This window comes from Mauremys reevesii, linkage group 1 (genome assembly GCF_016161935.1).
Source record: "Mauremys reevesii isolate NIE-2019 linkage group 1, ASM1616193v1, whole genome shotgun sequence".
In the NCBI taxonomy this organism is placed as follows: domain Eukaryota; kingdom Metazoa; phylum Chordata; order Testudines; family Geoemydidae; genus Mauremys; species Mauremys reevesii.
Window position 1 is genome coordinate 214,825,681 of NC_052623.1, and position 70,731 is coordinate 214,896,411.

Genomic DNA, 70,731 nt, shown 5'->3' on the forward strand with positions numbered 1-70,731 from the left:
TAACTTTGGGTAAAAGCTCATCCTAGTTCAGTGAAGTGAAGACAGCAATTAGAAATAATATATATGTAAAAAATGGAAAAGGGTGGAATATATAGCAATTTATATAAATTAGAAGTTATGAAATGTAGGCAATTGATAAGGGAATCTAAAAACATTAAGGAAAAGTCCATGGCTGGCAGAGCTGAGGACAAGAAGGCATTTTTAAAGTATATGAGAAAAAACGGTTACTCACCTTTCTGAAACTGTTGTTCTTCGAGATGTGTTGCTCATATCTATTCCAGTTAGGTGCGTGCACGCACCGCATGCACGGATGTCAGAAACTTTTTCCCTAGCAGCTACCCCTCGGGCTGGCTGGGGAGCCCCCTGGAATGGTGCCAATATGGCACTCTATATAAGACCCTGCTGGCCTGACCCCCCTTCAGTTCCTTTTTGCCGGCTACTCTGATGGGGGCGGGGGGGAATGGAATAGATATGAGCAACACATCTCGAAGAACAACAGTTACAGAAAGGTGAGTAACCGTTTTTTCTTCGTCGAGTGCTTGCTCATATCAATTTCAGTTAGGTGACTCCCACGCTTTACCTCGGAGGTGGGGTCAGAGTCAAGGAACTGCAGACTGAAGAATCACTCTGCCAAAGGCTGCATCATCGCGAGAGTGCTGAATGATGGCGTAGTGGGACGTGAAAGTGTGCACTGAGGACCACGTGGCAGCCCTGCAGATTTCCTGGAGAACATTTGCTAGAAAGGCTGCTGCTGATGCCTGAGCTCTTGTGGAGTGAGCCGTGACAGCAGGCGGAGGGACGTTTGCCAAGTTGTACCAGGTATGAATACACACGGTGATCCAAGAAGATACCCGCTGGGAGGAGACCAGTGCACCTTTCATCCGCTCTGCAATGGCGACGAACAACTGGGTTGTCTTACAGAATGGCTTTGTTTGGTCTATATAGAAAGCGAGCGCCCTCCTAATGTCCAGCGAATGGAGGCGTTGTTCCCGAAGGTTGGCATATGGTTTTGGGTAAAAAAACAGCAGGAAAATATCTTGACTTACAATGGAAACAGGACACCACTTTTGGCAAGAAAGCCGGGTGAAGTCTTTATCTTTATGAAAAATGGTATAAGACGGTTCACATGTGAGAGCCCGAAGCTCAGACACCCGACGTGCCAAAGTGATGGCCACTAGGAAGGCAACTTTCCAGGAAAGACAGAGAAGTGAGCAGGAGGCCAGCAGCTCAAAAGGAGGGCCTATAAGGCAGGAAATAACTAAGTTAAAGTCCCAGGTAGGCACAGGCGGCTTCCTTGGAGGATGCATTTTTTCCAAGCCTTTGAGGAAATGCCACACGACCGGGTGTGCAAACACCGAGCGCCCGGCCGCCCCTGGGTGGAACGCAGAAATCGCTGTGAGGTGAACCTGAAAGGATCCAAAAGCTAAGTACTGGTCCTTCAAGAACATCAGACAGTCCAGGATGCACAGGATTGAAGCCTGGAGTGTGGGCACCTGCTGCTGAGCGCACCAGCTGGAAAACCTTTTCCATTTAGCTTCATAAGTAAGTCTAATTGAAGGCTTGCGACTTTCCAGGAGCACCTGCCTTACCAAGTCCGAACTGGCACGCTCAGCCTGGTTCAACCACGGATCCTCCAGGCTGTGAGGTGGAGCGACTGAAGGTCTGGGTGTAGGAGACTACCATGGTTCTGTGAGATGAGGTCGGGGCTGAGAGGTAGGTGTAGGGGAGCCCAAATTGACAGGTCCAGCAGGATAGGGTACCAACACTGGCACAGCCAGGCAGGGGCCACCAGTATGACGTCCACCTTATCCTGGTGGACCTTGAGGAACACCTTGTGGACCAGCAGAAATGGCGGGAAGGCATAAAGCAGTTGGTCTGACCACGTGATCAGGAAGGCATCTGCGATTGAGCCTAGGCTGTGACCCCGGAAGGAGCAGAAGGCTGGGCACTTCCTGTTGGTCCGCGAAGCAAACAGGTTGATTTTGGGAAACTCCCAGATGCGGAAAAAAGAGTGAATGATGTCTGGGCAAATCGACCATTTGTGCGTGAGAAAACGCCTGCTCAAGCTGTCCAACAGTACATTCTGGACACTCGGCAGGAATGGGACCCTGGCACCCACCATACGGGGACCAGCCACCAACGTAGGGAGTCGAGTGTGCATCTTGGGACCGTGAGCACCATATCTAGATTGTTGTGGCCTGGTCAATATACCACTAACCACGTCTGGAGAGGCCTGAGGCTTAGTCTGGCGTATTGCACCACGTAGGTGCAGGACACCATGTGACCCAGCAACCTGACACACTGCCTTGCTGTGGTGATGGGAAACCTGCAGAGGTTGGTAATTATACTTGCTATAGCCAGGCGCCAAGCCTCGGGGAGGAAAGCCCACACGGTTGGTGCCCCGGCGACAGCCAGCATGGGGATTGGTGCCCCGAACGGTTTTGGTCCGAACGGTGCCATGAGGTTGCCAAGCGCGATCTGGACCTCGAGCGGGACCATATTCTGGCAGTTGACGGTGACCTCGAGCGTGAACAGTTCCGAAGGTTGAGGCTGTGGGACCAGCGCCGTGAGTCTAACCAGTGTCGTGAGTCAGACCAGTACGTGGAGCGGTGCCGAGACTCCGAACGACGCCGGGACTCAGAGTGGTGTGGAGATGCTGGTCTAAGAGCTGACAGTCCAAACATCACCAGTTTGCCCCTAGACAGTACCGGGACTTGGGCCGCAGCCGGTGCTTGAATTGGGGACACGGGTGCCGTCATTTCGATGAGCCCTTTGGCAGCCTTGAGGGTATCTGGAGTGGAAGGCATTTGTCTAGTGGCTTTCTTAGGTTTAGAGGCCTGGTCCGAAGTTTGCTTGGTTGGGGCTGCAGCGACCGCTTCGGGCCTAATGGAGGGTCCTCCCAAGGCTTGCTTTTTTCGAGCGACCGGGGAGTGAGAGCAGTGCCGGGATGGACACCTTTGGGGCCCAGGAGCTCGTTGGTCCCGAGGCAGGCGCGGGATCTTTTGCAGTGCCATGGCCGGTACCATTGGGGGAGCACTGCACACCGAGGCGCTTGGTCCCACATCTTGGGAGGGACACAATGAAGATTCCATGAGGAGTTGCTTGAGATGGATTTCCCTCTCTTTTCTTGTTCGGGGCTTGAACGCTTTGCAGATCTTGCACGTGTCAGCCTGATGGCCCTCCCCCAGAAACCTAAGGCAGGAGTCGTGGGGATCGCCCGTGGGAATGGGCTTGTTACAAGAACTGCAGGGTTTGAAGCCCTGGGATGGCATGCCCCACAGTCCCGCAGGGCAGTCATTTGAAGGGCGGAACTGCACCCAACTACTAAACTACACTTAACACTACAATAACCACTAAACTACATTTAAAACTAAGATAACTATCAACAAACAACTAACACAGGTAACTATGAAGATAAGAGAAAGCTAGGAATTAGCAGAACACTTGATAAACAAGAGCCCACTGTTCCAAGAACCGTCACAGGTGGTAAGAATAACTGAAAGGGGGTTGGGCCGGCAGGGTCTTATATAGAGTGCCATATCGGCGCCACTCCAGGGGCTCCTCAGCCAGCCCGCCGGGTAGCTGCTAGGGAAAAAGTTTCCGACATCCATGCACAAGGTGGGCACACGCACCTAACTGGAATTGATATGAGCAAGCACTCAAAGAAGAAAAGAAATCCAATCAATGGCACGGGCCCATTACTAAATGGAGATGACAGAATTGTTAATGATGCAGGAAAGGATAAATGTTCAATAAATATTCCTGTTCTGTATTTGGAAAGAAGCAGGATGATGTAACAATGATGATAAAATACTTTCCAATCCATTAATAACTAAGGAGGATGTTAAATATCCTCTAAAAGGGATACACATTTTTTGATCAGCAGGCCTGGATAATTTGCACGTAAGAATCCTAAAAGGGTTGGCTGAGATCTCTGGCCATTAAGGTTAATTTTAATAACTCTCAGAATACCAGGGAAATTCTAGAAGATTGGCATGACATTGGCCTGCCAATATTCAAGAAGGGGAAGTGGGATGTGTGACAGTCTGTACCCTTATATTCACCCCTTTTACAAAACTATGATACATTTTGTACAAAGTATGTCCTGTGAGGTATCATTTAAAGACTCATAATTTGCTGATCATTACTGTCCTGGCAAAATATGTTTGGCAACAATTTATAAGATTCTACTGTACAGGCAGTCCTCAAATTTATGACATTTGATTTACGACAAATGGCACTTACGTTTATAAATTGTCATTGTGTTTCGACTTTAAGATGTCGGGTTCAATTTTATGACACTTGATCCAACATTGATCCTATGGGAAATTTGCGTTACGACGTTTTCAACTTAAGATGAGATTATCAGGAACCAATTGTGTCGTAAGTCTGAGCACTGCCTGTATAATGTTAAGACATTCCAAATCTGGGGAAGCAGGTACAAACTAGTTCCTCAGAGACAAAAGGCAAACTGATGCCTCAGTCAGGTGTCAATGAAATCAAATGGACTATCACCTGGTTGAGTGGCCATTCTTTGGCAGGAAAAAGGGTGTAAGTGAGAAATTAACATCTTGGCAAAGGAACAGCTGGAGGTTCCAGTCCCCACAGACTTCTTGTCTCCTGAACCCCAGCTGGAGATGATTCTCAAAGAATAGGAAAAGATACCAGAATGAGGAACAGATGCTCCCTTTCTCTCTACTCACAGTAGCTGCAACACCTGAGAAACAAAGAAACTGCTTTGTACTGAGGAAGTCATCCAGTAAGACTGCTGAAGCATGTGGTGAGACTTTTGCTTTCAATTCACTTAGCTTGTTAAATTGGGTATTAGTTGTATTTTACCTTTTATTTCTTTGTAACCAGTTCTAACTTTTATGCCTCATTACTTGTAATCACTTAAAATCTTTCTGTAGTTAATGAACTTGTTTTATGGTCTTATCTAAACCAGTGTGCTTGGATTCAAGTGTTTGGGAAACTCTATTTGAGATAACAGGATTTGTGCATATCATTTCCTATTAATAAATAACAGACTTTGTATGAGCTTGTGTTGTCCAGGAGAGGGCTGGGCAGTACAAGACACACATTTCTGGGGGAAGTCTGGGACTGAGAATTTGCTGGTGTTGCCTCGCCATGTATTAATGAGTAGCTGGCCATAGCACTCATACAGTATAACTGGAAGTAATTTACATGCTGGAGGCTGTGAGAGAGCAGACCAGGAGTGGTTGCTCTCACAGCAGCATAAAAGGCATCCCAGGTTGGAGAATTTAGGGGGGACAGCTGTTCAACAGTTCAGACTGTACCCTGGGTAATGTCACAGGATTGACCCAAATAACTATAGAATGGTTAGCCTGACAACAATCCCAAGAAAAATAATAGAAAAACTAAAAATAGGATTCTATTAATAAAGAATTAAAGGTTGGAGAGATCATGAATGCCAGTCAAGATGATTTCATGGAAAACAGGTCTTGTCATGCAAATCTGATTTCATTCTTTGTTGTGATTAAAATTTTGGTTCATAAACGGTAACTGCATATATGTATCAGACAGACTTTTGTAAGGTGTTTGACTTACACAAGAACATTCTGATTAAAAAATAGCACTATATAATATCACTAGAGCACATGTTAAACTGGCTGACAGATCTCAAATAGTTGGCAGTGGAAAATTATCACTGAAGAGAAGTGTTTCTAGAGGGGTTCCACAGGGATTGCTACTAGGCCAGATTTTCAGCAGTGATCTGGAAATATAAAAATCACTGTTTGCACAATTTGTTGATGACACAAAGATTGGCAGAATGAGGCCAGAGCAGTTCTACAGAGCAATCTGAATTGCTTAGTAAGCTGGGCCCATTCAAACAAAATGTGTTTTAATACACCCAAATGCAAAGTTATACATATAGGAACAAGGAATGATTGCTCACACCTACAGACTGTATTCTGGAAAGCAGGGGCACTGAAAGGGATTTAGGTGTCACAATAGACAAGCAACTCCCAGTGATGCAAAAAGGACCAATAAGATCCTTAGATATATAAACAGGGGAGTACTGAGCAGAAGTAAGAGGGTGATTTTACCCCTGTACACGGTATTAGTCAGACTGATACCAGAATACTGCATCCAGTTTTGAAGTCCATATTTCAAGGATGTCGAGAAACTGGACAGAGCATAGAGAAGAGCCACAAAAGTGATTTCAGGGCTGTGGAGAATACTTTACGGTAACAGACTTAAAGAGCTCCATCTGTTTATCTTCTCAGACAGAAGACTGAGAAGTGACTTGATTTCAGTATCAAAGTATCTTCATGGGGAGAAAATATTGGGTACTAAAGAGGTCTTTAATCTAGCAAGAACTGCTGGCTAGAGCCTGAAGCTAGACTAATTTAAGTTAGAACTTAGGCACAATTTTTAACAGTGAGGGTAACTAGTGGAACAAACTACCAAGGGAAGTGGTGGATTCTCTACCTCTTCAAATCAAGCATGGATGCCTCTCTGGAAGATAGACTTTAGCCAAACACAAAAGTGATTGAGCTCCACAGAGGGGTAACTGGTTAAATGTAATGGTCTGCAATATACAGATCAGACCAGATGATCTAATAGTCCCTTCTGGCCTAAACTTTGATGATACAATCCCACAGCCATTTGCAGCAATGCATGCATAGGAGCATAAGGACGTAACGCTCACAACTTCAGCCCACTCATGCCCAGCACACAGAGGGAGGAGTATGTTCCTCTCTGTCAAAACTGTTCACACTCAAAGGTAGAGATGCACATTTATACAGCTGCTCACATAGATACACTGGTGCACACAGGCAGGAACACACAATTCTTGCTCGCTTACCTTGTGCATAGGGGCAGAAAGATGTTCATGCTCACACCAGCACCTCCGTGCCCCAGTAAGCCTTTTACACCAATTTCTTTCTATACAATGTTGTAAAACACCCACCCTCTCGCAGTAGTTTATACAGAAGCTTGGGATCTTGGGGGTTTTGGGTTTAATATCAATAAATAATTTTTCTCTTACTTCCTTGTTCTCTTTCTTCTGAGCCAGCCTTCATGATCCAATTAAAAGCCAGACAAATAATTACATGATAATCCAGAAACCATATGGACCAAAAAAAGGGGACGTTGAAAATAACTCAAAGACAAAAAGAGAAAGAGGAAAGGGGGGCGGGGGGGGGAAGGCCACAAAGATTGAAAATAAAAATTTGCCTGGATAATGCATTTTATAAACACAGAGATAGAAACAGTTACAGCAAGAACAGAGCGGGCCAGGGGTAGGAAATAGATTTTTTTTTTAATAAATTCAAGGGGCTTTCAGTTTATTCTTGGCGGCTCCCCCTTCTCATTGGTTTGGTCTCTCCTTGTTGGGGTGTCTGTTCCCTTCCCTCAATTGTCCACATTCTGGGGAATCCATCTGGTCCTGTTTCTAAAAGAGGCCACCATTACCATGTGAGTCCAGCCCGTCTTGGCAAGAGGGAGCCTGGAAGAATGCCCATGGTGAGACACGAGCAGGAGGAATTAGCCTTTTCCTGCCTCTTTGAAGAGGCTGGTCTGTTTCGCCTCCTGCTTTGGGAACCAGAAGCCAGACTGCTGAACTGAGCAGAGGAAGGGTGAGGGTCAGAACCCCTGCCCTTCGTTCCTGGGAAGGGGACATGGGAGGGGTGGGCAATGAGCACTGTGGCAGTCTCTTATCCTCCCACTGCTTTTTTGGTTTCCTGATGCTGCCTGCAGACTCTTTTGGGGGGAGATGGAGACTGAGCTACTATTGCATTATCCACAAAGGGCAGGCCCAGCAGTGACCTGGGACCCACTCCCCTGGATCTCTGTGGGGTGGTCTCTCTCCTACAGCTGGGTGGCAGACAGGGCAGCTGGACCAGACACAGACCCTGCCCGTGTTCTCCAGTAGGGGAGAAGAGAAATTGCAGCCCTCCCACATCCTCCAACAGCTTAGGCAATGTCAAAGCCAGGGAATACGCATCACCTCCCCTGTCCCCAAGAGTTCTCCCTTTCACCCAGGGAACAGGGGAATTATCCTAGCCTGGGGCTGGAGAACTGACCCCTCCTCACTTCCACAAGTAGGAGAGGGGAATTAATGTTTTCCTTTAGCCACATTAGAAAATCCTAAAAAGAACCCACACAGTGAACCTTGTCAGAACCGTCAATGCCCTGCTGCCAGCATACGTTCAAGCCCCTCTGCACAAAAACAGCCTCTTTCCATCCCATCCCGCCATGTGTGGCCCAGAGGGTGCCCCCTCCACCAGCCTTCAAGACACGTTTTAAAATTATACAGGAGGCAAAAATGAGGCCTTTCTTGTGTGTGTGAACTCAGGGGCTCATGTGTGAGGAGCTGGCTCCCAGCACAGGAAAGGGGCTCTTGCAGGTGAGAGTATCCCCTCTTTGGAGCAGGCTGTTGCATAAGATGCCTGTGGAGACAGGCTATCACTCCAGGGGCTGCCATTAACAGGGTACACTGCCAGGAGAGGCTGTTGCACAAGGAGAGGCCAGAGGCTGTTGCACAAGGAGGGGCCATTGCACAAGCATTGCCCCTGGGCATAGGCTATGCACGAGAGGTTTTCTGCTCCCTAGGTCAAAGTCGCTCTTAGGAGCTGGAAAGATGCTCCACCTGGATGGTGCTGGTGCTGACAGTGAGGCAGATGTTCTTGTGGTGCTCTGAAGTCTTGTAAGGGGTCAGGTCAAATGAGCAATGGGATGGAGGGTTGGCGGGGTTAGTGTCTCCAGAAGGGCCCCCCGCTGCCCCACCACCCTGCGGCTGGAAGTGCTGCTGTTGGGAGGCCTGAACTTGAGCCTGTGCCACTTGCTGCTGTGGGTCAGGGATGTTGTGTTTCCGCATGTGCTTCATCAGGTATGTCTCCTGTGGGGGGGAAGGAATCAGGGTGAGAGCGAGCTCCTGGGAAAGCAGGCATCAGTGATCCACTGGGGACAGATCTCAAGACCTCTCCCACCCAGCACCTCCTCGGGGATGAGGACTAAACCTCTGCCCACCGGGGGAGTACTTCCATGCCTGCCCTGCCTTCAGCGATACTCACTGAGGTGTAGGCCCGGCTGCAGATGGAGCAGGTATAGACCTTGGCGTGCTTCACTGTGTGCGTAGCCAGGTGAACTTCCAGCGAGGCAGCATCTGTGTACGCGCGGTGGCAATTGTGGCACTTGAACGGTTTGTCTTTGTTGTGCTGCCGCCTGTGGGACTGCAGAGGGGTGGAGGAAGGAGGGAGAGAGAGTGAGGGGAGGGGAATTGGATGTTAGAGCTGAAGATGGCCCCTCATGACCTCCTACTTCTCAGGCCACAGGCCTCCTTATTCCCAGTATCCCAAGTGATTGGGCTCTGGGCTCGTTCCTTGGGGAGGAGCTCTCAGTTCTTGTCCCCCACCATCCCAGTCTCCCTCCTGCTGGTTCATTGGCTGTATTTGAAGAGGGGAATTTCCCAACCATCAGCAGGCTCCACTCCTGCCCCACTCCTCTGTCCTTCCCTACCCCCATCCCCTTCCTCTCAACTCCTTTCTTATATCCCACATTGCTCTCCTAGGCTCTCACCACTGCCTGACTCACTTTAACCCTATACACCGAACTCCTCCTCCACAGCCCCTTTATTCCTGGCCCTCCTTGTTATTTACAGCTCCTCCCCATTTAGGGTCGCCTATGACCTCCCTTAACATGTTGCTCACCCCCTCTTCCAGGGCACTAAAGAAGCCAACAGTCCAGCCCATGAACCGTGACGTCTCTGATCCCTCTGGTCCCCCAGCTCTTCTCTTTTCCCTCCACGCCATGGGGGCAAGGGCAGTGCTACCAGCTCTTGTGACTTTACCACACGTTTCAGGATATCTGATTTTTCCTGAGAGCCCCAGCTCCAGAGTATCATAGGGAAGAAAAGGTTGAACATGTGACCTCAAAAGCCAGACAGCAAATGAAAAGAACCCAACATTTTTCAAAATCTATTATAGGGCTTTTTTGGGGGGTGGCAATGCTGCAAGTCTCCTCTGCTGCAACTCCACCACACCTGGAGCAGCCTCCCTGGATTTCCCTGCTCTCCTCCGCTAGAGCCCCGTGTGCTCCCCACACTGGGGCTTGGGGTAAGCTCACACCCTTACCTGCAGGTTGGAGAGCTGGGTGAAAGCCTTTTCACAGCCTGGGTGGGCACATTTGTAGGGTCGGTCCCCGGTGTGGATGCTGTCAGGGAGGAAGACACAAATAGGAAGCAGTGAACAAGAAGTCAAAATGGATCCCCATGGCCTGATGCCCTGACAAGATCCCATAGCCACTCAAGCAGGAATGGGTGCGATGCTACCCGCAGACACTATTCTAACCTCACTGAGACAAGGGGGCTCTGCTCTGCTCCTCTGCCCAGCTAGAAGAGAAACTGGGGAGATTATACAGGATCAGGCTGGGTACAGAGGATGACAGAACAGGAGTGACAGGCCAGCTTGGTATCTGTAGCAGTGCTGGGAGAAGTGGCTGTATGTCCAGGTTCTCTGTCCCTAGCATAGCGTCCACATGACTAAGGTGCATCTCTGCCCATACAGTGCCAGGAGACATGCTCCTCCTCAGGGCGCACACAAAATCTCTGCCTCTCAGGGTGATATCTGTGTCTCTGCACCCCCTGCAATGCCAGGGAAAGCTTCCACACACTCAGTCTCAGTGCCCAACCCCCATAGTGCCAGGCTGGGATCCCTCATGACCAATGTCTCTCTCTCTGTGCCCCCCACGGTGCAAGACCAAGGATCTCCCAAGGCCAGAATGTGCCAACCTCTGCCCTGACGTGGTCAGTGTCTCCTGCGCAGCCTCCACTCCATCCTCTCTCTGGTGGGCCGCGTCCTCCTGGGGGTGCAGCCTGCCGCATCATCCCCTGCCCGCCCCCCTGCATGCTCGGCGCGCGTACTCCACAGGTGCATGCTGGCGGTGGGGGGGCGGCGGGGCCAGGGCCAGGCCCCAGCCTCTTGTGGCCCTTACCGTGTGTGCTGCTGCAGGTGGGAGAGCTGGCGGAAGGCCTTCTGGCAGTAGCGGCAGGTGTAGGGCTTGGCCCCCGAGTGGATGCGGAGGTGCTGGGCCAGGTAGGACGTGTTGGCGAAGCTCTTGGAGCAGTGAGGACACTTGTGCGGCTTGACAATCGCTGTGTGAAGCTTGGAGTGGATCCTGCCGAAGAGGAGGAGGAGCAGCAGCAGTTGGACACGACCACCATCTGGCTAGTGTGGATGGAATGAGGGCACAAAGGGGGTGGGACAGCACCACGCTACCTGGCTACATAGGAACTCCAGACGTGGACTGAACCCACACGCCCCCAGGGTGTACGAAACCAAGGCCTGTCTGCACCAGGGAGCCAGAGAGAGGAGCTGGACAGTCTAGACTGAGGGGCATTGGCAGAGCTGTGTGTGGGAAGCCCAGGACTGGAATAGCAGAGGGGTGGCAAGACAGGTGGTGGTACAGGCAGAGCTGTGTTGGAGGTGAGGGGGAAGTGAACCGCCCTATACCGACTCAAGACTCCCACTGGTAATGTCAGGCTAGGATTCACAGCAAGTATCACCTCTCTTCAGATGCCCCAAGAACAGGCTGTCCTGACCTTCACTGTGGCAACAGTCCCCACGTGTTTGGGAGCACCACTACAGAACTGGTGTGTGTAGGAGATACCCAGCCTATGGGACACAGTGACTGCCCCCGTCACCTGCTCCTGTATTTTTCACTGCATGCATCCGATGAAGTGGGTTCTAGCCCACGAAAGCTTATGCCCAAATAAATCTGTTAGTCTCGAAGGTGCCACAAGGACTCCTCGTTTTTTCCTGAAACCTACCCCAGCCTAGTGTGTTTGCAGCATGCTGGGATGACGGCAACATGCAGTGAGCAAGGCCCCAGCCTTCTCCACCCTTACCGTGTGTGCTGCTGCAGGTGGGAGAGCTGGCGGAAGGCCTTCTGGCAGTAGCTGCACGTGTAGGGCTTGGCCCCTGAGTGGATGCGAATGTGCTGGGCCAGGTAGGAGCTGTTGGCAAAGCTCTTGGAGCAGTGAGGACACTTGTGTGGCTTTGTCTCCGTATGAGACTTGGAGTGGATCTGCATCTCCGACTTGGAATAGAACGTCAGCGAACACATCCGGCACCTGGGACCGGGATGAGGGGAAGAGAGAGTGTCATATGGGGCAGGCCCCAACATGTACCAAAATTAACAGGGTGGGGTCCTCACTACCAGAGGCTTAATGTCCCTCTGTGTCTCTGGGGAGACCCCACCTGGGATACTGTGCTCAGCTGTGGGCTCCTCAATCTCAGAAAAAGAGCGACAGATTGGGGGAGATCAGAGAAGAGCCACAGACACACTCCAGGGACCAGGCTGGTCAAGTTCTTGGGAGAGTCAGAGCTAAATCCACTTAGCTTGGTGAAGGGATGAGAAATGGGAGACAAGACAGCACCCTAGAAAGGGCATAAGCAGATAGGTATGATGGGAACAGAAATAAAAATTCCCAGACAAAAAACTTTGTTCATCTATTATTTATTTGTTGGGGGGTGAAAAAAGGACAGAAAACCTGGGATTTCCTGGATAAGGGTCCACTTCACAATAAAAGCTGAGCAGGAAGTGCTGGAATGGCTGCAAAAGCAGTTAAGATCACCACCACCTTAACTCTGCCCCCTCTTTGGAGAAGGTATTGTACTTGTACAGTTTGAGTAGAATGTTGAAAATGAGAAGTACAGAGAATGCTTTTATAACTGGTTTCACATGTGCCTTGAATACCAAACATGATACTTCATCACCTCAACACTTCTATTTGTTTCCGTAGCCCTGCCATATTTCATTATATTGCTCTAGGAGTTTGGACACATTAGCACTATGGTTATATGTATATCTGGTGGCACATGGGCTCTTTAAACAGGGGGAAATGATTGACCTCTGTCTGCTATTTATCAGTAATTGATAAAGAAAGTTTTTTTTCCAAGGACTGCACATGGCTCCAAGACACCATTTGTCTAATAGCGTCTAAAAGTTTTAATGATTGCTGCTGCAATGGAAAGGTAAGACTGTCTAAGTCTCTGGCTACTCTTCTGGGTGCCACTACAGGGGCACAGTAACGTATGTTGTGACCTTAACTATTCATTTGTAGACTTTTCAATATTTTGTGGGGTTTTTAGCAAAATGAAACATGCCCATGGAATGTGCACTTGGAACATCTAGGCTAATGTTTGAGAAAATTAAAAGGCCACCTAAAGGATTTTTCACTAATCCAAAGATTATTCCAACTTTCACTTCAGATTGATGACTTTTTTGTCTGGGAATTTCCTTAAGTATTAAAAAATGTTTAAGAATTGCTTGGTGACAGGAATCCCAGTAGATACTGTAAGTCAGCAGGAATTAGAACCCATTCTTCTCAGACATCCCCTCAAATTCAGATGTGGCTTTTCCCTCTCCCCAAGAAGATCCCTTCCCCTCCATGTGTTTGTGTCTACCCCATCCATCCATCCCCCCCACCCTCACACATACACACACACAGGCTATTCACATTGGGGCCATGTGACGGTTATGAAATATGCATCAGTTTGATTAGTATATGCAATGCAGAAAAGCATTTATCCGACACTTACCTGACACCTCCACAGACCCTATCCAGCCATGCCCTTGTTCCAGTTGCTGAAGTCCCACCTCCCTGGTGCAGATACCTACCACTGCTCAGAGCTCCTTCCTCCCCCACCATTCATTAACTCCTTTTTTCAGTCATTCCCACATTCATCTTCCCCTGCTTCTCATCCAACCTTTTTTCTGGATCTTAGTATAAGGTATGCATCCAAATAATGCACTGACACCGCACTCGGCTATCTAACTCACACGCTACTTGAGTGCGTCATTAAATATCTCCTCAAACAATCATAGGCATCAGTGTTCTCCTCCAGGACCAACAGAGCGGAAAACGTTTTGAATGTTAACATTAAACTGTTTTGAAGATGTGAAGATCCAAAAGAAGCATTCGAATGATTTCCAAGAACCAAAAGCTCATTTATTAACCCAAATGTTTTATCCAATTTGTCACAAACTTTCCAAAGACTTTCAACCCTGGACTTAGATACAGCATGTGAAATTTTGGGTGAATTTTAACTCATACTTACAGGATGGCTCACCACATCCTTGAACACAGATGCTGAAAAGAACATCCAGTTGAACACAACCTCCCAATGCAATGCTGTGGCTAGGAGGGCTAATGTGACTAGAAGCTGTACAAGTTATCAGGCAGATGTGCTGAATACTGGGTAGGAGTAATATTACCTCCATACAGCGTTGGTGAGACTGTTACTGGAATATGTCATATCATGGCATTCACACTTCAAAAATGATGTTGAAAAAACTGGACAGGGCTCAGAGAAGACTGGTTTTGTTCATTATCTTCATTAATGATCTGGAGGATGGCTTGGACTGCACTCTCAGCAAGTTTGCAGATGACACTAAACTAGGAGGAGTGGTAGATACACTGGAGGGTAGGGATAGGACACAGAGGGACCTAGACAAATTAGAGGATTGGGCCAAAAGAAATCTGATGAGGTTCAACAAGGACAAGTGCAGAGACCTGCACTTAGGACGGAAGAATCCCATTCACTGCTACAGACTAGGGACTGAATGGCTAGGCAGCAGTTCTGCAGAAAAGGACCTAGGGGTTACAGTGGACGAGAAGCTGGATATGAGTCAACAGCGCGCCCTTGTTGCCAAGAAGGCTAACGGCATTTTGGGCTGTATAAGTAGGGGTATTGCCAGCAGATCGAGGGACGTGATCATTCCCCTCTATTCGACATTGGTGAGGCCTTATCTGGAGTTCTGTGTCCAGTTTTGGGCCCCACACTACAAGAAGGATGTGGAAAAATTGGAAAGAGTCCAGTGGAGGGCAACAAAAATGTTTAGGGGGCCAGAGCACATGACTTATGAGGAGAGGCTGAGGGAACTGGGATTCTTTCGTCTGCAGAAGAGAAGAATGAGGGGGGATTTGATAGCTGCTTTCAACTACCTGAAAGGGGGTTCCAAAGAGGATGGATCTAGACTGTTCTCAGTGGTAGCAGATGACAGAACAAGGAGTAATGGTCTCAAGTTGCAGTGGGGGAGGTTTAGGCTGGATATTAGGAAACACTTTTTCACTCAGAGTGGTGAAGTACTGGAATAGGTTACCTAGGGAGGTGGTGGAATCTCCTTCGTTAGAAGGTTTTTAAGGTCAGGCTTGACAATGCCCTGGCTGAGATGATTTAGTTGGGAATTGGTCCTGATTTGAGCAGGGGGCTGGACTAGATGACCTCCTGAGGTCCCTTCCAACCCTGACAGTCTATGATTCTATAAGAATGATTCACGGTTTGGAAAACCTGTTTGCCTGAGAGACTGAAGGAGTCCAATGTATTAGCTTATTTCAAAGCTTAGGCAAAGAGGTGATTTGATCACTGTCTCTAAGTAACTATATGGGGGAGAAAATATCCAATAGTAGAGGACCCTTTAAAGTAGCAAATAAGTGCATAATGAGATCCCAGGCCAGAAGAAGTAGTCAGAAAAATTCAAACTGGAAATAAGACAAATTTTCAACAGTGAGGGTATTTTACCATTGAAACAATTTACAAAAGTATGTGGTAGATACTCTGCCATTTGGAGTCTAAGTCATGACTGGAGGACAGATTTTTAGGTGTGCTTAGTGCCGTTTTGAAAATCCGGCCTTAGATATCTTTCTAACAGATCTGTTCCAGTTTATACTAAGTTATTGGATCTGATGCAGGAGGTCTGACTCTACGATCACAACAGTCCCTTTAGACCTTAAAAAAATCAATGAATATTGTCACAGTATCAAATCTAAATAGCAACATTCACTGCATTCCCATTTGGAAATAATTTTGTAATGCAATCAAAAAAGCCATCAGGTTTGCCTGCCAGGGTTCTCGTGACATACAGGGTATATAAACACTCCTTTTCCCTGCTCTAATATGGCTTCAGGTAAAACGCAGGCAAATAAATTGGCTAGCTGATATGGAAGGATGACACTACCTTTGGGATGAACCTCGAATGAGGACACAGGTAAACCTTGTCCTTAAAGGATATAGTATAGAGAGACCCAGACATTAAGGCAACAGAGCTCTCCTACTCTTCTGGCCAAGGTGATGGCAACCAAAAATGCCACCTTTGTTGATAGATGCAGCAGACAGCAAGTAGCTAAACGCTCAAACAAGGGACCAATAAGGCTTGATAACACTAAGTTTAGATCTCACAGAAGAACAGGGTCTTGCACCTGAGGATCTAATTTGATTAGGCCTTTCAAAAATCTTATGGATATGTCATTAAAGAAAATACAGCAATTATCCACCCTTGGGTCGAATGTTGAAACAGCTGCCACGTGTACTTTGATCAAACTAACGGCCAACAGCTCGTGTTTCAGGTACAATTAGTCCAGAATATGTTGAACCAAAGAACGGGACAGTGGTATCACATACTGGTGAGACAAGATGCAAAAAGGTCTCCACTTAGAGAGGTAAGTAGCTCCTGTAAAATACCACTTACTATTTATCAGGATCTCTTATATCTTTCAAGCAAGACCGCTCTCTAATATCTAGCCAGGAGCATCCATACAGTTAAATGAATGGATTGTAGGCTCAGGTGGAATAGGTAACTGTGATCATGGGAGATTGGGTCCAAGTCTAGTGGAAGCGAGATTGGAGGATTCACTGACAATGCCAAGAGAGTGGAGAACCAGTGTTGGGAGTCTCACACTGGGGATATAAGTTAGAATCTGGCCTGGTCCTATCTTGTCTTATCTTTAGTAATACCACATGAATATGCAGGATTGGGGGGGAAAAGCACAGAGAAGCCTGCCTGACCACTGCAGCAAAAACATGTCTGTCAGGGAACCGGGCTGTGATCCTGTAGAGAACAGAACTGTTGACTTCTTCTGCTGGTTCTTGATGCAACTAGATCTAGCTAGAGAAACCCACCGTGATGGAAGATGTATCTGCCATATCTGGATGAAGAGATCACTTGTGGTAACTTGTAAATGATTAACCCAGGCAGTCTGCTAAATTATTTTGGACCCCCAAGAGGCAAGAAGCTTCTATATCTATCATGTTGGCAATGCAGAGCTCCCAAAGCAGAGCTGACTCTTGACCGAGTAGAGAACAGCAGGCTCCTTCCTGCGTGTTGAGGTAGAACACTGCCGCTGTGTTGTCTGTGAGGACTAACAGGCTGTTTCCCTTGATAGGTGGCAGAAAAACTTGGTATGCCAGTCTGTCAGCTTTCAGCTCTCTGATGCTGATGTGTAAAGGTAAGTCCTCTGGGGACCATAAACCATGAGTCTATAGAGAACCCTGATTGGCCTCCCCAGCCAAGGGCATATGTGTCCATCACTAACATGAGTGTCTGTTGTGGGCCAGCAAAGGGAACTTATCCACCAATATAGGGAGGTGAGGACATAGGAAGGCACCCTCACCACTGAGTCTAGATGACAGCTCAGCAAAAAGACTGACATCAGCCCACCCTGTAGAATTCTAGGGAGCAGTTTGGCATATTGAACCAAGGAAATGCAGGAGGCCATACGCCTCAAGAGCCTCAAATGATTTCATACTGTTGTGACTGGCTGAGCTTCCACATCTATAACAATTGATCAAATTGCCTGAAACCTTTAGTCTGGAAGAAAAACTCGGTCTTGAGTAGAGTCCAGTACAGCCCCTATAAAACTGGACCAGGGAGAGGAGAGACTTGCCAGCATTGACTAGCAGTCCCAGAGCACTGAATATTGACTGGATGAGCTATACACTGCACTGTACCTGAAGTCTAGATCAGCCCTTGACAAGCCAGTCATCCAGGTAGGGTTAAACTTGAACTCCCAATTTTTTGAGGAATGCAGCTACTACTGCCATACCTTTTGTAAAGACTCAGGGAGCTGGTGACAGGCCATATGGTAGTACAGTGAACTGGTAATGATTTTGATTTACCAGAAATCTGAGGAACTTCCCATGAGCTTGGTTGACTGCCACATGAAAGCAGACATCTTTAAAGCTGAGGGCAGCATACTAATCTCCTCCCTGAATTGTGGGGACAATAGAAGCTAAGGTAACCATGCAACACCATCATTTTAAAGAAATTGTTAAGTTGACGCAGAACTAAAATTGGTCTGAGAAACTGCTCCCCATCCCTTTGCTATTAGAAAAATAGAGGGAATAAAACCCCACCCCTCTGAGACACTATGGAACTCCTCTAAGACCCCCACGGAAGGAGATTGTACATCCTGGAAGAGTTCCTTGTGAGAGTGGTCCCTGGAGAGGGACGGGGACGGAGGAATTGAAACAAACTGGAAGGTACAGACCACCTCCGCAGTGCTCAAGACACACTGGTCCGAAGTAATTTGGGACCAAGCACCAAGGAAGTGGGACAGAGTGTTTGCAAATGTGGGGAAATTTGGATCTGGAGAGATGGAGACTGGTATGGTGACCATGACAGGTCCACCAAAATGACGGTTTGGCACTTTCTGGATGTCTTGAAGGGCCTGGAGCTGGAGCCAAAGCAACAGGATGGGGAGGCCTGCACCTATGACCCCTGGCCTTTTTTTGACAGGTCCTGCCAGAGGTGCATCTGCTAAGGTCAACAGTGCTTTTTGACTGGAGCAGGAGTGTACAACCCTAGGATCTTTAAGGTGGTCCTTTAGCCTTGGAGCTTGCTGTCCACCTGGTCTGAGAACAGAGTCGTCGTCTCAAAAGTCATGTCTTGAATAGTATTCTGGACTTTGCAGGGAAGACCAGAAGACTGTAACCAAAAGGGATCTCCCACATAGCAACCGAAGAAGCCATGGTTCTAGATGCTGAGAATGCTGCGTCCAGTCCAGTGTGCAGCAATGTTCTCACTAAGAGCCTGCCCTCATTCACCAAGGAAGAGAATTCCTGCCTAGCGTTCTCAGGAAGCAGTTCTTTGAACCTCTCCATGAAGCCCCAGAAATTAAAATCATACCACCCCAGCAGAGCCTGTTGGTTGGCAATTCAAATCTGCAATACCCCAGTTGAATAAATCTTCCTCCAAAAAAGTCCAATCTCTTTGTGTCCTTTGATTTTGGGGGTGGGGGGAGGGGAACGACAGGACACAGCCAGATGCCCTGTTACGCACACTCATTAGCTACTGTAACGACTAATGACCCTGAAGGTGGGTGGGAGTAAAGATATTCAAAGTCTTGGAACGGCACATAGGACTTTCTCTCTGCTTGCTTTGAGCTGGGAGGCAATGAAGGGTCTGCCACAGAGCTTTCATAGAATCTAGTATTGCCTCATTAACTAGCAGTGCTACCCTAGAGGGATGTATCCCTAATAAAATGTCAGACGTGAGGACTCCCTGACCTTTTCAAACATGAATGCCCAAGTCTGAAGCCACCCTCTAATGATTCCGGATAAGCCTGAAAGTCACCAGGAGGGGTGAAGTTGCCTCCGAGGAAACTGCCTCGTCCAGAGAGCACGAGGAGGAAGCCAAGACTGGAGGGCGTTGAATTTCTTCCACAGACTGTTCCTCTGCTTCCAGTGCCTCTTCTTGATGCTCAGTACCAGGAGGCCTGGTACTGGACATTGAAGATGGAGCAGCTCAGTGTGAGGACACCACCTCCCTAGATGAGGGCACGGAGTAGGCATGATGAGGGGAGGATCTAGAAGCTATGGAGGAAATCCCAGAGGTTCCAAAAAGCCACTGATATGAGGCTGGACCCCAGTGACCTCCTGACACAATTCCCATGGTAGCTCCCATCATGGGGTCACAATGGTAGGCAGAGAGAGAGCATTTCAGAGGGGACTGGTGGGTTCTGCTCTGGGATTGTGAGATGTAAGATCCAACCTCTGAGTCTGATGACAAAGTTTCCCCTTCCTCTGACCACGGAGGGGCTGCTTCAGTTGGTGCTGGGGACCAGCACCGAGAACCTGGTGATGGACGAAGTGTCACCATTATTGCTGGCTTCCCCTTAGACAGTACTACTGGGCTGATTGTTTGGGAATTAAGCACCTGGCGTAACCCTGCAAGTTGCAGTGCTGGTGCTGGGGGATCCAACTCCTGCACCGCCAGCAGCATCAGCACCAAAAGGCAGTGCAAATTCTTTGCCACTGTGAATCCCTCCACGGTAGCCAGCATGGAGACTGTACCTTGCTGCGGTGCCACTGAAGTTGGTGGGTGGGTGGGCTCAAAGGTACTGGAGCCAAGTGTGCCGACTTAGGCACTGACTTGGAGGGGGAGTGCTTAGATTTCAAATGCACTCGATTCAACTCGTTCTCCTACCAGACTTAGAGGGTGGAGATCTTTTCCTGGTCGGAGCCTCTTTGGAAGATTTATTTCTTCTTCGGCATGTGTGAAGATGATCAGTGCCAGGACTCTGACAATGTTCGAGGCATGCTTCTCACTGAAGCTGCAGCTCTCAGCACCAAACTGGACTGGGGCAGCTCCGATGGTGGTCTGAACGCCATCTCCCTATGCTTTTTCATTCTAGGTTTGAATTCCTGTTCTTTCATGTATGCTTCGCACAGGCACTTAAGACAACTATTGTATGGGTCGCTCAATGGCATAGGCTTTGAGCAAGAAGCGCACTGATTGAAGCCCAGTGACCAGGGCACAGAGAAAACCATTCTGGCAATGAACAGGGGCTCCAACAACTGTCACTGGCAGTAAGAAGGAATTGAGGGAGGATAGGGGCAGCTCTGCCCTTTATACCTGCACACACTAATGTGTTGGAGCAGAGGGTGCTCAAGCTGCCCTACAGGTTAAAAAAAAAGTTTCTGATGGCCATGTGCTGTGTGCACATACACCAAGAACAGGATGCACATGTGCAATCACTGGAAAAACTCTTTTTCCATTATAAGAGTCTCTACCACTCAGACAAAATGAAACTGATCAATGGGAAATTTTGCACGTGTGATCTTTGGCTAGAAGGCAAGTTTGTGGGGACATTGTAAAGAGTTAATTAGTTTGAGAAATGGGATGTTTTTCACTTTACGAAAAGTTTTCACAAATATTTTTGCACCAAATATTATGCATCAGAGCAGTGTGGCACAGAAATTCATTTAGTTGCTCTGCTTTCCTCACCAAGGCCCATGGCCTTAAAGGAGTTGACTTTTAGTTCTTGTATAATAGCTTTTCATCTACAAATCTAGGAAAGCTTTACAGAAAGGTCAGTATCAGCCTCCTCAAAGAGAAACTGAGGCAGTCAGAGTTGAATGAAGTGACTTGCCCAAAATTACACAGCAAGTCAGCAGTGGAGCTGCCAAACTCCCAGTCATGGACCTGGACCAACATATCTCTTATAGTCAGAGTATGTTGCAACACCTCCAGTAAAGGTTGCTGAAGGGATCTCCTTTAATCTTTCCATTTTTTATAAACTTTGTCAAATGCTCACCTTAAAGCCAGAAATTCTCCAGGTCGGTCTCTGCCCAAGGGAGGTTTGTTTTTTTAAAGTCAGACTGAAAACGATTTTGCCATATTTTCAGAATAAAATCATTTAAAAAATGTGATTTATTTAAAAAGCCTTTCTGGCACCTGAGTAGAAGGGGAGGTAGAAACTTGATGCTGAGGAAAGAGATTATCCATAGGTCAGATGCCCTTTTGGTGTTTGGGGGAAAAATCTGTCTGCATTTAGCAGTTATAACCATTTAAAGATAGTATTTCATCCATACTATATTTAAAATAATTCCTGGGTGTTTTTGTAAACAACCGTTTCCCACTATTCTAATAGTACAGTAACTCCTCACTTAACTTTGTAGTTATATACCTGAAAAATGCGACTTTAAGCGAAACAATGTTAAGCAAATCCAATTTCTCCATAAGAATTAATGTAAATGGGGGGGTTAGGCTCCAGGGAAATTTTTTTCACCAGACAAAAAACTATACCTCTACCCCGATATAACACGACCTGATACAACACGATTTCGGATATAACGTGGTAAAGCAGCGCTCGGGGGGGGGGAGGGGGCTGCGCACTCCGGTGGATCAAAGCAAGTTCGATATAACACAGTTTCACCTATAACACGGTAAGATTTTTTGGCTTCAGAGGACAACGTTATATCGAGGTGGGGTGTAAATATTATATAGATATACACACAGTATACGTTTTAAACAATTTAATACTGTTCATAGCTATAATGATTGTGAAGCTTGGTTGAGGTGGTGAAGTAAGAAGGTGGGATATTTCCCAGGGAATGCCTTGCTGCTAAATGATGAACTAGCACTCGGCTGAGCCCTCAAGGGTTAACACATTGTTGTTGATGTAGCCTCTCACACAAGGCAGCATGACCACAAGGGAGGGGAGACAGCATGGCGGGGGGGGGGGGGGAGGGGGAAGAAGAGAAAGAGATGCACACTGCCCCTTTAAGTAAGCTGACCTATTCTTAAGTACATTGTCTTTTTAAGTCAGGAAGTCGAGACAGCAGCTGCTGCCCCAAGCTCTCTCTATCACTCTCCGTTCGTGTACCCTCCCTGCTCTATACGGAGAAGGTGTAAGTGGGGTGCAGGAGCGGGGGGAGGGGGACACCCTGACATTAGCCTTCCCCTTACCCCCCCGCACAGCAAGCAAGAGTCTCTGGGAGCAGCCCCAAGGCAGAGGGCAGGAGCAGCACATGGCAGTGCGGGAAGGGACAGCTGAACTGCCGGCAATTGATAGCCGGCAATTGATAGCCTTAGGGGAGTGGGGAGCTGATAGGGGGGCTGCGATCCACCCTGGTTCCAAGCCCCCACCAGCTAGCTGCAACAGGCTGCTCTTCCTGCAAGCAGTGGACAAAGCAGGCAGCTGCCAAACGATGTTAGAAGGGAGCATTGCACAACTTTAAACAAGCATGTTCCCAGATTGATCAGCAATGTAACAATGAAACGTTAACCAGGATGACTTTAAGTGAGGAGTTATTGTATCACACATGGGGGTGTAACAATTTTGTATGGAATTCTAAATTGTATCAAAAGATTTGGGAAATTCTGCAAGAAGGCAGTGATCCGTATTCCAGACAGCTTCATATTACCTGGAAACTGGAATTGTCAATGAGTAAGACCAATGGTCCACCCAAACCAGTGTCCTGTATCCAACAGCCACCAGTACCACATGCTTCAAGGGGAGATGTGAGCAGCCACCTAGTGGACAATTATGGAATAATCTGCCCAAAGGGGAAGTTTCTTCCAAACCCCAAGCAGTGATTTGGCTTATGCTTGAAGCAAGAGGAGTTATCTACCTTTACAATACATTTGTATTTATTATATACACACATATATAATTAATCAGTGGAACTTATTATCCTATTGAGACTAAGAGCTTAGCTGGATTCAAAATAGGTTATTTATATGGATAATGAGAAAATTCAAGTTACCTTAGGTAAGAAAATAATTTCCTTTTATAAAATTTTTGAATTTGCTGCCTCTCAATTTCATTGAAGGTCTCCTTGCCCTTGCATTATGATAAAAGTTTAATAAGGGCAACTTAATCAACCTTTTTTCTACTCCATTCATTAGTTTGTATTCCTCTCACTCATCTGTTCTCTCAACTGAACAGTCCCAATCTCCCCAAGCCTCTAATCATTTTCACTCCCTGTCTCTGAACCACCACTATTTTGGTATGTCCTTTTTGAGAGGGAGGCCCAGAAATTGAAGGCGAAGTCCTTTATACAATGACACAAATATTCCCAAAATTATTACTCATCGCACTGTATGTGTGTTCCAACAGTTTTGTTTTTCTTAACTGGTGCTGCACACTGTAGAGTTTCAATGAAAATTTATTCTCAGTAGAGCCCAGGATTTTTTCCTGAGTGGTTAGGGTTAATATAGTTCCCAACATGTCAAAGGAGTTCAAATTACTCCTTCCAGTATGCACTACCTTAACAGTGTGTAGTTACACAGAAGCCCTCACAACATGGAAATGCCAAAGTTAAGGGTGGATGTGCAACCTTAACTCTGTCCCCATAAATCTGGGTGATTGTGACACTATCTTCAAGAACACAATCACACTTATATCCACGAGACCCCTGCCTCATCTGGTGCCCAGAGACAACTGAACAGTACTTTTGCCTGCTCACTGTTCAATTAACAGTTCCTCTGCCTCACTTACTGGGCCCTGTTTAACTGTATGAGGCAAGAAGCCTGCAGAAACAGAACCAGATAATAATGCTAAGCAAGGATTTTGATTCAAGTGCTTAACCATACAATGTATTGTATTTAGTTATTAAATCCAGTTTTTACATGATTCTAAATGTTCCTCTGGGTCTGGTATGAGCTTTAGGAAGTCAGCATGGTCCAGCAGACAAAAGAAGGGCTTGACTCAAGGTTTCATATACATAATAGTAGTTTATGAGGAGGACAAAAGAGCATTGCAGATTAAAAATAACGTCTGAAAGCCAGACAACTCGGAGGTTACTCTAAGAACAAAACTGGAAAGAAAGGAAATGCAAAATTAAAGTAGCTTAAGCAACTTTAACTGTCTCCCAAGCCACCCTTCATTCAAACTAAAGACTAAATTTTATGCCTGCACATAGCAGGGCATGTATAGTATCCGTGTTCTTAATTACACTGTTCAGTCATCCTACTAATGTACATCCTATCAAATCTATATGTGCCACCTACACCCAGCTAGCCATCCCAGCCATGTCCAGTCCTCCTATCACCTGAGGTGGCTTGACAAGACCAGACAATACCCTACATCACCTTCCCCACAAGACCGCAACATTAATACCTGCTTGCTTTTTGTAAACACACCAGTGACCTGCCAAACACCTATGCTAGCTACTCACTACTGAGCAGTCACATCAGTTCCTGGAAACTACAAACACGTTAACACTTTTCTGTTTGCATTTGGTTGGATTCCCTGGGGCTACAGATGTCATAAAATAAGTATATCATCCTGGTCCAACTAGATACATCACAGAATATCAGAGTTGGAAGGGACTTCAGGAGATCATCTAGTCCAACCCCTTGCTCAAAGCAGGACCAATCCCCAACTAAATCATCCCAGCCAGGGCTTTGTCAAGCCTGACCTCAATCCTGCTATATAAAGTCAGGAGAATGTGAGCCAACATATCTAGCTTTGTTAAGGAGGCTGTAGGTTTCTGGAAGTCCTCAGATGAAGCCTCCAACACAGCAGTCAAAATCAACTTACAGCACTACATTGATGCTGATCACAGAAATCTGCTAGGCTCAACAACTCCACTTGTTTGTAAGTGGTGAATGAGGAGGCCCCATGACTGCAGAATTTAAGCTCTTGATTATTTAAAAAGTTAGATATCTATGTGTTGTGCCTGTCACCCTAGCACCCAAGTTCTGTATATAAACTGCCCCAATCACCATCTGATCTTACATATGTGACTCAAGTTACTAATGTAGTGTCACTTTCCTGAATCTCCAAACAACTGGTTCTGGTCACTGCTGCTATTCAGAGCTTTGCTAAGTAGCAGTACAATCAAGTGAAATTAACCACCACTCTTGTCAGCTCAGGACTGTTATTCAGAACCCAGCCTGTGACAGTGGATGAGAGTGAACCTTATGAAGATGTCAATTTCACATTTCTGGATTGCATGGGAAAGCTCTGGGAGAGGCCTCTTACCTATAAGGTGCGCTCTACATTTTCTTTTGGTTAAGCTAAACAGATTGAGCTCTTTAAGGGGTTGGCTACACTTACAAATTTGCAGCGCTGCAGCAGGGTGTGAAAACACACCCTCTCCAGCGCTGCAAATTGCGGCGCTGCAAAGCGCCAGTGTGGTCAAAGCCCCAGCGCTGGGAGCGCGGCTCCCAGCGCTGTCCGTTATTCCCCACAGGGAGGTGGAGTACGGACAGCGCTGGGAGAGCTCTCTCCCAGCGCTGGCGCTTTGACTACACTTAGTGCTTCAAAGCGCTGCCACGGCAGCGCTTTGAAGTGCTAAGTGTAGCCACAGCCTAAGTCTCTTACTACAAGACATTTTTTCCAGCCCTCAAATAATTTTTGTGACTTTTCTCCAAACACTCAACATCCTCAATTTTTTCAACACCCCTTTCAAAGTGTAGATGCCAGAAATGGATGCACTATTCCAGGATCATTCTCACCAATGCCATAGACCAGGGGTAAGCAACCTCTGGCATGCATGCTGAATCTGATATTCAGTGGCACTCACGCTGCCCGGGTCCTGGCCACCAGTCCAGGGGGCTCTGCATTTTAATTTAATTTTAAATGAAGCTTCTTAAACATTTTAAAAACCTTATTTACTTTACATACAATAGTTATATATTATAGAGTTATAGAAAAAGACCTTCTAAAAACATTAAAATGTATTACTGGCACGCCAAACCTTAAATTAGAGTGAATAAATGAAGACTCAGCACACCGCTTCTGAAAGGTTGCCAAACCCTGCCATAGACAGAAGTAAAACCACCTCCCTACTCCTGCTCATACATACAAGGATCAGGGCCGCAATTTTGAATCAGTGTTGCATTGGGAGCTCCTGTTAAGTTATTTGTCCACTATGACACAATCCTTTAGAGAGTCACTGCTTTCGGTGGTACAGTCCTCTATTCTGTAGGTATGGCCTGCATTTTTGATTCCTAGATGTATAACTTGGCATTTGGCTGTACTAAAATCCATTTTATTTGAATGGGCCCATCTTACCAAGTGATCCAGATTGCTCTGTATGACTGCAATATCCTCGTTATCTACCACTCCGCCAATCTGTGTGTCATCTGTAAATTTTATCATCAGTAATTTTATATTTACTTTCCAAATCACTGATGAAAATATTGAATAGTTCTGAGCCTAAATCTAATCCCTGCAGAACACCACTAGAAACATCCCTATTAGATGAGGATTCCCCACTGACCACTGTTTTTGAGATCCATCAGTTAGCCAATTCTTAATCCATTTAATGTGTACACTATTGTTTTGTATTGTACCAGATTTTTAATCAGAATGTCATGCAGTACCAAGTTTGGGCTTTCAGTACTGGGAAGCTGGCAGAGGCAATGGTGACTCATTAACCTACTGCTGATGTGGAACTAGACGTTAACCAGTATACTAATTACACACAAAAAATACATTTAAAGAAGAGTGAGACTGCAAAGTCAAGCACTTGAAAGATAGGAAATGTCAGCATTAAGGAGGCCTTTGCAACAAGTTTGATCGATAGAAATAACAGCATTGATGCATAATAGACTTGGCACCACATGGTATTTTGATTAAAGAAACTAAACAGTATAAAACCGGCATGGCACACATTAAATGGATTAAACTTGGGGTTAATGATAAGTCTCAAAAAGTAACTGCAAACAGGGAATCATCATCAAACCAGTAAACTTCTAATGGGGTCCCACAAGGATCAGTTCTTGGCCTTATGCTATTTAATATTTTTATCGATGACTTAAAAAAAGAAAACAAAATCATCACTGGTAAAGTTTGCAGATGATGCACATATATTGGGGAAGAGGTAAATGATGAAGAGGACAGGTCACTGATACAGAGCAATCTGGATCACTTGGTAAACTGGGCACAAACAAACACTGAGTTTTCCTATGGCTAAATGTAAATATATACAACTAGGAACAAAGAACGTAGGCCATACTCACACAATGGGGGACTCTCTCCTGGGAAACAGTGACTCTGGAAAAGATTTGGGGATCATGGTGGCTAATCAGCTGAACACGAGCTCCCAGTGCAGCGCCATGGCCAAAAGAAGCTAATGCAATCCTTGGATGCATAAACAGGGAAATCTCCAGTAGAAGTGGAGAGATTATTTTACCCCTGTATTTGGCATTGACGTAACCACTGTTCGAATACTTTGTGCAGTTCTGGTGTCTACAATTCAAGGATGGTGATAAATTTGGGAGGGTTCAAAGAAGAGCCACAAGAATGATTAAAGGATTAGAAAACCTGCCTGCTGGTGATAGATTCAAGAAGCTCCATCTAATTAGCTCAACAAAGAGAAGGCTATGGGGTGACTTGGTTACAGTCTATAAGTACCTACATGGGGACCAAATATTTAATAATGAACTCTTCAGTTTAGCAGAGAAAAGTATACATGAGCCAATGGCTGGAAGTTGAAGCTCGACAAATTCAGACTTGAAATAAGATGAAAGAGTCTGGAACAAGTTACCAAGGGTCATGGTGGATTCTCCATCACTGACAATTTTTAAATCCAGATTGGATGTTTTTTGTAAAAGACCTGCTTTAGGAATTATTTTGGGGAACTTCTATGGCCTGTGTTATACAGGAGATCAGACTAGATGATTATAATGGTTCCTTCTGGCTGTAGGATGTATTAATGTTAATTTGCCCTCTTAGAATCATAGAATTCAAGATCAGAAGGGACCATTATGATCATCTAGTCTGACCTCCTGCAAGATGCAGGCCACATAAGCCGATCCACCCACTCCTTAAGCAAGCGACCCCTGCCCCATGCTTCGGAGGAAGGCGAAAAACCTCCAGGGCCACTGCCAATCTACCCTGGAGGAAAATTCCTTCCCGACCCCAAATATGGAGGTCAGCTGAACCCCGAGCATGCGGGCAAGACTCTCCAGCCAGACCCTCTGGAAAAAGGCTAACAATATCCTATCATTGACCCATTGTACTAATTACCAGTGTGGCACTTTATTGACCTATTGACTAAGCCAGTTATCCTATCATACCATCCCCTCCATAAACTTATCTAGCTTAATCTTTAAAGTCATGGAGGTCCTTCGCCCCCACTGTTTCCTTTGGTAGGCTGTTCCAGAATTGCACTCCTCTGATGGTTAGAAACCTTCGTCTAATTTCAAGCCTAAATTTCCTGACTGACAATTTATATCCGTTTGTCCTCGTGTCCACATTAGCACTGAGCTGAAATAATTCCTCTCCTTCCCTGGTATTTATCCCTCTGATATATTTAAAGAGTGCAATCATATCTCCTCTTATCCTTCTTTTGGTTAAGGAAAACAAATCAAGCTCCTCAAGTCTCCTTTCATACGACAGGCTTTCCATTCCTCGGATCATTCTAGTGGCCCTTCTTTGTACCCGTTCCAGTTTGAATTCATCCTTCTTAAACATGGGAGACCAAAACTGCACACAATACTCCAAATGAGGTCTCACCAACGCCTTATATAACGGGACTAGCACCTCCTTATCCCTACTAGAAATACCTCGCCTAATGCATCCCAAGACCGCATTAGCTTTTTTAACGGCCACATCACATTGCCTACTCATAGTCATCCTACGATCAACCAGGACTCCTAGGTCCTTCTCCTCCTCCGTTACTTCCAACTGGTGCGTCCCCAGCTTATAACTAAAAAGTTCTTGTTAGTCATCCCTAAATGCATAACCTTACACTTCTCACTATTGAATTTCATCCTGTTACTAATACTCCAGTTTACAAGGTCATCCAAATCTCCCTGGAGGATATCCCGATCCTTTTCCGAATTTGCAATACCTCCCAACTTGGTGTCATCCGCAAACTTTATCAGCCCACTCCTGCTCTTGGTTCCCAGGTCAGCGATAAATAGATTGAATAAAATCGGACCCAAAACCGAACCTTGAGGAACTCCACTGGTAACCCCCCTCCAACCCGACAGTTCCCCCTTCAATACGACCCTCTGCAGTCTCCCCTTTAACCAGCTCCTTATCCACCTCTGGATTTACATTTCGATCCCCATCTTTTCCAATTTAACCAGTAATTCCTCATGCGGTACCGTATCAAACGCCTTACTGAAATCAAGATATATTAGATCCACCGCATTTCCCTTGTCTAAAAAATCTGTTACTTTCTCAAAGAAGGAGATCAGGTTGGTTTGGCACGATCTACCCTTCGTAAATCCATGCTGTAATTTGTCCCAGTTGCCATCGGTCTCATGCTCCGTAACCACTCTCTCCTTTAAAATTTTTTCCATGACTTTGCATACTACAGATGTTAAACTAACAGGCCTGTAGTTACCCGGGTCACTTTTTTTCCCCTTCTTGAATATAGGAACTATATTAGCTAATCTCTTGTGCATATGCATTATGATAAAGCCTTTAATTCCATTGTCACATATTTCCAAAGGACCGCTACCTCATTCAACATACAGGGGGAACAGTGTTCACCATTTTGTTTTGTCCTCATTGCTTAATATGTGGCCCTTTAAAATCCTGCTCTTAAAACAGAATTACTAATTTTCTCACAGGCTTTTCCAGGGCGCTCATCTAAGTGCTTCACAAACATTAATGAATATATTTTCACAACACCTCTCTCAGGTGAGGGATTATCCCCATTCTCTGGAGCTGAGGCACAGAGGTAAAGGTAAAAAATGTCCACTAATTAAGGGGCACCAATTTGAAACGCCACGGGCCTGATTTCTATAGAGTACTTAGCATTATATATATTCAATGCATAGTTTCCATTGATCTCCGTTGCAGCTAGGAATGCTCACTACTTCTACAAATCAGACCCCAGAGTCTCACATTTGACACTCAGAAAACGAGGAACATACAATTAGTCACCACCTGGGAAAGGTTTGGTGAGACTTGATGGAACGCTGTGGCAGGGTAAGGATAGAATCCAATTTTCTAGGACAGCATTCAGTTGCCTTAACCATAAGACCATCTTCTTTCTTCCCGCAGCCCCCTGCCTCATTCACTCAGACCTTCCAACTTCCGCAACAAACGAGACGGGGTCCTACAGATGAGGAACTTCTCTACACTAAGGTTGCCAGAATTAAGCCTGTGCATTTCTTACTTTGCAACCCTAATTTTCTTTTAACAGTGTGTGTGTGTTTGTGTGTATAAAAATTTCCTTTGTTTCTTAAAAAGCAAACTGAAAAAATCTCAGCATACTATTGCCATCCACATGGGTCATTAGAGCCACTGCACAGACCTCTGATACTTGAACTAACCAAGTAACTGAGAGCAAGAGCAGGTTGTCATCCCCTGTAAGGACTAGCACTAAAGGGGGAATGAGACATTTTGCCAATGAGTTTCACAGATATTTACTGACAGCAGAGGAATGGTGAGACTCAGGAATTTTGGGTTCCATTCCAGGAGAAGCTCTCCTGCTGACATAGTGCTGTCTACACAGGGGGTTAGGTTGGTATAACTATGTCGCTTAGGGGTGTGGATTTTTCACACCCCTGAGCGATGCAGTTATATCAATACAAGTCTGTAGCGTAGACAAGATCTGAGGAACTATCCCAGATTCAGGTGTCAATAGAGGAGGTTTTGGAACAAATTGATAAACTAAACAGTAATAAGTCACCAGGACCAAATCATATTCACCCATGAGTTCTGAAGGAACTCAAATATGAAACTGCATAACTTCTCACTGTGGTATGTCATTTAAATCACCTTTTGTATTACTTGACTGGAGGAGAGTTAATGTGACATCAATTTAAAAAAAGGCTAAAGAGGGGATCCTTGCAATTACAGGCTGGTAAGCCTAACTTCAGTACCAGGCAAACTGATTGAAACTATAGTAAAGAACAGAATTTTCAGACACATAGCTGAACATGATTTGTTGGACAAGAGTCAACATGATTTTTGTAAAAGGAAATCATGCCTCACAAATCTATTAGAATTCTTTGAGAGGGTCAACAAACATGTGGACAAGGATGATCCAGTGGATATAGTGTACCTGGACTTTCAGAAAGCCTTTGACAAGGTCTCTCACCAAAGGCTCTTAAGCAAAGTAAGAAGTCGTGGGATAAAAGGAAAGGTCCTCTCCTGGATCAGTAACTGGTTAAAAGACAGGAAACAAATGGTAGGAATAAATGGTCAGTTTTCAGAATGGAGAGAGGTAAACAGCGGTACCCCCCAATGATCTGTACTGGGACTAGTACTATTCAACATATTCATAAATGATCTGGAAAAAGGGGTAAACAGTGAGGTGGCAAAATCTGTAGATGATACAAAATTACTCAAGATAGTTAAATCCAAAGCAGACTAGAAGAGTTACAAAGGGATCTCACAAAACTGGGTGACTGGACAACAAAATGGCAGATGAAATTCAGTGTTGATAAATGCAAATTGGAAAACATAATTCCTTCTATACATACAAAATGATGGGATCTAAATTAATTTATCACTCAAAAAAAGATCTTGGAGACATTGTGGATAGTTCTCTGGGAACATCTGCTCAGTGTTCAGCGGTCACCAATAAAAGCTAACAAAATGTTAGAGATAGATAAGACAGAAAATATAATACTGACACTATATAAATCCATGGTACACCCACCATGCAGTTCTGGTTGCCCCATCTCAAATAAGATATACTGGAATTGCAAAAAGGACAGAGAAGGGCAACACAAATGATTAGGGGTATAGAATACCTTTCATTCCCTCTGAAGCATCTGACATTGGCCACTGTTGGAAGACAGGATACTGGGCTAGATGGACCATTGGTCTGACTCAATATGGCCATTCTTATGTTCTTATGAGAGTGTCCGCACCAAATTAGGACTTAACTCGTTTCAATGATTCTGTGGATTGCATTCGAGTAAATATCAGTTGAGAAACTAACTGGTTTTTAAACAAAGCTTATCATTTCCTTGTATTTTTAGCGGACAGGGAGTTCCAGGCCCCAGGATTTCCTGCCTCTCCAGCCTTTCTGATGCTCTGCAATTGTCCTCATCCGAACAGGGTGAAAGAGAGGAGAACTGGCAGAGAAAGTCTTTTGTCAAGCAGAGCTCCATTTCTGATGAATTTGCATGGGTAGCCAGATGAGGAGTTCTGCGACAACCAGCCAACAGAAGTTCATTGGGTTGCGGGCTCTAGCCCCTCTGATCAAACAAGCAGAAGCCTTGGGGTGGGAACAGAGACATGGAACTTGGAGTTTGAGGTGACACAGAGAAGCTGGCAAGCATGAAGTCCTGTATGACTACTGTACCTGAGCCTGTGGCTCTTCTGCCCTGTCCTCTCCTTTTCCCTGGACCCTGGGCTTCCCTAGCCACTCTCAACTTTCCCTCCATCCCCCAAAGTCAATCTTGCTCCTGTGCCCCCATTTCTCTGTGCTCCTCACTCTGTCCCCCCATCTCAGTCTTCCCAGCACATCTGTTTTCCAGTCGCCCATCTCTCCTAGCCCTAAGAAAGCTTTTGATCAAAGAGCAATGGAAGGTAGGGGAACTGAGGAACCAGTGAAATGGCAGGGGGAGGTACAGGACCCCAAGGCAGGGAACAGTGGGAAGGCTTTTTTGTCCCCCCTCTTTAAAAAAAAAACAAAACCCACAACCAGCGAAGCTATTCCATATAACGAAACTGACTAATCATCCTGGTCTGCACAATCCAGACATCAGAACCAACCACCACATGCAAAGAGCTTTCATTTTATTTTAGAGGGAAAATGAGCCACATAGAAGAGAGACTTGCCAAGGCAGAGAACTAAACTGGACCAGACATCAGTAACTGCCTCACCAGCCCTGGCAGAGCTGTGCCATATCACACACCAGGAAACTCAGAAGCCCTGAGAAACATTTCAGCCACCATCCGTGAACTGATCTACGTCCCAGTGTAATGAAAGCCCGCCCATGAGTGAACATAAAATGTCCTTCCTAACAGAAATCATTATTGCCTCCTTCAGAAAAATGAACCCCTCAATCTCCCTGAAAAATACTGTAATCTCGGTCTGATCAGAAAAGCCAACCCTGGGTGCAGAAATTCATCTACTGTCCAGTTTCAAACCACCCGTTCTTAAACAAAGTTGTGATAACCAAGTCACCCAGATCCTGGATGTGTTGCTATGCAGACTAGGGAACAGCATGGGAAACCCCTAGAGGCACCAAATAATTACCTCCTCATGTCAATGGAAAGAAGGCACAGCTACCTCTTGGCCTCCCTGCTAACTTCAACAATTGACTACAAGGTGCTGCTGACTGCGTACATAACACAACTAGAACACAAGGTACAGCTTTACAATGGCTCTTATAGTTCCACTCCAACAGGCCCCCAAGTAGTCATGGAGGGATAGCTCAGTGGTTTGGGCATTGGCCTGCTAAACCCAGGGTTGTGAGTTCAATCCTTGAGGGGACCATTTGGGGATTGGTCCTGCTTTGAGCAGGGAGTTGGACTAGATGATCTCCTGAGGTCCCTTCCAACCCTGATATTCTATAATTTTAACAGCTCCTCTTTCCCCAGTACCCACAGGGATCTATGCTGCCCTCCCTCTCTTTTAACACCTACGGCAGACCATTTGAGGATGTGGTGAGAAGAAACGTGCTCCACTGAACCCCACAACCAGCTATCCAGCTCATCTCCCACAAACACAGCCATCACAATCACAAGGATGTCACAATGCTGAGAAATCAGCACATAGCTGAAGCAACAGTTGGCTGACACTGCATGCAGGCAAGACTGAAGTGACGCTATTCAGAAAGGAAGACATTTCAAAGAACTGGTTTAGACACTATCCTCTGTCTCGGCAGGCATTCCCCAGCAGTACAACGCAAACCCATAGGGTTCTGCTGGACTCTTCGCTAACCCTAGATGAGCAGTTAGTGCTAATACCAAGATGATCCCTTCTACCCCTAGCTTGCTGAAAACTCCACCCTTTCCTCCCACAGGAGGATTTAGCCACTCTGGAGCCTCACATTCATCATCTTCAGACCGAGCTACTATAACTTGCTGGGTGAAGGCTGCCCATTCCTCTGTGGGCTGATGTGCTGTGAGTACATCACCTCTAAGCTATGGTTCCTTCACAGGCTCCAGCCTATTTCTGTTGCCACTTCAGGGCCTTAGTCTCTATCTTCTTCAGTGAGTTAGAAGCTAGGTATTATCAGCAACCTGCACAGCAAAGCATCTCAGAAAGGCTAGGAAGAAACACATGGAAGCCAAACATTAAGCCATCTCAGAGCAGGGGGTTGGAGTTATAGAATGAGCTCCTAGACAGCAGACTGATCTAGTTTAAACCTCTTCAGAGCACCCGGCCAGACTCTCAACAATGAAACATTTCTACCAGAATCAGTGTTTTTATGAAAACACCACACACATGTACATCCACACCCCAAGCAAAGCTTCCTCCAACCGGGAAAGGAGGAGAGTAGAGACTTCATGAAGACCACTAGGAACCTCATCAGGCAGAGGTAAAATACCTAACAAGCACTTTGATACTATAGCAATGAGCACTATACAGTTTTATAATTCGTGGTCTGCGATCCTTAAGTTCTAGAGCAAAGAACAGAACCCAGGAGTCCTCAATGAATGAGCCACTTGGAAAGTTCCAGCTTGAAAAGTTTGGCCATATTTGCACTATATGATTTTTACAGAGGGAAAAGTTACATTTTTTCCATCTCTGCCACAGGTCAAATAGAAGATAAGATTTTGCTCAAAATTTCAAAAAAATCTACCTTTGGGCTGAGAGTAAGCATGGAAGATGGCAGCAAAGAAACTGCAAAGGGGGCAGAGCTACTACCTGATCACCAGTGAACCTCACCTCAGTTTCCCTCTCCCCTCGCACAAATGCTCGAGGAAGGGCTGTTTGGGACATGGGAGAGGAGGTAGGTTCCACACCCACAGAAATCTGCCCATTGTAGAGTTCAGTCTGGTTACTGGTACCTGGTTATCAACTTTTCCTTTGTTCTAAATATTGGACTGTGAGGGAAAAGTCCAAACTTTGCATGTTGTTTTTTGCGGAGTCATTCCACCTGCTTAGAGGCATTTTTCAGACTTACAAGCAAACAGGGCTATAATTAAAGTCCCGGTGTAGCTTTAATTCTAGTGTTCACTGCCAAGTGCATCCTTTATAAATACACCTTCAACAACCTAACTAGCAACCCAGAACGTATGACGCTCGAGTCGCATAGCGTTGTGGTCGATGCCCAAAATAAATGGTGGGGCTGCAAGTACCAGACTCCCCCACACTTCCTGCAGGTTGATCATATTTTCAAAGTGAAAAACTAGGACACTGGTCAAAGGGCTGGCTTCACATGAAGTTTTTGTATCAATTTCACATGTCAGTATAGTTAAAGTGATACAAGCCCCATGTTGGACACAGTTATACAGCAAAAGGTGCTTGTACTGAAATAGCTTAGTTACAGAAATTGAGTTATATTGGTACAAAAACTATCTGGAGAAGCCCAAAGGACAGGTTTTGTTAAGGGATTAAAGAAGGTTAGTAAGGAAGTGGGGGAAAAGAGCCCCACCTCTTCCCTCTTCCACTCCAAATACAGAACTGGGACACTGCTGTAAAGACCAGGGTGGGAGAAAATATTTAGCCTTATGACCTCTTCAGCTCTCCCTACTTACCACTATTCACCCTCCCATTCACACCGTCAACCCAACCCACTCAGCTCAGAAACACCCCCAGTCTCAACAACATTCAATGTTCACCTTTTCAGAAACACCTACGCTCTACCCTCCCCCAGACTGAGACCCTCTCCTCTTCCTACTTATCCTCTCCACAGCTCAGAGCCAGTCCCCTCTCCCACCAATCCCTCATAAACATAAAAGACACACCCCGTCCCAAGCTCAGAAAGTGCATCTCTGGGCTCATAACTCTCCCCCGGCCCTTATCTGACACCCACCACCAGTCTCAGAAACACTCCAACACCTAGCTCAGAAATCCCTCAACCTTTTGCTGGGGTGGAAGAGTAGGAGCAGAGCCAACAGGGAACATGTTACCTGAAATTACCCCACAGAAGTCTATTCCTTGCTCACTGAGCCTCTGTCCTCAGCTGTCTGGGTCTATGTACTGCAGAGGCAGGAGTCCCACCCCAGTGGCAAGCAGGTGTACTGCAGCTCCTAGTTGCAGCAAGTGGTACTACACCCTGCAGTACAGCTGGCACACTACAAACATTATCGGGTGAGGTTTAAACTAATTAGACTCATTAACCAGCTGCTCCAGGAGCATTACTTCCTGACACTGCAGCAATCCTTAAAATCAGATTGATCTGCATTTTTTAATTTGCCTGATTTGTTAAAAGAGAAAAGGAGATGAAATCTCAACTCTTTCTGCAGCTGAAAGTGTCTGCACATTGGGACTTCATAGGGAGAAAGCACAAATCTACTCTCTCATGTAACCGCTTCCCCCACCCCACGCAGTGAAACAGCCATGGTTGAGCCCTACTCCCCACCTGTACGTCTTGCCATCCTTGTGCTGGTCCTCATCATCCTCGTTTGACAGCACAAACGGATCGCTCATCACTGGCAGCCCCGCCTCCTGCAGTCGCTTCTTCTTCCGGCCCCGGGGAGGTTTAGGGGCAATTCCCCCACCTTCAGAGAGGGAGGTTATCACCTTCTTCGACAGGTCAGGCACCACTTGGAGGGCAGCCTGGGAGCCAGGGGGTAGTGCAGAGACAATCATTGGGGCTGAGATGGGGAAGGTTTGGGCAGAAGAGGCTGTGGTCACCAGGGAACCTGAGTGGGAAGTAATCACCAGGCCAGGACCTGCAGGGAAAGAAAGGGGAAAGAGCTCAGACATCAGCCCCTCCAGACATCAGGGGCAGAGTCCAATCACCTTTCAGATCCCCCACCCCAATAAAGTGGGGCCTCCAAATTCATTTTTAACCCTGATCCACAAGGATCAGTAGATATTCCTCCCTATTCCATCCCTCTGTCCAATATTGGACGTCAAATGCTCAGCAACACCTGGAGAAGAGAAACACCAGAACTCCACAGAACACAATTAAGAGGTATGGCCAGGACCTGCGATGCCATCTGCTATCCAAGACCTGAGTCAATCTACAGCCCCAAAGGAAAACATTCAGAACCCTATGCACTTCATTCCCTCCAAAAGCTGAGACTACCCCTTCCATTCCTCCACAACCCCATGGTGCTCCCTACCTGCTGTCATGAGCCCGGCAGACTGCACTGGCACCACAGTGATGTTCTGGGTCACGGGGGCTTGGCTGTGTGGGGTCAGCTGCTCCGACTTGGTGTCTGAATCCATGGAGATGCCGGTGGGTAGGGCCACAGAGGTGGGTACTGTCAGCAGGGTGGGGTAGTGGGGGGGAGCCAGGCTGCAGCCCTTTTCTGGGGGCAATAGCTGCTCCTTCATCTTGTTAATGAACATGGTATTCTCGATCTACATGAGTGTGAAAGAGTTCTTTTAGAATACCCCAGAATTGACACCTCCCAGCAGTAGGCACTGTAGGAAATAGATCAGGAGCACTCTGGTCCCAGCAAGGAGCAGAACCAAACAGACCATGGTGGAATACAGAGGCCCTTACCTGTCCCGAGACTGTGGGCGCTGCTGGCCAGAAGTACGGGGAGGAGTTGAAATGAGATTCTTCCATCCTAGCTGGGCAGAGGGGGGAAGACGAGAGACAGAAACACATGTAAAAGGAAAACATTAAACCCAGAGAGACTGTGATAAGGAACTGGCTCAGCCTAATGCAGTAACCCTTGTGGGATCTCCCTTTTTAAACTAAGCAACATGGCCCCTCTTCTGATCTTTCTGCCAAGACCCTGTCTCCCAGCAAGGAAAAGAGGCTGCTTCTCACCACTCACCCAGGACTAGGTTCCTCTCAATTACCTCCTGACAGAAGCTTCGAACTTACAGTCTCCCACCCCAAAGATGACTAATTTCCCCTGTGAGGAAGGGGTGGGTGGGTTTTGTTTCTGCAGCCATGACCCTCACAGGTGGAAACAAATTCTCACAACATTGCACATAATCCAACCCCCAAATAGTGTGAATTCCAGATCCTGCCTGCCCCTGACCCTTCATCCTAACGTAACGTCAGGCACTAACTACCCCTCACCCACAGGTAGCAGGAGAATGTTAGCATAGTGTTACACAGGGGGGAAGAGACAGAGAGGGAAACAGATTTGCCCAAGATAACATAGTGAGCCAACAGATGATCAGGAAATAAAATCCAGGACTCCCAATTTCCTGTTTTCTACTGCTCTAATCCACTGGACCCCACTCCCATGGGAAAGTGTAAAACAGAACCTAAGGATCCTGAGTCCAAGCGGACTCCACTGTCCTCCCCTGGGAAGAGAACCCAGGAGTCCTGATTTCCACATTCTCCTCCTTCCAAAAGGGGTGAAGGAGTGACTCACTATGCCACCCCCCTTTTAGTACCATCCTTCAGCCATGTTTTGGGCACACGATCATATATCACCATCCCTTAAGTCACTGCTGCCCAACACCAGCTCTCAAGCCAACCCAAGGCTATGTCTACACTGCAGGGACTATACCATCCTAGCTACCTCAGCACAGCTACGCCAGCATAACCCCGTAGTGTAGCTGCAGCTTACATCAACAGAAAGGGGTTTTCCATTGGTGTAGGAACACAACCTCCTCTAACAATGGTAGCTATGTCAACAGAAGCATTCATCCACCACCAGAACTGCATCTTCACTGAGGGTTAGGTCAGCTTAGCTATGTCCGTCAGAGGTATGGATTTTTCACACCCTTGACCAATGTAGCTATACTGACCTAATGTTTAAGTGTTGACCAGGCCAGAGACCAAATGGCAGCCCTCTCCAGACTGGAGGAGCTTCACCTCTATGAGCACAGCAATTGGGAGAGAGATAAAAAAAATCCACCCCCTGGGATAATATGCTCAGCTGGCAAAGCTTTCAACACCAATGAAATGACTATTTCAAAACTAAGGACATTCCTATACAAAAACTGTGTTATGATAGAGTGAAGGCTGAGACTATTCACTCAAATATATGTTGATAATTAAATATACGTTGATCACTTGATAGTTTTTATTGAATGGAATTTAATTAAGTTTGGATAACATTAAGTTTGAAAAGTGAGGTGCTCGTAGTTAGAAAGTGTCTAGGGTAAGGTTACTAGTGCAGCCTCAACTTGCTACAGTTCTACATCAGTTATGAAATACAGTCTTTAATTACATGACCATATATTATTTTTCTCTAGGCCCCATCTCATTAAATAGACAGGTTGCTGAGCAGTGTGCAATGAATAATGTAGAAATAAGACATTTTTTAAAGTGTAATAAAACCAAAATGAAGATGAACACTGTACACACTACAATTCCTATATATCAGCCAAAAATCAAAGAATTTTAAATAAACCCAATTACTTGTAATTTTTTTAAATCAACTACGTCCTTTCTGTGTAGTGAACCCACCCTTGCCTCATTCATTACCTACTGTCCAACAAGTACACCTCTACCTCAATATAACATGACCCGATATAACACGAATTTGGATATAAGGCGATAAAGCAGTGCTCCGGGAGGGCAGGGCTGCGCACTCCGGTGGATCAAAGCAAGTTCGATATAACGCGGTTTCACCTATAACACGGTAAGATTTTTTGGCTCCCGAGGACAGTGTTATATCGAGGTAGAGGTGTATACTTAAAGACCAAATTTTGATCTTAGCTACTCCAATATAAATTCACTGTAAATTAATTGACTTTGATTGAATTACTATGGATTTACACTATTGTCATTCAATCATAACCTGGTCCAGAACATGAGGGAGTTACAGAAGCCATCTCATCTTCATTTCCTTAACACCACTCAGCCCATGACTGAAGCAGGGGCCTGTGTCTAATTACATGACAGAACATAATCATAATGCAAGTATATGAGGGGGCAGAGTTCATGCACTTTTGTGACTTCTGAGTGCTTCCTATGGCATTTCTCTAGTTTATCAAGGCATTTTAAAAAACCCCACAAGATTTAAGTACCTTCACTATTTGCCCAGATAGAATCTTAAAATCAAAATGAAATTGGGTTTGTACAATACAATAATTGAGGTTTTTATGCACTATGCAAACAAAGTTGACGGTGGTGCCAGAGTCCCACCATTTCACCTGTAAAGTTTTAGGTGTAGAAGACAAGGGCTCATAAAATTAAGTAAAATCCTGATTTTGCCCCCCCCCCCCCACTAACACAACATACAGCCTTCTTTCATTTAGAAAATTGGAAGATAGTTAAAAGCAATTCAGTTTTCAAACTCAAATCCAAACCAATGTTGATGGCGACAATTAATAACTTCCTACCCGCAACTAGGCCACTATTAGAGTCGTTATATAGTCACAATTTTATTTATAAAGGTAAAAGTATATTTTCCACTGTACTGATACTCAAAATATGGCTAACCTCCCAAACCCTTCACATTTGGGGAGAGATGAGGCTTGGAAAAATTCAGTTTAAAAGATGAAAGCTTGACAAAGTTATTATGAACTGCGAGGTGTGGGAGAGGGGGAGTAGTCACAACAGAAGATTTCATGCAATTTCAGTGGCATGCCAACCCTTCAAAGTGAGGAAATTTGAAGATAAAATTCCTCCACCAGACTTCTGTCCTCCTACCCACAGCTAGCCACCCATTGTAGTCTAATAACCCTTTCGGAAATATGAATCCCTATTCACCATCCCACCCCCTTAACACAGCTCACACTTACTTTACCAGAACTCTGCATGTAACCTTTCCAATTGCTCTACCACTATCACATACGGGATGGAGCGTCAACCCTGTACCACAGCATGTTCCCACTGCAGCGCCTTCATCATCTCAGCTTCCACAAACAGGCCACAGATGGGACCTTCTTCCCATTCACCAGTCTAGTATCAGACAGATGTCAACGTACCCTCCTGATATAAACCAGAAACAATACCTTCCATGTACAGGCCAAATTTACATGCACTGAACAAACAAGATAGTTCGATTACTGCTCATCATGAGGGACATGGTATCATCACTATGGCTCTCACAGATTCACACACTTCACAGGCCGGGCTTACATTTCATGGAGTTACTGCACTGAATCACTGGTACATACATGAAAAGCGTAGCAATGACTTAGAGTGGAAAAATGGTGTGTACAAGGGGGTACAATTAAGGCTAAATATGCAAGAATAGATAAAGTAGACTTTAAATATAATTGTCCTTACTTTCACACAGCTAATTTATTTATTGTGATGTTCCACTTCCAACTTTATTATAATAAAAAAACCAAACCCTGAGGATGACACATGGGAGTGGTACCTAAAGCATCATTATATCTGTACAAGACCTAATTTCATGGTGGGGAAGTTTTAGGCCCAAGTGATGCTGGAAACAATTCATGATGAAAAACACATATTGAACACAGGGCATTTGATGAGATGCAAAAGCATCTTCACAGAGCTCTGAGGAAGAAGAATTAAGGAATTCTATGTAACAATTTGAAAAGCCATCTTTGGTCCCATGCCATCAATAACCTAACTATTGTGGAGAAAAAAGAACTGGATTCTCCTTCCCCAACCACTACTAATACACTAGAGGTCAACAATCTTCATGCCATTCCCTCAGACATCCAATCCCACCTCCCCCATACCCTGAAGCTAGACAGGAAGTCATGCCCTAGAGGTGAAGCACCCTATAGCCAAGCCTTTGAACAGGTCAGTCCCTGGACCGGAACTAACTCCCAGAAGAAAGGCCCCAGATCCCAGAGCTGGGCACTAGGGCCACCCTACAGAACTGGGGCGGGGCGGGGGCAGCCAGTACTGACTCATACCCGCAGCTCCTCGCGTTTTCCTGGAAGTTTCTTACCCCCGCTCCCTCTCACTCTCCCTCCTCTCGCATTTCTCCTCCTTCCGGGGCTGTTTCTGCGAACAAACTACCCGCGTTACCAGGGCTCGGGGGCCTGCATGGCGGAGCCGGTGGGGGAGGACACCGGGAAACGGGGACCCCCCCGCGCGCACACATCCCACGGGGGCAGCCCCGCCCCCGGGGGAGCCCCCAGCCCGCCCCCCCCCCGCAGGCACAGAGGGCGCCGAGCCCCAGCTGCGCAGCGGCCGAGCCCGAGGGAGGGGCCGAACCGATCCGGACTCTCAATCCCCGCGCGGCGGAGCCCGGAGGCTGACGGCACTCTGCACCGACACCCAATCGCACCTCCCCGCTTCCGCTTCCGGGTCATTCTAACCCGGAAGTACCCTTGCCCCGGGTCTTTCAGAGTCTCGCCCGCCGCCGATTACCGGACACCACCCCCCAGCTGCGACCCCGACCCCGGCTCCAGCGGCGACGGCAACCTCCTCACCGGAAAGGGGAGCGGCAAGTCACTTCCGGTTCAGGAGGCGGGGCGTGTTTTGGTACGTCCGGGGCTCTGGAAAGGACGGAACTGACGTCATAAACAGAGACTTTTGCCGTGCAGGAGGAAATGAATGAATGGACTTTCAAACCGGAAGTGCTAATCGTGGGCGCGGAAGAGGGAGGCGGCGCTCGCGCCGCACGGGACCGGCAGCAGCGCCAACCGTGGGAGGGCGGGAACCGCCTATGACAAATCAGAGCCACCAGCAGCCTCTCAGGACGAGGTGAGATTTTCCGGCCGGAAGTAGCTAACGAGGCCGGCGAAGGGGTGACTCCAGGCCGGAAGTGACGGCTGAAGTAACGATTTTTGACAGCGGATGATGCTCCGCTTTCAGAAGCGGAAATAACTCGAGTTCCCAGTCCGTGATGTCATTTCCGCTAGGGGCGGCTCTATCGGAATGACGTATCTGCTGAATATTCATGAGGCTCATGAATAATTGACTGTCGGCGGATTGACAGCGTTTCCCGCTGCCGAGCGACAGGGCGCGGCCCCATGCGCTGCCCGGCGGGCTCGGTGCCGGGCTGGGGGAGCGGCCCGCGGAGCAGCCTGGGCCGGGCTGTGCGTCCCGCAGGAGGGAAGGGCCCTGAGGGAGCCCGTGAGCCAAGCACTGGTGCCAACGTGCCCCCGGTCACGGCCCTGCAGCTGCTCCCTGCCTGTGCCGGCAGCGCCGCCCCTAGGGCTGCGGGGACTCCTGCAGCGGTTCGGCTGAGCGCCTGGTCATTCTGGCGTGACACCGCCCAATATACACCCTGAGCTGGGCCCAGGCCCTGTGTACGGGCCAGAGGGCTGGACTGAGGGACGGGGACTATCCTCGCTCCCTGCGCCTCTTCCCTGCCTGCACTTGATCCTCTTCTGTTGGTTGTCTGGGTACGCAGGGACCTTGGGGCCCGAGGGCTTCATGTGCTGGACAGGGAAGATGCTGCACGGAGCCAGCGTGGGGGCTATAGCCATATCGCTGGGGGCCGCTATGTCATTGCACTCCATAATGTGTTATAGAAATATGCACATGACTGTAAATATGATGTAACTGGAATATGCTTTATGCAAAAGGTCTCTTGTAAGGTATCATTACAAAGCTTATAATCTACTAAGTGTGTTCCTCCTGTTTGTATGCATGTATCATTCTTGTAACTGAAGCTAGAAATATAAAGTATAACGCTGAGGTTCTATTGTAATTATGCAAAGCTTGGGCCATTGATGATGGTTTAAAATCTTGATGGCTCCCATTAACTAGGACAATTGGTTGTAAATGGCTCTGTTTACTTGCAAACCTTCCTGTGTTCCTGTAAGCCAGCCCAGGAAGAACGGTGGAATCCATCTTAAACTTGGTGCTCTTCCATTTAGAAGGAGGGGTGGGGATCCAGACAGACAAAATATGCCCACCTTATGCCAGAGCTATAAAAGGGGGTGGAAGAGAACAAAGGAGGATCCCAGTCATGGAAGAAAAAAACCCTGCTTTTCACCTAAGATGCCTGCTGGAACTAACAAGGACTGTACAAGGGGAAAGGATTGGGCCAGACTAGGAAGGAGTCTGTGAAAGAAGCTCATTGGAACATCTCTGAGGGTGAGATTTTTCTGTAAATAGTCTCTTAATGTATTAGGCTTAGACTGGCATTTTTATTTTTATTTTTATTTTTTGCTTGGTAACTAACTTTGTTCTGTCTGTTATTACTTGAAACCACTTAAATCCTACTTCTTATAGTTAATAAATAGAAGTGATTTTATTAACCCAGAGTAAGTGATTAATACCTGCGGGAGCAAACAGAGCGATATGCACAGCTATCAGTATTATAGAGGGTGGACAATTTGAGTTTATCCTGTATAAACTGTATACAGAGTAAAACAGATTTATTTGGGGTTTGGATCCCATTGGGAACTGGGTGCTGGAGATAGGTGACCTGTTGAGCAGTTCTGATTAAAGTCTGCAGCTTTGGGGGCATGGACCAGACCTGGGTCTGTGATGCAGTAGGCTAGTGTGTCTGCCTCAACAAAGCAGGGTTCTGGAGTCCCAAGCTGGCACAGAAAACGGGCTCAGAGGTAATTTCAGCACATCAGGTGACAATCCCATGGGGGTCTCTGTGACTAAACCTGTCACAACCACTGTATTACATTCATGAAAGTTCTCTGTATGATTGTGTTCTACTCCACAGGTTACCCCAGCTCCTCCACGAGCTAAAAACAGTGGGGGTGATTACCCTGGGGGATTGTAAACCACCCTGGAGAAAAAGGAGTGGTTTGCATTATTGGTTCAGGCTGGGTTTTCCACAGATTAAGCAAGGGCTTTTGGTATAAAACATGGTGGCCAAACAGCGGCTCACAGAGCCACCCCCACCACATTCTCTGCCTACCAGGCTGGTGTGAGGAGCTTGGGGCTCCTGCTCTGAGGCAGAGTGGTGTGGCTCGGGGCTTAGAGATGACTGGTGCCTACTGAAAGTGTGGGTGGGAGGCACAATTTAAAGGTTCGGGCCCCCTCCCCCAACAGCTTGAGTCATGCCCCCCCACAGGTGCACACACCCTTCCTGCAGCTCCACGTGGATAGGCAGCAGCAAAAGCAGTGGTTCTCCCAGCTGATGCTGCCTCTACCCATGGCTGCAGCTCCCAACTTGTTGGCTCCAGCAGCTGCGGTGCAGGAAGGGGGTCCAGTGGCACCATGTGACTGAATGGGGCCAGCAAATGTGGTAAATACTGGGGGGGCACATGACCCATGTGGCCCCCTCACACATGGCCTTTGGCTTCTGCTCAGCAGAGTGGGTGTGGTCTCAGGGCTTCAGCCCTGTGTGGTGACCTGCCAGGGTTCGGAGCTTCAGCAGGAGTGGGGCTGAAGCCCTGAGCCCAAGCGGGCACCTCCTGAAGCACCAAGACCCCCGCCCCGCTGGACAGAAGCCCCGAGATGCACACACCCTGCACAGCAAAAGCCCCTAACCCCACCAGCCCATTGTGGGGCTGAAACCCTGGGCCCAGCAGGTGCCTCCCAGCAGGGCTGAAGTCCCAAGACCCTGGCCGGCACGCCCTGGCTCTTGAACTTCTGAAGATTGTCATATGCAGCTCAGAGGGTCTGTAAGTTGGCCAGTCCTGGTATAAAGAGATGAGCTTGAACTGATACAGGGCTTTATTTTGATTCAGCAAACAAGCAGGACTTCAAGGGCTCCAACCCTTGTGGAATGGTTGGAAGAACTTTGGATTGCTAGAGCCCTATCAGACTGCTGGTTAGTAACCTCTGGTAAGCTCTTAGCATGCATAGAGGAACTTTTATTGATTGTTATGTTTTCTCTGTAGTGCTTTTACATTTATTCTTAAAGGTATCTTCCTTTGTGAGGGCTGGTTGGTAACTGGTAAACATTGTTGTGGCCCCTGAAGAAGGGGTAATCACAGGTGCTATTCTCCAGTCAGACTTGCTGGGGAAATCAGTGAGGTGCAGAGGGACTGCAAATGTAAACCCATTGGTCTGCTGGGAGAGAGAGACATGGGTCTCCTCCCAAGAGGTGTGATGGCTGGGAGTGTCAAACCTTGAGTGGGTGCCCTCATGAAAGACCAGTAGTGGGGTCAAAGGTACTGTTAACTCTGAAATTGTGACATGGGTCCTGAGCTGCAAAAGAGGTGGCAGATGAGGAGGCTGCCAGAGAGGCATAAGGGAGAATCTTAGTGGGGGCCAGATAAGGAGCTGCAATAATCCAAATCATAGGGAACAGAGCACAACCAGGTATCTCAGCAGAAATGGAGTCTAGAGAATAGTGGGCAAGAGATCCTAAAATTTGCATGCCATCTGTAGCAAAACTGGCTTCCCTCCCCTGTCTGTGCTGTTAGCATGGAATCTGGAGGACAGGGGAATGAGCACATGTTCTTAGACAGCTTGACTGCATGCGCAGCAACCTTATTGCGGGACAGTATTGAGAAGGAGCTCTTGATGTAGGGAGAAAAAAAAATACCAGTGGGTACAAAGGACAGATGACACTTGAACAGCAACTCCCTTTCTCGCTCTCTGACAGCCCAAGTAACTGGGATCTCACTATACTCCCTAGGGAGCCTCCTACAGGGAAACACTGAGATTACTTCTGCAGTCTTCAGTAGGATACATCATGAGTGGGGAATTGTTGATGTATTTAAATAAAGGGAATTGACAGCCTAATCAGTTTGGTAATTAATGTCCTTGTTAATTTGGGTTGTTTGAATTGCCTCATGAATATTCATGAATCCTGTAATTTATTTCTATATTTGACAGTTCAACCCTGAAGGTGACATTGCTCCCTCTGTGCCAGGACCCAGCAAGTGAGTTAGGATCTTAGGGGCCCAAATCTTATCTTTGTGCAGAGGGGCTGGAGCAAGGTACTCCTGCCTACCCTCCTTACTATGCTTCAGGCCAGACGCACATCCCCAGCCCCTGCTATACCAGACTGGGGACTCTCCACTCCCCTGCCAAGGAAGGGATGAGATTGAAAGTCAATTGCAGGGGGAGGGCTGTCACAAGCTGAGCAGCTGGGTTGCCCTATGAAAATGCTTCGTTCCAGACAAATTCATTTTCTTAAATACTGACTAAAGGATTGAGGAGGAAAAGAGATAATTCTGTTTTATTCTATACCAGTTTTTATACCATGCTCGTCACTCCTGAGCACCTTCCAATAGTGCATTAAGGGACATGACTAACATCTGTCACGTTTGATTCATTCTCTCTTATCCTCTCCCCAGGAGGAGACAGCCAGTCTCCCCGGTCGTAGTCCAGGAGGTCTCCGACCCTGGTGGCTTCCGCCAGGAACAACCTCTGGCGCACCGCGGGGGACTCCGCCACCTGCACACGGAGCTGGGGGTTGTGTAGCAGGGGCTCCGCGAGGAGATCTGCCCCCTGTGGTTGCCCCATGTATCTATTGGGTTTCCGGGAAACGGGGCGGGCGAAACCCACCCCATGCTAACGGAACCGCCCCCCCCAGCGTAAGGGGAGGTACCACAGGGCCTCAGAAACCCACTAATTGCGGGGGACAACTAATAAAAGAACAGGGACAGGAGTGGTGTGAAGGAGGGGATGGGCCTGATGGGCAGGGAGCAGGACACCGGACACAGCCTCCTGCGCTCGAGGAAAAGGGGCAGGGGCGGGCGGGCGCGAAGAGAGAACCCCGCCCGGGCGGCGGAGAGGACGAGGAGCGCCAACAAGTGCCCCACAAGGGCCGTGGCCCTCCTCCTCTCTCCTCTGGATGCGCGTGGATGGCCTTTTAGGGAGGGAGAGGAGGAGGTTGACCAGGAGGTCCACTTTGTGGGGGGGGGGGAGGATAAGGATATGGAGGGAGAGGTGAGGGAAAAAGTGCAAAAAAGCGTAACAGAATGTCGGTGAGGAGCCGGTATAGGGGCTGCAACCTGGCGCCTCTAGGTATACATCGCCGGGCCCTCTCACGCCCGGGCAAGGGGGGTGTGTCGGGGGGGGGGGTGAAGCGCGCCAAGCACGCCGTGCTCCACGGCCCGGAAGGAGCCGCCAGCTGATATCCCGGGCCTCGGGACCAGGGTGGAGTACAGGCTGGCCCACCGGGGATCCTCACCCGCCACAGGTGGCAAGAGGTCCCGCCACTTGGTGTCGGGGCGGGACACGAGGGTGAGGAAGTGAACGGTATGGAGCACGAGCGCGTAGAGTTGTTTCCTTGGCGCGGTTTGAAAACGGACCGGCTGCAGATCGTGCAGCCGGCTTGTGGAGAAGGGGCGGGGGGGCCGGTCGGGTCTATGGGGCAGGGGCCCGATGAAAAGGTCCGGAGGGCCCGGGGAGGGGGGTGGGCGGGGCGTGCCCTCACGCAGGACCCGGTCGAGGTAGGCCCGAGCAGCGGGCGGCAAAGCGGCCCTCACCTCCTGAAGTACGCGCCGGGGAGTACACGGTCTGGAGAGCCCCATCCGCCGAGCGAGCGTCAGGGGATCCAGCCAGTCTCCCCAGTCGTAGTCCAGGAGGTCTCCGACCCTGGTAGCTTCCGCCAGGACCAACCTCTGGCGCACCGCGGGGGACTCCGCCACCTGCACACGGAGCTGGGGGTTGTGTAGGAGGGGCTCCCCGAGGAGATCTGCCCCCTGTGGTTGCCCCATGTACTATTGGGTTATCCGGGAGAGGGGCGGGAAGCCCGCCCATGCTAACGGAACCCCCTCAGCCTAAGAGGAGGATCCACAGGGCCACGGAAACCCACTAAGTGCGGGGGACAACTAATAAAAGAACAGGGACAGGAGTGAGGTCAAAGGGTCATAAGGAGGGAGCCTGATGGGGACACCGAGCAGAGAACCCCAGACAGCGCCCACTGCTCCTCGAAGGCGTCAAGGGAGCCAGTGGACGCCGCCCAGAGGAACTCCGCCCGGAGACGTGAGCGGACGAGGGATCGGAAACAAGCCCCACAGTCGCAGGAGTCTCCGTCGGCCAACCTCCCCTCCCTGGTCGCGTGGATGGCCTTTTTAGCCAGGGCGAGGAGGAGGTTGACCAGGAGGTCCCGCGACTTTGTGGGGCCACGGATAGGGAGTGCATGGATAAGGAGGTGAGGGAAAAGTGCAGCCAGAAGCGTAACAGAATGTCGGTGAGGAGCCGGTATAGGGGCTGCAACCTGGCGCACTCTAGGTAAACATGCGCCAGGGTCTCCTCACGCCGCAGAAGGGGCAGGTGTCCGGGACAGGGTGAACGCGCCAAGTACACGCCCGTGCTCACGGCCCCGTGAAGGAGCCGCCAGCTGATATCCCGGCGGGCCTCGGGACCAGGGTGGAGTACAGGCTGGCCCACCGGGATCCTCACCCGCCACAGGTGGCAAGAGGTCCCGCCACTTGGTGTCGGGGCGGGACACGAGGTGAGAAGTGAACGGTATGGAGCACAGCGCGTAGAGTTGTTTCCTTGGCGCGGTTTGAAGCGGACCGGCTGCAGATCGTGCAGCCGGCTTGCGGAGAAGGGGCGGGGCCGGTCGGGTCTATGGGGCAGGGGCCCGATGAAAAGGTCCGGAGGGCTCGGGAGGGTGGGCGGGCGTGTCCTCACGCAGGACCCGGTCGAGGTAGGCCCGAGCAGCGGCGGCAAGCGGCCTCACCTCCTGAAATGCGCGCCGGGAGTACACGGTCTGGAGAGCCCCATCCGCCGGCGGCGTCAGGATCCAGCCAGTCTCCCAGTCGTAGTCCAGGAGGTCTCCGACCCTGGTAGCTTCTGCCAGGACCAACCTCTGGCGCACCGCGGGACTCCGCCACCTGCACACGGAGCTGGGGTTGTGTAGGAGGGCTCCCGAGGAGATCTGCCCCTGTGGTTGCCCCATGTACTATTGGGTTATCCGGGAGAGGGGCGGCGGAAGCCCGCCCATGCTAACGGAACCCCCTCAGCCTAAGGGAGGATCCACAGGGCCACGGAAACCCACTAAGTGCGGGGACAACTAATAAAAGAACAGGGACAGGAGTGAGGTCAAAGGGCCATAAGGAGGAGCCTGATGGGGACACCGAGCAGAGAACCCCAGACAGCGCCCACTGCTCCTCGAGGCGTCAAGGGAGCCAGCGGGCCGCCCAGAGGAACTCCGCCCGGAGACGTGAGCGGACGAGGATCGGAAACAAGCCCCACAGTCGCAGGAGTCTCCGTCGGCCAACCTCCTCTCCTGGTCGCGTGGATGGCCTTTTAGCCAGGGCGAGGAGGAGGTTGACCAGGAGGTCCCGCGACTTTGTGGGGCCACGGATAGGGAGTGCATGGATAAGGAGGTGAGGGGAAAAGTGCAGCCAGAAACGTAACAGAATGTCGGTGAGGAGCCGGTATAGGGGCTGCAACCTGGCGCACAATAGGTAAACATGCGCCAGGGTCTCCTCACGCCGCAGAAGGGCAGGTGTCGGGACAGGGGTGAACGCGCCAAGTACACGCCCGTGCTCACGGCCCGTGAAGGAGCCGCCAGCTGATATCCCGGCGGGCCTCGGGACCAGGGTGGAGTACAGGCTGGCCCACGGGCTCCTCACCCTCCACAGGTGGCAAGAGGTCCCGCCACTTGGTGTCGGGGCGGGACACGAGGTGAGGAAGTGAACGGTATGGAGCACGGCGCGTAGATTTGTTTCCTTGGCGCGTTTTGGAACCGGACCGGCTGCTGAGCGGGCCGCGGGCGGGCGGCGAAGGGGCGGGGGGGCCGGTGGGGTCCACGGGGCAGGGGCCCGATGAAGAGGTCCGGAGGGCTCGGGGTGGGGTGGGCGGGCGTGCCCTCACGCAGGACCCGGTCGAGGTAAGCCCGAGCAGCGGCGGCAAGCGGCCTTCACCTCCTGTAGTGCGCCGGGAGTACAAGGTCTGGAGAGCCCCATCCGCCGGCGGCGTCAGGATCCAGCCAGTCTCCCGGTCGTAGTCCAGGAGGTCTCCGACCCTGGTGGCTTCTGCCAGGACCAACCTCTGGCGCACCGCGGGACTCCGCCACCTGCACACGGAGCTGAGGGTTGTGTAGGAGGGCTCCCGAGGAGATCTGCCCCTGTGGTTGCCCCATGTACTATTGGGTTATCCGGGAGAGGGGCGGCGGAAGCCCGCCCCATGCTAACGGATCCCCAGCCTAAGGGAGGATCCACAGGGCCACGGAAACCCACTAAGTGCGGGGACAACTAATAAAAGAACAGGGACAGGAGTGAGGTCAAAGGGTCATAAGGAGGAGCCTGATGGGGACACCGAGCAGAGAACCCCGGACAGCGCCCACTGCTCCTCGAAGGCGTCAAGGAGCCAGCGGCGCCGCCCAGAGGAACTCCGCCCGGAGACGTGAGCGGACGAGGATCGGAAACAAGCCCCACAGTCGCAGGAGTCTCCGTCGGCCAACCTCCTCTCCTGGTCGCGTGGATGGCCTTTTTAGCCAGGGCGAGGAGGAGGTTGACCAGGAGGTCCCGCGACTTTGTGGGGCCACGGATAGGAGTGCATGGATAAGGAGGTGAGGGAAAAGTGCAGCCAGAAACGTAACAGAATGTCGGTGAGGAGCCGGTATAGGGGCTGCAACCTGGCGCACTCTAGGTAAACATGCGCCAGGGTCTCCTCACGCCGCAGAAGGGGCAGGTGTCGGGACAGGGGTGAACCGCGCCAAGTACACGCCCGTGCTCACGGCCCGTGAAGGAGCCGCCAGCTGATATCCCGGCGGGCCTCGGGACCAGGGTGGAGTACAGGCTGGCCACCGGGCTCCTCACCCTCCACAGGTGGCAGAGGTCCCGCCACTTGGTGTCGGGCGGGACACGAGGTGAGAAGTGAACGGTATGGAGCACGGCGCGTAGAGCTGTTTCCTTGGCGCGGTTTGAAGCGGACCGGCTGCAGATCGTGCAGCCGGCTGGCGGAGAAGGGGCGGGGCGGTCGGGTCCACGGGGCAGGGGCCCGATGAAGAGGTCCGGAGGGCTCGGGGTGGGGTGGGCGGGCGTGCCCTCACGCAGGACCCGGTCGAGGTAAGCCCGAGCAGCGGCGGCAAGCGGCCTTCACCTCCTGTAGTACGCGCCGGGAGTACAAGGTCTGGAGAGCCCCATCCGCCGAGCGGCGTCAGGGGATCCAGCCAGTCTCCCGGTCGTAGTCAGGAGGTCTCCGACCCTGGTGGCTTCTGCCAGGACCAACCTCTGGCGCACGCTGGGACTCCGCCACCTGCACACGGAGCTGAGGTTGTGTAGGAGGGCTCCCGAGGAGATCTGCCCCTGTGGTTGCCCCATGTACTATTGGGTTATCCGGGAGAGGGGCGGGCGGAAGCCCGCCCATGCTAACGATCCCCAGCCTAAGGGAGGATCCACAGGGCCACGGAAACCCACTAAGTGCGGGGACAACTAATAAAGAACAGGGGCAGGAGTGAGGTCAAAGGGTCAGAAGGAGGAGCCTGATGGGGACACCGAGCAGAGAACCCGGACAGCGCCCACTGCTCCTCGAAGGCCTCAAGGGAGCCAGCAGACGCCGCCCAGAGGAACTCCGCTCGGAGACGTGAGCGGACAAGGGACCGGAAACAAGCCCCACAGTCGCAGGAGTCTCCGTCGGCCAACCTCCTCTCCTGGTCGCGTGGATGGCCTTTTTAGCCAGGCGAGGAGGAGGTTGATTAGGAGGTCCCGCGACTTTGTGGGGCCACGGATAGGAGTGCATGGATAAGGAGGTGGGGAAAAGTGCAGCCAGAAGCGTAAGAGGATATCGGTGAGGAGCCGGTATAGGGGCTGCAACCTGGCGCACTCTAGGTAAACATGCGCCAGGGTCTCCTTCACGCCGCAGAAGGGGCAGGTGTCGGGACAGGGGTGAACGCGCCAAGTACACGCCCGTGCTCACGGCCCGTGAAGGAGCCGCCAGCTGATATCCCGGCGGGCCTCGGGACCAGGGTGGAGTACAGGCTGGCCCACGGGCTCCTCACCCTCCACAGGTGGCAAGAGGTCCCGCCACTTGGTGTCGGGGCGGGACACGAGGTGAGGAAGTGAACGGTATGGAGCACGAGCGTAGAGTTGTTTCCTTGGCGCGGTTCGAAAGCGGACCGGCTGCAGATCGTGCAGCCGGCTGGCGGAGAAGGCGGGGCGGTCGGGTCCACGGGGCAGGGGCCCGATGAAGAGGTCCGGAGGGCTCGGGGTGGGGTGGGCGGGCGTGCCCTCACGCAGGACCCGGTCGAGGTAAGCCCGAGCAGCGGCGCAAGCGGCCTTCACCTCCTGTAGTACGCGCCGGGGAGTACAAGGTCTGGAGAGCCCCATCCGCCGAGCGAGCGTCAGGGGATCCAGCCAGTCTCCCCGGTCGTAGTCCAGGAGGTCTCCGACCCTGGTGGCTTCTGCCAGGACCAACCTCTGGCGCACCGCGGGGGACTCCGCCACCTGCACACGGAGCTGAGGGTTGTGTAGGAGGGCTCCCGAGGAGATCTGCCCCTGTGGTTGCCCCATGTACTATTGGGTTATCCGGGGAGAGGCGGGCGGAAGCCCGCCCCATGCTAACGGATCCCCAGCCTAGGGGAGGATCCACAGGGCCACGGAAACCCACTAAGTGCGGGGGACAACTAATAAAGAACAGGGGCAGGAGTGAGGTCAAAGGGTCAGAAGGAGGAGCCTGATGGGGACACCGAGCAGAGAACCCCGGACAGCGCCCACTGCTCCTCGAAGGCGTCAAGGGAGCCAGCGGACGCCGCCCAGAGGAACTCCGCCCGGAGACGTGAGCGGACAAGGGACCGGAAACAAGCCCCACAGTCGCAGGAGTCTCCGTCGGCCAACCTCCTCTCCCTGGTCGCGTGGATGGCCTTTTAGCCAGGGCGAGGAGGAGGTTGACCAGGAGGTCCCGCGACTTTGTGGGGCCACGGATAGGGAGTGCATGGATAAGGAGGTGAGGGGAAAAGTGCAGCCAGAAACGTAACAGAATGTCGGTGAGGAGCCGGTATAGGGGCTGCAACCTGGCGCACTCTAGGTAAACATGCGCCAGGGTCTCCCTCACGCCGCAGAAGGGCAGGTGTCGGGACAGGGGTGAACCGCGCCAAGTACGCGCCGTGCTGACGGCCCGTGAAGGAGCCGCCAGCTGATATCCCGGCGGGCCTCGGGACCAGGGTGGAGTACAGGCTGGCCCACGGGGCTCCTCACCCTCCACAGGTGGCAAGAGGTCCCGCCACTTGGTGTCGGGGCGGGACACGAGGTGAGGAAGTGAACGGTATGGAGCCCGCGCGCGTTGAGTTGTGCCCTTGGCGGGGTTTGGAACCGCACCGGCTGCTGATCGTGCAGCGGGCGGGCGGCCACGGGGCGGGGGGGCCGTTTGGGTCCACGGGGCAGGGGCCCGATGAAGAGGTCCGGAGGGCTCGGGGTGGGGTGGGCGGGCGTGCCCTCACGCAGGACCCGGTCGAGGTAAGCCCGAGCAGCGGGCGGCAAGCGGCCTTCACCTCCTGTAGTACGCGCCGGGAGTACAAGGTCTGGAGAGCCCCATCCGCGGCGGCGTCAGGGGATCAGCCAGTCTCCCGGTCGTAGTCAGGAGGTCTCCGACCCTGGTGGCTTCTGCCAGGACCAACCTCTGGCGCACCGCGGGGGACTCCGCCACCTGCACACGGAGCTGAGGGTTGTGTAGGAGGGGCTCCCCGAGGAGATCTGCCCCCTGTGGTTGCCCCATGTACTATTGGGTTATCCGGGAGAGGGGCGGCGGAAGCCCGCCCCATGCTAACGGATCCCCCCCCAGCCTAAGGGGAGGATCCACAGGGCCACGGAAACCCACTAAGTGCGGGGGACAACTAATAAAAGAACAGGGACAGGAGTGAGGTCAAAGGGTCATAAGGAGGGAGCCTGATGGGGACACCGAGCAGAGAACCCCGGACAGCGCCCACTGCTCCTCGAAGGCGTCAAGGGAGCCAGCGGACGCCGCCCAGAGGAACTCCGCCCGGAGACGTGAGCGGACGAGGGATCGGAAACAAGCCCCACAGTCGCAGGAGTCTCCGTCGGCCAACCTCCTCTCCCTGGTCGCGTGGATGGCCTTTTTAGCCAGGGCGAGGAGGAGGTTGACCAGGAGGTCCCGCGACTTTGTGGGGCCACGGATAGGAGTGCATGGATAAGGAGGTGGGGAAAAGTGCAGCCAGAAACGTAACAGAATGTCGGTGAGGAGCCGGTATAGGGGCTGCAACCTGGCGCACTCTAGGTAAACATGCGCCAGGGTCTCCCTCACGCCGCAGAAGGGGCAGGTGTCCGGGACAGGGGTGAACCGCGCCAAGTACACGCCCGTGCTGACGGCCCGTGAAGGAGCCGCCAGCTGATATCCCGGCGGGCCTCGGGACCAGGGTGGAGTACAGGCTGGCCCACGGGGCTCCTCACCCTCCACAGGTGGCAAGAGGTCCCGCCACTTGGTGTCGGGGCGGGACACGAGGTGAGAAGTGAACGGTATGGAGCACGGCGCGTAGAGTTGTTCCCTTGGCGCGGTTTGAAGCGGACCGGCTGCAGATCGTGCAGCCGGCTGGCGGAGAAGGCGGGGGGCGTTGGGTCCACGGGGCAGGGGCCCGATGAAGAGGTCCGGAGGGCTCGGGGTGGGGTGGGCGGGCGTGCCCTCACGCAGGACCCGGTCGAGGTAAGCCCGAGCAGCGGCGGCAAGCGGCCTTCACCTCCTGTAGTGCGCCGGGAGTACAAGGTCTGGAGAGCCCCATCCGCCGGCGGCGTCAGGGGATCCAGCCAGTCTCCCCGGTCGTAGTCCAGGAGGTCTCCGACCCTGGTGGCTTCTGCCAGGACCAACCTCTGGCGCACCGCGGGGGACTCCGCCACCTGCACACGGAGCTGAGGGTTGTGTAGGAGGGGCTCCCCGAGGAGATCTGCCCCCTGTGGTTGCCCCATGTACTATTGGGTTATCTGGGAGAGGGGGCGGGCGGAAGCCCGCCCCATGCTAACGGATCCGCCCCCCAGCCTAAGGGGAGGATCCACAGGGCCACGGAAACCCACTAAGTGCGGGGGACAACTAATAAAAGAACAGGGACAGGAGTGAGGTCAAAGGGTCAGAAGGAGGGAGCCTGATGGGGATACCGAGCAGAGAACCCCGGACAGCGCCCACTGCTCCTCGAAGGCGTCAAGGGAGCCAGCGGACGCCGCCCAGAGGAACTCCGCCCGGAGACGTGAGCGGACAAGGGACCGGAAACAAGCCCCACAGTCGCAGGAGTCTCCGTCGGCCAACCTCCTCTCCCTGGTCGCGTGGATGGCCTTTTTAGCCAGGGCGAGGAGGAGGTTGACCAGGAGGTCCCGCGACTTTGTGGGGCCACGGATAGGGAGTGCATGGATAAGGAGGTGGGGGGAAAAGTGCAACCAGAAACGCAAGAGGATATTAGTGAGGAGCCGGTATAGGGGCTGCAACCTGGCGCACTCTAGGTAAACATGCGCCAGGGTCTCCCTCACGCCGCAGAAGGGGCAGGTGTCCGGGACAGGGGTGAACCGCGCCAAGTACACGCCCGTGCTCACGGCCCCGTGAAGGAGCCGCCAGCTGATATCCCCGGCGGGCCTCGGAACCAGGGTGGAGTACAGGCTGGCCCACCGGGGCTCCTCACCCTCCACAGGTGGCAAGAGGTCCCGCCACTTGGTGTCGGGGCGGGACACGAGGGTGAGGAAGTGAACGGTATGGAGCACGAGCGCGTAGAGCTGTTTCCTTGGCGCGGTTTGGAAACGGACCGGCTGCAGATCGTGCAGCCGGCTGGCGGAGAAGGCGGGGCGGTCGGGTCCACGGGCAGGGGCCCGATGAAGAGGTCCGGAGGGCTCGGGGTGGGGTGGGCGGGCGTGCCCTCACGCAGGACCCGGTCGAGGTAAACCCGAGCAGCGGGCGGCAAAGCGGCCTTCACCTCCTGTAGTACGCGCCGGGAGTACAAGGTCTGGAGAGCCCCATCCGCCGGCGGCGTCAGGGGATCCAGCCAGTCTCCCGGTCGTAGTCCAGGAGGTCTCCGACCCTGGTGGCTTCTGCCAGGACCAACCTCTGGCACACCGCGGGACTCCGCCACCTGCACACGGAGCTGAGGTTGTGTAGGAGGGCTCCCGAGAGATCTGCCCCTGTGGTTGCCCCATGTACTATTGGGTTATCCGGGAGAGGGGCGGGCGGAAGCCCGCCCCATGCTGGATCCCCAGCCTAAGGGAGGATCCACAGGGCCACGGAAACCCACTAAGTGCGGGGACAACTAATAAAGAACAGGGGCAGGAGTGAGGTCAAAGGGTCATAAGGAGGGAGCCTGATGGGGACACCGAGCAGAGAACCCGGACAGCGCCCACTGCTCCTCGAAGGCGTCAAGGGAGCCAGCGGACGCCGCCCAGAGGAACTCCGCCGGAGACGTGAGCGGACAAGGGACCGGAAACAAGCCCCACAGTCGCAGGAGTCTCCGTCGGCCAACCTCCTCTCCTGGTCGCGTGGATGGCCTTTAGCCAGGGCGAGGAGGAGGTTGATCAGGAGGTCCCGCGACTTTGTGGGGCCACGGATAGGGAGTGCATGGATAAGGAGGTGGGGGGAAAAGTGCAACCAGAAACGCAAGAGGATATTAGTGAGGAGCCGATATAGGGGCTGCAACCTGGCGCACTCTAGGTAAACATGCGCCAGGGTCTCCCTCACGCCGCAGAAGGGGCAGGTGTCCGGGACAGGGGTGAACCGCGCCAAGTACACGCCCGTGCTCACGGCCCGTGAAGGAGCCGCCAGCTGATATCCCGGCGGGCCTCGGGACCAGGGTGGAGTACAGGCTGGCCCACGGGCTCCTCACCCTCCACAGGTGGCAGAGGTCCCGCCACTTGGTGTCGGGGCGGGACACGAGGTGAGGAAGTGAACGGTATGGAGCACGGCGCGTAGAGTTGTTTCCGTGGCGCGGTTCGGGAACGGACCGGCTTCAGATAGTGCAGCCGGCTGGCGGAGAAGGGGCGGGGGGGCCGGTCGGGTCCACGGGACAGGGGCCCGATGACGAGGTCCGGAGGGCTCGGGGGGGGGGGTGGGCGGGCGTGCCCTCACGCAGGACCCGGTCGAGGTAAGCCCGAGCAGCGGCGGCAAGCGGCCTTCACCTCCTGTAGTACGCGCCGGGAGTACAAGGTCTGAGAGCCCCATCCGCCGCGGCGTCAGGATCCAGCCAGTCTCCCCGGTCGTAGTCCAGGAGGTCTCCGACCCTGGTGGCTTCTGCCAGGACCAACCTCTGGCGCACCGCGGGGGACTCCGCCACCTGCACACGGAGCTGAGGGTTGTGTAGGAGGGGCTCCCCGAGGAGATCTGCCCCCTGTGGTTGCCCCATGTACTATTGGGTTATCCGGGAGAGGGGGCGGGCGGAAGCCCGCCCCATGCTAACGGATCCCAGCCTAAGGGAGGATCCACAGGGCCACGGAAACCCACTAAGTGCGGGGACAACTAATAAAGAACAGGGGCAGGAGTGAGGTCAAAGGGTCAGAAGGAGGGAGCCTGATGGGGACACCGAGCAGAGAACCCCGGACAGCGCCCACTGCTCCTCGAAGGCGTCAAGGGAGCCAGCGGACGCCGCCCAGAGGAACTCCGCCCGGAGACGTGAGCGGACAAGGGACCGGAAACAAGCCCCACAGTCGCAGGAGTCTCCGTCGGCCAACCTCCTCTCCCTGGTCGCGTGGATGGCCTTTTTAGCCAGGGCGAGGAGGAGGTTGACCAGGAGGTCCCGCGACTTTGTGGGGCCACGGATAGGGAGTGCATGGATAAGGAGGTGGGGGGAAAAGTGCAACCAGAAACGCAAGAGGATATTAGTGAGGAGCCGGTATAGGGGCTGCAACCTGGCGCACTCTAGGTAAACATGCGCCAGGGTCTCCCTCACGCCGCAGAAGGGGCAGGTGTCCGGGACAGGGGTGAACCGCGCCAAGTACACGCCCGTGCTCACGGCCCCGTGAAGGAGCCGCCAGCTGATATCCCCGGCGGGCCTCGGGACCAGGGTGGAGTACAGGCTGGCCCACCGGGCTCCTCACCCTCCACAGGTGGCAAGAGGTCCCGCCACTTGGTGTCGGGGCGGGACACGTGGGTGTGGAAGTTAAGGGTATGGAGCACGAGCGCGTAGTGTTGTTCCCTTGGCGCGGTTTGGAAACGGACCGGCTGCAGATCGTGCAGCCGGCTGGCGGAGAAGGGGCGGGGGGGCCGGTCGGGTCCACGGGGCAGGGGCCCGATGAAGAGGTCCGGAGGGCTCGGGGTGGGGGGTGGGCGGGGCGTGCCCGCACGCAGGACCCGGTCGAGGTAAGCCCGAGCAGCGGCGGCAGCGGCCTTCACCTCCTGTAGTGCGCGCCGGGAGTACAAGGTCTGGAGAGCCCCATCCGCCGGCGGCGTCAGGGGATCCAGCCAGTCTCCCCGGTCGTAGTCCAGGAGGTCTCCGACCCTGGTGGCTTCTGCCAGGACCAACCTCTGGCGCACCGCGGGGGACTCCGCCACCTGCACACGGAGCTGAGGGTTGTGTAGGAGGGGCTCCCCGAGGAGATCTGCCCCCTGTGGTTGCCCCATGTACTATTGGGTTATCCGGGAGAGGGGCGGGGAAGCCCGCCCATGCTAACGGATCCCCAGCCTAAGGGAGGATCCACAGGGCCACGGAAACCCACTAAGTGCGGGGACAACTAATAAAAGAACAGGGGCAGGAGTGAGGTCAAAGGGTCAGAAGGAGGGAGCCTGATGGGGACACCGAGCAGAGAACCCGGACAGCGCCCACTGCTCCTCGAGGCGTCAAAGGGAGCCAGCGGACGCCCAGAGGAACTCCGCCCGGAGACGTGAGCGGACAAGGGATCGGAAACAAGCCCCACAGTCGCAGGAGTCTCCGTCGGCCAACCTCCTCTCCTGGTCGCGTGGATGGCCTTTTAGCCAGGGCGAGGAGGAGGTTGACCAGGAGGTCCCGCGACTTTGTGGGGCCACGGATAGGGAGTGCATGGATAAGGAGGTGGGGGGAAAAGTGCAACCAGAAACGCAAGAGGATATTAGTGAGGAGCCGGTATAGGGGCTGCAACCTGGCGCACTCTAGGTAAACATGCGCCAGGGTCTCCTTCACGCCGCAGAAGGGGCAGGTGTCCGGGACAGGGGTGAACCGCGCCAAGTACACGCCCGTGCTCACGGCCCCGTGAAGGAGCCGCCAGCTGATATCCCGGCGGGCCTCGGGACCAGGGTGGAGTACAGGCTGGCCCACGGGCTCCTCACCCTCCACAGGTGGCAAGAGGTCCCGCCACTTGGTGTCGGGGCGGGACACGATGGTGAGAAGTGAACGGTATGGAGCACGGCGCGTAGAGTTGTTTCCTTGGCGCGGTTTGGAAAGCGGACCGGCTGCAGATCGTGCAGCCGGCTGGCGGAGAAGGGGCGGGGGCGGTCGGGTCCACGGGACAGGGGCCCGATGAAGAGGTCCGGAGGGCTCGGGGTGGGGTGGGCGGGCGTGCCCTCACGCAGGACCCGGTCGAGGTAAGCCCGAGCAGCGGCGGCAAGCGGCCTTCACCTCCTGTAGTACGCGCCGGGAGTACAAGGTCTGGAGCCCCATCCGCCGAGCGAGCGTCAGGGGATCCAGCCAGTCTCCCCGGTCGTAGTCCAGGAGGTCTCCGACCCTGGTGGCTTCTGCCAGGACCAACCTCTGGCGCACCGCGGGGGACTCCGCCACCTGCACACGGAGCTGAGGGTTGTGTAGGAGGGCTCCCGAGGAGATCTGCCCCTGTGGTTGCCCCATGTACTATTGGGTTATCCGGGAGAGGGGCGGGCGAAGCCCGCCCCATGCTAACGGATCCCCAGCCTAAGGGAGGATCCACAGGGCCACGGAAACCCACTAAGTGCGGGGACAACTAATAAAAGAACAGGGACAGGAGTGAGGTCAAAGGGTCATAAGGAGGAGCCTGATGGGGACACCGAGCAGAGAACCCGGACAGCGCCCACTGCTCCTCGGGCGTCAAGGGAGCCAGCGGACGCCGCCCAGAGGAACTCCGCCCGGAGACGTGAGCGGACGAGGGATCGGAAACAAGCCCCACAGTCGCAGGAGTCTCCGTCGGCCAACCTCCTCTCCCTGGTCGCGTGGATGGCCTTTTAGCCAGGGCGAGGAGGAGGTTGACCAGGAGATCCCGCGACTTTGTGGGGCCACGGATAGGAGCGCATGGATAAGGAGGTGGGAAAAGTGCAGCCAGAAACGTAACAGAATGTCGGTGAGGAGCGGTATAGGGGCTGCAACCTGGCGCACTCTAGGTAAACATGCGCCAGGGTCTCCTCACGCCGCAGAAGGGGCAGGTGTCCGGGACAGGGGTGAACCGCCAAGTACACGCCCGTGCTCACGGCCCGTGAAGGAGCCGCCAGCTGATATCCCCGGCGGGCCTCGGGACCAGGGTGGAGTACAGGCTGGCCCACCGGGGCTCCTCACCCTCCACAGGTGGCAAGAGGTCCCGCCACTTGGTGTCGGGGCGGGACACGAGGGTGAGGAAGTGAACGGTATGGAGCACGAGCGCGTAGAGTTGTTTCCTTGGCGCGGTTCGGAAACGGACCGGCTTCAGATAGTGCAGCCGGCTGGCGGAGAAGGGGCGGGGGGGCCGGTCGGGTCCACGGGACAGGGGCCCGATGAAGAGGTCCGGAGGGCTCGGGGGGGGGGGTGGGCGCGGCGTGCCCTCCCGCAGGACCCGGTCGAGGTAAGCCCGAGCAGCGGGCGGCAGCGGCCTTCACCTCCTGTAGTGCGCCGGGAGTACAAGGTCTGGAGAGCCCCATCCGCCGAGCGGCGTCAGGATCCAGCCAGTCTCCCGGTCGTAGTCCAGGAGGTCTCCGACCCTGGTGGCTTCTGCCAGGACCAACCTCTGGCGCACGCGGGGACTCCGCCACCTGCACACGGAGCTGAGGTTGTGTAGGAGGGCTCCCGAGGAGATCTGCCCCTGTGGTTGCCCCATGTACTATTGGGTTATCCGGGAGAGGCGGCGGAAGCCCGCCCCATGCTAACGGATCCCCCCCCCAGCCTACGGGGAGGATCCACAGGGCCACGGAAACCCACTAAGTGCGGGGGACAACTAATAAAAGTACAGGGGCAGGAGTGAGGTCAAAGGGTCAGAAGGAGGAGCCTGATGGGGACACCGAGCAGAGAACCGGACAGCGCCCACTGCTCCTCGAGGCGTCAAGGGAGCCAGCGGACGCCGCCCAGAGGAACTCCGCCCGGAGGCGTGAGCGGACAAGGACCGGAAACAAGCCCCACAGTCGCAGGAGTCTCCGTCGGCCAACCTCCTCTCCTGGTCGCGTGGATGGCCTTTTAGCCAGGCGAGGAGGAGGTTGACCAAGAGGTCCTGGGGCTTTGTGGGGCAATGGATAGGGAGTGCGTAGATAAGGAGGTGAGGGGGAAAGTGCAACCAAAAACGTAACAGGATATCCAAGAGGAGCCGGAATAGGGGCTGCAACTTGGTGCATTGCAGGTAAACGTGCACCAGGGTCTCCCTCACGCCGCAGAAGGGCAGGTGTCCGGGATGAGGTGAACCACGCCAAGTACACGCTTGTGCTCACAGCCCCGTGAAGGAGCTGCCAACCGATATCCCTGGTGGGCCTTGGAACCAGCATGGAGTACAGGCTGGCCCACCGGGGCTCCTCACCCTCTAGAGGTGCCAGGAGGTCCCACCACTTTGTGTCAGGGTGGGACGCGAGGTGAGAAGTGAACGGTATGGAGCACGGCGCGTAGAGTTGTTTCCTTGGCGCGGTTTGGAAAGCGGACCGGCTGCAGATCGTGCAGCCGGCTGGCGGAGAAGGCGGGGGCCGGTCGGGTCCACGGGACAGAGGCCCGATGAAGAGGTCCGGAGGGCTCGGGGTGGGGTGGGCGGGCGTGCCCTCACGCAGGACCCGGTCGAGGTAAGCCCGAGCAGCGGGCGGCAAAGCGGCCTTCACCTCCTGTAGTACGCGCCGGGGAGTACAAGGTCTGGAGAGCCCCATCCGCCGAGCGAGCGTCAGGGGATCCAGCCAGTCTCCCCGGTCGTAGTCCAGGAGGTCTCCGACCCTGGTGGCTTCTGCCAGGACCAACCTCTGGCGCACCGCGGGGGACTCCGCCACCTGCACACGGAGCTGAGGGTTGTGTAGGAGGGGCTCCCCGAGGAGATCTGCCCCCTGTGGTTGCCCCATGTACTATTGGGTTATCCGGGAGAGAGGCGGGGCGGAAGCCCGCCCATGCTAACGGATCCCCAGCCTAAGGGAGGATCCACAGGGCCACGGAAACCCACTAAGTGCGGGGACAACTAATAAAGAACAGGGACAGGAGTGAGGTCAAAGGGTCATAAAGAGGGAGCCTGATGGGGACACCGAGCAGAGAACCCCGGACAGCGCCCACTGCTCCTCGAAGGCGTCAAGGGAGCCAGCGGACGCCGCCCAGAGGAACTCCGCCCGGAGACGTGAGCGGACGAGGGATCGGAAACAAGCCCCACAGTCGCAGGAGTCTCCGTCGGCCAACCTCCTCTCCCTGGTCGCGTGGATGGCCTTTTTAGCCAGGGCGAGGAGGAGGTTGACCAGGAGATCCCGCGACTTTGTGGGGCCACGGATAGGGAGCGCATGGATAAGGAGGTGAGGGGAAAAGTGCAGCCAGAAACGTAACAGAATGTCGGTGAGGAGCCGGTATAGGGGCTGCAACCTGGCGCACTCTAGGTAAACATGCGCCAGGGTCTCCCTCACGCCGCAGAAGGGGCAGGTGTCCGGGACAGGGGTGAACCGCGCCAAGTACACGCCCGTGCTCACGGCCCCATGAAGGAGCCGCCAGCTGATATCCCCGGCGGGCCTCGGGACCAGGGTGGAGTACAGGCTGGCCCACCGGGGCTCCTCACCCTCCACAGGTGGCAAGAGGTCCCGCCACTTGGTGTCGGGGCGGGACACGAGGTGAGAAGTGAACGGTATGGAGCACGAGCGCGTAGAGTTGTTTCCTTGGCGCGGTTTGGAAACGGACCGGCTGCAGATCGTGCAGCCGGCTGGCGGAGAAGGGGCGGAGGGGCCGGTCGGGACCACGGGGCAGGAGCCCGATGAAGAGGTCCAGAGGGCTCGGGGTGGGGGGTGGGCGGGGCGTTCCCTCATGCAGGACCTGGTCAAGGTAAGCCCGAGCAGCGGGCGGCAAGCGGCCTTCACCTCCTGTAGTGCGCGCCGGGAGTACAAGGTCTGAGAGCCCCATCCGCCGCGGCGTCAGGATCCAGCCAGTCTCCCGGTCGTAGTCCAGGAGGTCTCCGACCCTGGTGGCTTCTGCCAGGACCAACCTCTGGCGCACGCGGGACTCCGCCACCTGCACACGGAGCTGAGGTTGTGTAGGAGGGCTCCCGAGGAGATCTGCCCCTGTGGTTGCCCCATGTACTATTGGGTTATCCGGGAGAGGGGGCGGGCGGAAGCCCGCCCCATGCTAACGGATCCCCCCCCAGCCTAAGGGGAGGATCCACAGGGCCACGGAAACCCACTAAGTGCGGGGGACAACTAATAAAAGAACAGGGACAGGAGTGAGGTCAAAGGGTCAGAAGGAGGGAGCCTGATGGGGACACCGAGCAGAGAACCCCGGACAGCGCCCACTGCTCCTCGAAGGCGTCAAGGGAGCCAGCGGACGCCGCCCAGAGGAACTCCGCCCGGAGACGTGAGCGGACGAGGACCGGAAACAAGCCCCACAGTCGCAGGAGTCTCCGTCGGCCAACCTCCTCTCCTGGTCGCGTGGATGGCCTTTTAGCCAGGGCGAGGAGGAGGTTGACCAGGAGATCCAGCGACTTTGTGGGGCCACGGATAGGGAGTGCATGGAGAAGGAGGTGAGGGGAAAAGTGCAGCCAGAAACGTAACAGAATGTCGGTGAGGAGCCGGTATAGGGGCTGCAACCTGGCGCACTCTAGGTAAACATGCGCCAGGGTCTCCCTCACGCCGCAGAAGGGGCAGGTGTCCGGGACAGGGGTGAACCGCGCCAAGTACGCCCGTGCTCACGGCCCCATGGAGGAGCCGCCAGCTGATATCCCGGCGGGCCTCGGGACCAGGGTGGAGTACAGGCTGGCCCACGGGCTCCTCACCCTCCACAGGTGGCAGAGGTCCCGCCACTTGGTGTCGGGCGGGACACGAGGGTGAGTAAGTGAACGGTTTGGAGCACGTGCGCGTAGTGTTGTTTCCTTGGCGCGGTTCGGAAACGGCCCGGCTTCAGATAGTGCAGCCGGCGGGCGGAGAAGGGGCGGGGGGGCCGGTCGGGTCCACGGGACAGGGGCCCGATGAAGAGGTCCGGAGGGCTCGGGGGGGGGGGTGGGCGGGGCGTGCCCTCACGCAGGACCCGGTCGAGGTCAGCCCGAGCAGCGGGCGGCACAGCGGCCTGCACCTCCGGTAGTACGCGCCGGGGAGTCCACGGTCTGGCGAGCCCCAGCCGCCGGCGGCGTCAGGATCCAGCCAGTCTCCCGGTCGTAGTCCAGGAGGTCTCCGACCCTGGTGGCTTCTGCCAGGACCAACCTCTGGCGCACCGCGAGTCTCCGCCACCTGCACACGGAGCTGAGGTTGTGTAGGAGGGCTCCCGAGGAGATCTGCCCCTGTGGTTGCCCCATGTACTATTGGGTTATCCGGGAGAGGGGCGGCGGAAGCCCGCCCCATGCTAACGGATCCCCAGCCTAAGGGAGGATCCACAGGGCCACGGAAACCCACTAAGTGCGGGGGACAACTAAGAAAAGAACAGGGGCAGGAGTGAGGTCAAAGGGTCAGAAGGAGGGAGCCTGATGGGGACACCGAGCAGAGAACCCCGGACAGCGCCCACTGCTCCTCGAAGGCGTCAAAGGGAGCCAGCGGACGCCGCCCAGAGGAACTCCGCCCGGAGACGTGAGCGGACAAGGGACCGAAACAAGCCCCACAGTCGCAGGAGTCTCCGTCGGCCAACCTCCTCTCCTGGTCGCGTGGATGGCCTTTTTAGCCAGGGCGAGGAGGAGGTTGACCAGGAGGTCCCGCGACTTTGTGGGGCCACGGATAGGGAGTGCATGGATAAGGAGGTGGGGGGAAAAGTGCAACCAGAAACGCAAGAGGATATTAGTGAGGAGCCGGTATAGGGGCTGCAACCTGGCGCACTCTAGGTAAACATGCGCCAGGGTCTCCTCACGCCGCAGAAGGGGCAGGTGTCCGGGACAGGGGTGAACCGCGCCAAGTACACGCCCGTGCTCACGGCCCCATGAAGGAGCCGCCAGCTGATATCCCCGGCGGGCCTCGGGACCAGGGTGGAGTACAGGCTGGCCCACCGGGGCTCCTCACCCTCCACAGGTGGCAAGAGGTCCCGCCACTTGGTGTCGGGGCGGGACACGAGGGTGAGGAAGTGAACGGTATGGAGCACGAGCGCGTAGAGTTGTTTCCTTGGCGCGGTTTGGAAACGGACCGGCTGCAGATCGTGCAGCCGGCTGGCGGAGAAGGGGCGGGGGGGCCGGTCGGGTCCACGGGACAGAGGCCCGATGAAGAGGTCCGGAGGGCTCGGGGTGGGGGGTGGGCGGGGCGTGCCCTCACGCAGGACCCGGTCGAGGTAAGCCCGAGCAGCGGGCGGCAAAGCGGCCTTCACCTCCTGTAGTACGCGCCGGGGAGTACAAGGTCTGGAGAGCCCCATCCGCCGAGCGAGCGTCAGGGGATCCAGCCAGTCTCCCCGGTCGTAGTCCAGGAGGTCTCCGACCCTGGTGGCTTCTGCCAGGACCAACCTCTGGCGCACCGCGGGGGACTCCGCCACCTGCACACGGAGCTGAGGGTTGTGTAGGAGGGGCTCCCCGAGGAGATCTGCCCCCTGTGGTTGCCCCATGTACTATTGGGTTATCCGGGAGAGGGGGCGGGCGGAAGCCCGCCCCATGCTAACGGATCCCCCCCCCAGCCTAAGGGGAGGATCCACAGGGCCACGGAAACCCACTAAGTGCGGGGGACAACTAATAAAAGAACAGGGACAGGAGTGAGGTCAAAGGGTCAGAAGGAGGGAGCCTGATGGGGACACCGAGCAGAGAACCCCGGACAGCGCCCACTGCTCCTCGGCGTCAAGGGAGCCAGCGGACGCCGCCCAGAGGAACTCCGCCCGGAGACGTGAGCGGACGAGGGATCGGAAACAAGCCCCACAGTCGCAGGAGTCTCCGTCGGCCAACCTCCTCTCCCTGGTCGCGTGGATGGCCTTTTAAACCAGGGCGAGGAGGAGGTTGACCAGGAGATCCCGCGACTTTGTGGGGCCACGGATAGGAGCGCATGGATAAGGAGGTGAGGAAAAGTGCAGCCAGAAACGTAACAGAATGTCGGTGAGGAGCCGGTATAGGGGCTGCAACCTGGCGCACTCTAGGTAAACCTGCGCCAGGGTCTCCTCACGCCGCAGAAGGGGCAGGTTTCGGGACAGGGTGAACCGCGCCAAGTACGCCCGTGCTCACGGCCCCATGAAGGAGCCGCCAGCTGATATCCCGGCGGGCCTCGTGACCCGGGTGGAGTACAGCCTGGCCCACCGGGCTCCTCACCCTCCACAGGTGGCAAGAGGTCCCGCCACTTGGTGTCGGGGCGGGACACGAGGTGAGGAAGTGAACGGTATGGAGCACGAGCGCGTAGAGTTGTTTCCTTGGCGCGGTTTGAAAGCGGACCGGCTGCAGATCGTGCAGCCGGCTGGCGGAGAAGGGGCGGGGCGGTCGGGTCCACGGGGCAGGGGCCCGATGAAGAGGTCCGGAGGGCTCGGGGTGGGGTGGGCGGGCGTGCCCTCACGCAGGACCCGGTCGAGGTAAGCCCGAGCAGCGGGCGGCAAGCAGCCTTCACCTCCTGTAGTACGCGCCGGGAGTACAAGGTCTGGAGAGCCCCATCCGCCGGCGGCGTCAGGGGATCCAGCCAGTCTCCCGGTCGTAGTCCAGGAGGTCTCCGACCCTGGTGGCTTCTGCCAGGACCAACCTCTGGCGCACCGCGAGGACTCCGCCACCTGCACACGGAGCTGAGGTTGTGTAGGAGGGCTCCCGAGGAGATCTGCCCCTGTGGTTGCCCCATGTACTATTGGGTTATCCGGGAGAGGCGGGCGGAAGCCCGCCCCATGCTAACGGATCCCAGCCTAAGGGGAGGATCCACAGGGCCACGGAAACCCACTAAGTGCGGGGACAGCTAATAAAAGAACAGGGACAGGAGTGAGGTCAAAGGGTCAGAAGGAGGAGCCTGATGGGGACACCGAGCAGAGAACCCGGACAGCGCCCACTGCTCCTCGAAGGCGTCAAGGAGCCAGCGGACGCCGCCCAGAGGAACTCCGCCGGAGGCGTGAGCGGACGAGGACCGGAAACAAGCCCCACAGTCGCAGGAGTCTCCGTCGGCCAACCTCCTCTCCTGGTCGCGTGGATGGCCTTTTTAGCCAGGGCGAGGAGGAGGTTGACCAGGAGATCCCGCGACTTTGTGGGGCCACGGATAGGAGCGCATGGATAAGGAGGTGAGGGAAAAGTGCAGCCAGAAACGTAACAGAATGTCGGTGAGGAGCCGGTATAGGGGCTGCAACCTGGCGCACTCTAGGTAAACATGCGCCAGGGTCTCCCTCACGCCGCAGAAGGGGCAGGTGTCGGGACAGGGTGAACCGCGCCAAGTACACGCCCGTGCTCACGGCCCCATGAAGGAGCCGCCAGCTGATATCCCGGCGGGCCTCGGGACCAGGGTGGAGTACAGGCTGGCCCACGGGCTCCTCACCCTCCACAGGTGGCAAGAGGTCCCGCCACTTGGTGTCGGGCGGGACACGAGGTGAGGAAGTGAACGGTATGGAGCACGCGCGTAGAGTTGTTTCCTTGGCGCGGTTTGGAAAGCGGACCGGCTGCAGATCGTGCAGCCGGCTGGCGGAGAAGGGGCGGGGGCGGTCGGGTCCACGGGGCAGGGGCCCGATGAAGAGGTCCGGAGGGCTCGGGGTGGGGTGGGCGGGCGTGCCCTCACGCAGGACCCGGTCGAGGTAAGCCCGAGCAGCGGGCGGCAAGCGGCCTTCACCTCCTGTAGTACGCGCCGGGAGTACAAGGTCTGGAGAGCCCCATCCGCCGAGCGGCGTCAGGATCCAGCCAGTCTCCCGGTCGTAGTCCAGGAGGTCTCCGACCCTGGTGGCATCTGCCAGGACCAACCTCTGGCGCACCGCGGGGACTCCGCCACCTGCACACGGAGCTGAGGTTGTGTGGAGGGCTCCCCGAGGAGATCTGCCCCCTGTGGTTGCCCCATGTACTATTGGGTAATCCGGGAGAGGGGGCGGGCGGAAGCCCGCCCCATGCTAACGGATCCCCCCCCCAGCCTAAGGGGAGGATCCACAGGGCCACGGAAACCCACTAAGTGCGGGGACAACTAATAAAAGAACAGGGCAGGAGTGAGGTCAAAGGGTCAGAAGGAGGAGCCTGATGGGGACACCGAGCAGAGAACCCCGGACAGCGCCCACTGCTCCTCGAAGGCGTTAAGGGAGCCAGCGGACGCCGCCCAGAGGAACTCCGCCCGGAGACGTGAGCGGACAAGGGACCGGAAACAAGCCCCACAGTCGCAGGAGTCTCCGTCGGCCAACCTCCTCTCCCTGGTCGCGTGGATGGCCTTTTAGCCAGGGCGAGGAGGAGGTTGACCAGGAGTTCCCGCGACTTTGTGGGGCCACGGATAGGAGTGCATGGATAAGGAGGTGGGGGAAAAGTGCAGCCAGAAACGTAAGAGGATATTAGGTGAGGAGCCGGTATAGGGGCTGCAACCTGGCGCACTCTAGGTAAACATGCGCCAGGGTCTCCCTCACGCCGCAGAAGGGGCAGGTGTCCGGGACAGGGGTGAACCGCGCCAAGTACACGCCCGTGCTCACGGCCCGTGAAGGAGCCGCCAGCTGATATCCCGGCGGGCCTCGGGACCAGGGTGGAGTACAGGCTGGCCCACGGGCTCCTCACCCTCCACAGGTGGCAGAGGTCCCGCCACTTGGTGTCGGGGCGGGACGAGGTGAGAAGTGAACGGTATGGAGCACGAGCGCGTAGAGTTGTTTCCTTGGCGGTTTGGAAACGGACCGGCGGCAGATCGTGCCGCCGGCGGGCGGGGAAGGGGCGGGGGGGCCGGGCGGGGCCAGGGGGCAGGGGCCCGCTGAAGGGGTGCGGAGGGCGCGGGGGGGGGGGTGGGCGGGGCGTGCCCTCACGCAGGACCCGGTCGAGGTAAGCCCGAGCAGCGGGCGGCAGCGGCCTTCACCTCCTGTAGTGCGCGCCGGGAGTACAAGGTCTGGAGAGCCCCATCCGCCGGCGGCGTCAGGATCCAGCCAGTCTCCCGGTCGTAGTCCAGGAGGTCTCCGACCCTGGTGGCTTCTGCCAGGACCAACCTCTGGCGCACCGGGACTCCGCCACCTGCACACGGAGCTGAGGTTGTGTAGGAGGGCTCCCGAGGAGATCTGCCCCCTGTGGTTGCCCCATGTACTATTGGGTTATCCGGGAGAGGGGGCGGGCGGAAGCCCGCCCCATGCTAACGGATCCCCCCCCAGCCTAAGGGGAGGATCCACAGGGCCACGGAAACCCACTAAGTGCGGGGGACAACTAATAAAAGAACAGGGACAGGAGTGAGGTCAAAGGGTCATAAAGAGGGAGCCTGATGGGGACACCGAGCAGAGAACCCCGGACAGCGCCCACTGCTCCTCGAAGGCGTCAAGGGAGCCAGCGG

At 53.0% G+C, this 70,731-nt stretch overlaps 1 protein-coding gene and 1 long non-coding RNA gene across 16 annotated transcripts; one reads left to right on the forward strand and one right to left on the reverse strand.

Moving 5' to 3' along the window:
• Positions 1–6,749: 6,749 nt before the first annotated feature.
• On the reverse strand, positions 6,750–42,878 carry ZNF384 (zinc finger protein 384). Of its 15 annotated transcripts, none has more exons than XM_039541999.1 (10): positions 42,804–42,822; positions 41,187–41,376; positions 38,032–38,102; positions 37,646–37,886; positions 36,937–37,249; positions 11,870–12,094; positions 10,957–11,139; positions 10,098–10,176; positions 9,039–9,197; positions 6,750–8,863 (listed from the first exon to the last, which is right to left on the reverse strand). In XM_039541999.1, exons 3-10 carry the CDS (start codon positions 38,095–38,097, stop codon positions 8,591–8,593), a joined length of 1,539 nt encoding a protein of 512 aa, XP_039397933.1. In that variant the 5' UTR covers positions 38,098–38,102; positions 41,187–41,376; positions 42,804–42,822; the 3' UTR covers positions 6,750–8,590. The 15 variants fall into 15 exon arrangements, with proteins under 15 accessions (XP_039397933.1, XP_039397909.1, XP_039397923.1 ...); XM_039541975.1 differs by lacking the exon at positions 42,804–42,822 and adding an exon at positions 42,659–42,790; XM_039541989.1 differs by lacking the exon at positions 42,804–42,822 and adding an exon at positions 42,742–42,762.
• Positions 42,879–43,214: 336 nt separating this feature from the next.
• On the forward strand, positions 43,215–47,371 carry LOC120406872. Its single transcript, XR_005599643.1, has 3 exons — positions 43,215–44,418; positions 45,978–46,074; positions 47,074–47,371. It is a non-coding gene; the product is annotated as an uncharacterized LOC120406872 (long non-coding RNA).
• Positions 47,372–70,731: the final 23,360 nt, after the last annotated feature.

Excerpts from the sequence above, each read along its gene's own strand:
- ZNF384 (XM_039542026.1), bottom strand. The coding sequence starts at position 38,097 with ATGGAAGAATCTCATTTCAACTCCTCCCCGTACTTCTGGCCAGCAGCG. Across the intron at positions 11,140-11,869 it reads CACCTGCAGCAGCACACACG|GATCCACTCCAAGCTTCACA; the intron begins GTAAGGGTGGAG and ends CCTCTTCGGCAG. Across the intron at positions 9,198-10,097 it reads CCCAGCTCTCCAACCTGCAG|TCCCACAGGCGGCAGCACAA; the intron begins GTAAGGGTGTGA and ends ACCCCTCTGCAG.